At 56.3% G+C, this 59,242-nt stretch overlaps 3 protein-coding genes across 3 annotated transcripts; 2 read left to right on the forward strand and 1 right to left on the reverse strand.

Moving 5' to 3' along the window:
- The first annotated feature begins 2,708 nt into the window (after positions 1-2,708).
- On the forward strand, positions 2,709-19,049 carry LOC142024947 (early activation antigen CD69-like). Its single transcript, XM_075017324.1, has 7 exons — positions 2,709-2,853; positions 6,147-6,239; positions 6,556-6,663; positions 7,371-7,472; positions 10,766-10,965; positions 17,907-18,013; positions 18,250-19,049. The coding sequence occupies exons 3-7, from the start codon at positions 6,567-6,569 to the stop codon at positions 18,383-18,385; spliced, it is 642 nt and encodes a 213-aa protein (XP_074873425.1). The 5' UTR covers positions 2,709-2,853; positions 6,147-6,239; positions 6,556-6,566; the 3' UTR covers positions 18,386-19,049.
- A 1,168-nt stretch (positions 19,050-20,217) lies between these two features.
- On the forward strand, positions 20,218-23,914 carry LOC142024909 (uncharacterized). Its single transcript, XM_075017250.1, has 2 exons — positions 20,218-22,198; positions 23,054-23,914. The coding sequence occupies exons 1-2, from the start codon at positions 21,667-21,669 to the stop codon at positions 23,599-23,601; spliced, it is 1,080 nt and encodes a 359-aa protein (XP_074873351.1). The 5' UTR covers positions 20,218-21,666; the 3' UTR covers positions 23,602-23,914.
- A 14,688-nt stretch (positions 23,915-38,602) lies between these two features.
- Positions 38,603-55,019, reverse strand: LOC142024954 (killer cell lectin-like receptor subfamily B member 1B allele C). The gene is made up of 6 exons (XM_075017336.1): positions 54,943-55,019; positions 46,404-46,493; positions 41,849-42,013; positions 40,496-40,650; positions 39,373-39,485; positions 38,603-38,794 (listed from the first exon to the last, which is right to left on the reverse strand). The coding sequence occupies exons 2-6, from the start codon at positions 46,486-46,488 to the stop codon at positions 38,671-38,673; spliced, it is 642 nt and encodes a 213-aa protein (XP_074873437.1). The 5' UTR covers positions 46,489-46,493; positions 54,943-55,019; the 3' UTR covers positions 38,603-38,670.
- Between the last annotated feature and the right edge of the window lie 4,223 nt (positions 55,020-59,242).

Here is a 59,242-nt window from a genome sequence, read left to right on the forward strand (position 1 = left end):
TAGTTGCAAGGGAGACAGACTAAATTAGAACAAAGGAAAACATCTGGGACTGGCTTAACGTGATTCCAGGTCCATACAAAGTGTGCTCCAAAGCTGGTGTGCTGGAAACCAGCTGTAACGGGTGAACCAAATAAAAGGGGCTGCCTAATTCTCCCACCACGCCCCTGTGGGGGCCTTAAGGAAAGAGACTTGGAGAAGAAAATAGGGCCACTGGAGAGACCATGACCGTGGCGACTGCCCTGACAGCCCCATCCTCGCCTGGGACCCCAGACCTTCTGTGTCCAACTCAGAGAGATCTCCAGCCCTGCACAGACCAGGCCAGGGCAAGGGGCCTGACAGCTGGCAGCCCCTCCAGCGAATCCCAGCCAGCACCTGGGATGAGCCAGGGTTGGATTTTAACAGCAACAACAGCCGCTCCAGCCCATCTGGACTGACTTCTCTCTTCCCTAAAAGGACGTGTGCCATCCGTGGTACCATCTAAGGGGCTATCAGAGCAGGAAGGGAGGGCTTCCTCTGAACAACCCCCTTCTGCGAAGGGTTACACGTGCTTATGACCATAACAGAGATATCTGAGCTGATGCTTTACGTTCCAAAGCCGTGGCAGTTTGGTCCTTCTTTAGCTTTCCTCTTAAAAGACAACTGGGAGGGTGTGTATGGGATTTGCCATGGGGCCGGGCAGGCTGAGGTCTCCGTGTACTAAATCCCAGGCCTGATTTGATACAGTTCAGTGCTGAGCAGTAATTTGGGTGTGTTAGGTCCTTGGGCCAATTGGTTATATCTATCTCACTATAGCCTCCCTCACTTCCCTCTGAGCTCCCGGCTCACTACAACACAGGCCGGGATGGGAGTGAAATTCTGGCTTCACACAAGACAAGGGAAAACTATGATAGACTTCCAGTAATTTCTCTCAGTGAGTGTAAAAATGCCTTAAAATCACATGTCCCCGCCAATACTAGGCTCCCAGCCCCGCTCCAAGTTGCTGGGAACGAAGAGCACATGGCTTTTTGGCATATCCACAAACGATTTGGAGAAAGGGGTAAACAGTGAGTTGGTAAAATTAGCAGATGACGCTAAACTGTTCAGGGTATTTAAGATCAAAGCAGCCTGTGAAGAGCTTCAGAAGAATCACACAAAACTAGGGTACTGAGCAACAAAATGGCAAATGAATGATGATGTTGATAAATGCGAAGTCATAAACGTTTGAAATATAATCCCAACTATACATGAAAGATTATGGGGACTAATTTAGCTATTAGCACGCACCAGAGAGATCTTGGAGTCATTGTAGGCAAGTTCTCTGAAAACATCTGATCCATGTACAGCAGCAATTCAAAAGCAAGCAGAATGTTAAGGGACATTGACAAAGTGAATGAGACAGAGGATATTTTACGGCCTCTGCATAGATCCCTGGTACCCCACTTCATGAATACCGTGTACAATGGTGGTCCCCTTATCTCAAAAAAGATATGTTGGCATTGGAAAGGGTTCAGAAAAGGACAATAAAAGCAATTACGGTTTTGGAATGGGTGCCGTTCCAAAGAGAAATTAAAAAGATTGGGACTCTTCAGCCCAGGATGTCTATAAAATCATGACAGGTATAGAGAAAATGAAAGAGGAAAAGCTATTTACTTATTCGCATGACATAAGAAGCAGTGAAGTCACAAGATGAAATGACTAGGTAGCAGGTTAAAACAAATGAAAGAAAGTATTTTTTTCATGCAGTACACAGTCAACCTGTGGAACTCCTTGCCAGAGGATGTGGTGTGATGATCAGGGTTTTAAATGAGTTCAGAACAGAGCTAGATAAATTCATAGAGGATAAGCCAATCAATGGCTATTAGCCAGAATGGGTAGGGATGGTGCCTCTACTCTTGATTTGCCAGAAGCTGGGAATGGGTGACAGCAGGTGGATCGCTCGATGGTGATCGATCTGTTCTCTTCACTCCCTGTGAGGCATGTGGCATCAGCCACTATCAGAAGACAGGATACTGGGCTAGATTGACCTTTGGTCTGATCCATTGTGGCCGTTCTTATGTTCTTAAGAGTTGTCCAACTCTGTGCTGACTAGGGGCTGTGCCCTGCACCCCACAGTCTGTTTCCTTCTGCTTGGGGAGCTCAGTACCAGTCAGAGCCCCTTTACCCTGGTATAGCCCCTTGCACAGTGGGGAGCCAACCAGTTCTGTTAGGGCTGGAGAAGCCTGCAGTGCAGACAGCCCAAGTGCAGCGTGACCGGCAGCTTTCAGGCCTGGGGAAATGTGCCTCCACCTGTGTCACATATGGGAACCAGATTCAACCACTCGTGTCCATTAGCCCTGTCCAGACTTCCTGCCCCAGCCCCGCTTGGACTGGGTATTGGCCCCACTGAGTCTGTTGGGCTCAGCTCCTGGGGGGAGTCTGGCCTCCTGCTCCCAGCTGCTGAAGCCTGGGCTTGGAAGCTCTTTGATTTGACATGAGTCCACAACTTGTCTTCTACCAGAGAGGCGGCTGTGTTAGTCTGTAGCTTCAAGAACAAGAAGGAGCCCTGTGGCACCTTATAGCCTAACAGATATTTTGGAGCATAAGCTTTCGTGGGCAAAGACCCGCTGCATCAGATGGTCTCAGAGGGGTATTTAAAGAGTGGGGTCCCAGTAAAAGAGAAGCTGCTTTTGTTTTCTGCTTCATTACACGATGCTGCTCAGTTTCTGGCAGCTCACAAGAGGGAGGAGCCCTGCAGCCAGCTATTTACCCGCCTGCTCTGCCCTGGAGAGGCAGACGTTCAGGCTGTGGAGTCCCAGCCATGAAAAGCTATTGCAATTGGAATTAACCCTTTTCCTGCTGCAGGCCTACTGCTGGGAGTTGGGGGCAGCTGCCCAGGTGAGCAGAGAGCTGTGAGGAGTGGTGGGGTGGGTCTGCCTGGGGAGCTGTCTCAGGAGAGGGCAGTGGTCAGACTAGCTGTGTTCTCTCTCTCCCCATCTTTGTCCTATGAATCCAGTTTGTCATGCATGGAATTTGCCCCCGCAGGTGTGTCAGGGGCTGGCTGCAGGATGCCCCCGGTGGGGCAGGGTGAACAGGGGGCAGGAGTGGGGCCCCCGGGCTGGCCGTAGTGAATTGCCTGGGATGTCAGACTCATGCATCTGATGAAGTGGGTCTTTGCCCATGAAAGCTTATGCTCCAGAAAATCTGTTAGTCTGTCAGATGTTTCAGGACTTTGTGTTGTTTTTGAAGATACAGACTAACTCAGCTACCTACCTCTCTGATACTAGACCCTGGCTGGTTCCCTTTCATGTATTTGTTGTGGCAGCCTGCTGCCCCGAGCTGCCTGATTTACCCTTTCAGGGACCCTGTTGTGCCCCTGTGGAGCTGGGCACCCCTGGAGGGAAGGACGCTGCTGCAGAAAACCTGGGCAGCAGCTTCTGCTTCCCCTGTCCCTGCAAGAGGAGATTAAGAGACACTGGAGAGGAGTGGTCGGTTGCTGGACTCTTGTTACCGATGGCTAAATTGCTGCCCCAGCCTGCGTATGCCTTTGCTTGTAAGGATCTCGTCTGTGGTTTCCAAATGAAATCCTCCCCCCACCCATTTGCAGAGCCTGGCCTCCATGAGCAGTGGGGGACAAATGCCCCCTGAGGCAGATGGGGCTGGGAGGAGGGGGCTGCGAGGCAGGACACGGTTGGGGGTAGCTCTAAGCAGCTCTGCAGTGGCAGAGACGGAAATCTCAGGTAAATGCTCCTCTCCTTATTCCTCTGGCTGCTTGCTGACTGGTGGAAGAAAGTGATTCTTCATTCAACAGAAAGCCCAAGTCTGACTCAGGTTGGAGCCCTCGGTACCCAGGTCCTAGGATCTGGCTGGGGGCATGGGTGAGCCTGTGCCCTGGTGGGACTCCAGTCCGAGCACTGTCATTTTGCAGTGTGGACATAGCTCAAGCTGCAGACCTGTGGGAAGGTCTGTGAAGTGTTGTGTGGCTAACTGGTGCAGCTGGGAGACCTAGGTGTAGTGACTGCAAGCCCAGGTGTGCAGAGCAGGTCAGACGCTCATGCATGTTTGCTTGGACGCAAGTCCCCGAGCCCAGATCCCACAGAACTGGGTTTGCAGTGCAGTGTGGATGGACCATTTATGATTCACTGGCACTGTCTCAGGCCAGGTGTGTCCCAGTGAGGGGAGAATTCTAACCCAGTGGCATTTCACACCCTGCTGGGTTGGGGGCAGCCACCATTCCAAGTGCTGGGCAGGGGAGAGTCAGGCTCCCTGGGTGTGCAGAGCAGACTCTTACTGGAAAACTGCTGCATTTTCTGTCTGCTGCATCCCTGCCCTTGCAGCCCTTTGGGACCCAGAGTGGGATTATGGGGCAATTGCCAGCTCACTCCAGTAAACCCATCCACTGCTTTGCTAATGCCCTGGAGGAGTTGTGAGAGGAGGGGCTGTGTGCTGGGCTGCCTTTTACCGATTGGTTGATGGAGCTATTTGTTTGTCGCGGATTGAAATGACATTTTGTTGTCACTGGGGGGCAGGTGCCATCGTGCAGCAGCTGCTGCAAAAGCCAGATCTGAACCATGCCCCTGACTCAAAAAGGCACAAATTCCCATGTGAAGCAAAGAAAGGTGTTTCCAGCCACGGCCCGGCTAGCCTGTGGGACTTGCTGCCACAAGGACTCCTTCATCTGCTTCTCCGACTCCTGCCCTTGCCCTTCATAGGGGGAGATGAGGGAACTGTGCAGAGTCATAACAGTCTTTGGCTACGTCTACACGTGAAGCCTACATCGAAATAGCTTATTTCGATGAATAACGTCTACACGTCCTCCAGGGCTGGCAATGTCGATGTTCAACTTCAACGTTGCGCGGCACCACATCGAAATAGGCGCTGCGAGGGTACGTCTACACGCCAAAGTAGCACACATCGAAATAAGGGTGCCAGGAACAGCTGCAGACAGGGTCACAGGGCGGACTCAACAGCAAGCCGCTCCCTTAAAAGGCCCCTCCCAGACACAGTTGCACTAAACAACACAAGATACACAGAGCCTACAACTGGTTGCAGACCCTGTGCCTGCAGCATGGATCCCCAGCTGCAGCAGCAGCAGCCAGAAGCCCTGGGCTAAGGGCTGCTGCCCACGGTGACCACAGAGCCCCGCAGGGGCTGGAAAGAGAGCGTCTCTCAACCCCCCAGCTGATGGCCGCCATGGAGGACCCAGCAATTTCGACGTTGCGGGACGCGGATCGTCTACACGGTCCCTACTTCGACGTTGAACGTCAAAGTAGGGTGCTATTCCGATCCCCTCATGAGGTTAGCGACTTTGACGTCTCGCCGCCTAATGTCGAAGTTAACTTCGAAATAGCGCCTGACGCGTGTAGCCGCAACGGGCGCTATTTCGAAGTTAGTGCCGCTACTTCAAAGTAGCGTGCACGTGTAGACACAGCTATTGTTACCCAGTTGCCCGGGGTGGGAGGGGCTCAAACCCAGCTTCTAACCAATGGGGCGGAGGGAATCTGGCCCTGGGGAAGGGTTGTTCCATTGCTGTCCAGTGCAGGGAAGTCCTGCTCCTCCTGCAGCAGCAGCCTGTGTTGGCTGTGGTTGGAGAGTGGCTGCTGCATTCAGGGCTGTTCAGCTGGCAGCTGCTGTCAGAGGGCCCTGTTGGGAATGTCTGTGTCAGCTGCTGCTGCTCCCCCCATTCCTGCCCTGCTGGGGGTGCAGGGACGTCATGGGGTGTCTCTCTGGGGCAGAGAGCGAGAACCACCCACCCACTTAAACCACAACACCTTCTTGTAACTATTGGCACAGGAGGAAGTGAATTAATTCAGGTGTGGCTGGTGCCACTGTATTACCATAAACAGACATAACCAATCAGAGCTCGGGGGACCTGACCCCATTGACCCCAATAGACTGATGGCTAATTTCACCAGTTGGGGGTCTGGGCTCAGTGATGTCAGTGGCGCTGCCCAGGTCACAGCAGCCAGGGGGCTGGCGCCACTCTCTGTACATGGAAATGACCCCAGCCCAGCACGTCCCTCCCTGTGCCTGTCAGGTGCTCTGGGACCCTGAAGATGACAATCACTGCAGAGAAACCAAGGGCAGCCCCAGCTCTGTCTGCTCCAACTGCCCCGGCTGTGTAGGTCTGGGGCATGGCTGATAAAACACAACACCAGCCAGCTGGAGTAACCTGACAATTTTCTCTGCAGGAAATCCTTGAACCTGGATCTCATTGGATGCCGAAGAAGAGAATGACCATTCAGCAGCCTAGAATTGGTTTGGTCAGCACCTGCTGAGACCTGGTCAGTCCTTGGGTTAAAGCAGTGCCCAGAGAGCTTTGAAACAGTTCATTCGAACACAGCTCAGACCCAGCCTGGCTGGTTGGGGTTTTTGGGCAAAACTCACCATCAAATTATATTTGAAAGGAGTTTTCCCTGATCACCCCACATAGCCAAACTGTGCCTGGGCTGTAATCCAGTGAGCTGCTTTGAAACTGTCCTTAGAAAGGGCTCTGCTGGCCCAGCCAGACCCCCGGTGACCAGGGCTGCAGCTGATTGCTGGCTGCAGAAGTGTTTCCAGAGAACCTGTCAGCACTTTTGGAATCTGTGAATCGTGCAGGGACAGAAAAGATGGGGACCGAGTCATCAGAGACCAAAGCACTCCAGGGTGAAACCGCTGTGACCATCCCTCAGAAGGCTGGAACGAGCACCAAATTTTGTCTTTCAGGTATAGTTGTCTGCCTCTTCGGGGTCCTTCACGCTTTCTCCTTCCAAGTGGAACCCACATTAAAGTGGGCCTGTGTCTCCCTCTAGTGGCCGGTCCATATAAAAGGCACAACCCTGCCTTACGTATTTCCAGCACTTCCTCCTTCTGCACTGGAAGGGCTGGTCAGATTCCTATCACCTTCTGAGGGGAAAATGCTTTCTTTAAAAAAACAAACAAACCAGATATTCCCTCCACAAATCTGTTTGGTCAGAAGTGTGCAGAGTCTCAAGGAACTCAGGCCAGTCTTCATTTGTAATGGACAACTTATTGCTGGGGGAAGTGGGGAGAGGGGGTTTTGGGTTTGAAAATAGGAGACAAATCAATTTTTGGCAGAAAATGTTGGGATCTCCTCCTCCTCCTCCTCCAGTCTTTACTCTGATTGGACAAACCCATTTGCTGGAAGCAGTGTGAAAATCTCAAACTGAAACCCGTGGAGTTTGGGAATTTTTTTTTTAAGTTGAAAGGACTTTTTCCCCTTCTCCATTTCAGTTAAAAAAAAAAGGTCACTTCCTGCTCTCTACATTTCTGTTTGCAAAATACACCCCTTCCCCACACACACAGTTTAAAACAATCAGCCAACCACCCGCTGCTGCTAATAGTGTAGGGCCTGGGCCCGGCCCTTCCTGCCGTAGAAGCAGTGTGAATGTTAGTGGCTTTGTCTGTTGCAGAATTGCTGTCTAAATCAAAACCACTGATGCTGAGTGTGCTCATCAATGTTATCCTCGTCCTCGGCATCATCATCCTCATCACCCTCAGCGCCACCCAGCCAGGTGAGTGCAGCGCCAGCACTGACTTCGTCTCTGTGCCTCACACTCAGTGCTGGAAACATCACAATCCCGCCCCCTCCCCGACTTCTTCTCCCCTCACCCTGCCCTGCCCCATGCTGGCTTCACATCACACTCCACTGAGCCTGTGGCTGTTCTGTGGTAGCCAGGGTAGCCAGTAGCAGCCACACAGAAGAGATTCAGGTGCTGCCGATCTAACCAGCCGAGCACTTGGAAGCATGTGTTCCTACTGGTAGTGTGCACCCACACACGCACAGAGCAATGTTTATTTCACAGATGGATGGAAAAAAATTGGAGGACACTTTTCTCTGATGCAAACACACGAGTGCCAGCCTCTTCCACAGGAGAGCTCTCCCTGGAAGGGTGAGCCCTAGCACACGGCCACAGTTCTTTTATGCCAGGCGTGTCACCCAAACAGACCTGGCTGCCTGTGTCGCCAGCCTGCCCGACTGTCCATTGTCAGGGGTGCTTTGTAGGTGGCAGGTTGTAGGAGATGGTCAGTTCCCTGTGCTGGAGGGAGCTTTGTCCAGTCACGTCTCCATCTTCCCCTCCTGAAAGTCAGAGCAAAGCACTGGGATCTGCTCCTTTCTCAGTGCTCATTCCTTTCGGGCACTGAGACTCTGGCTTGGGGTGAGGGGATCCAGCCCATCTGGAGACATGCAGAGGCGAGGTTGGTCCCCTGATGGCACCGACCCTGCTGGTTCCACTGGGCCAGACGTGGGGCTGTGCACAGGTCTCTGCACTGAGTGGGGAGCATCTTACCTTCATTCGCAGAGAGTATAACAAGAAGTCCTGAGGCACCTGGTAGACTAACAGATATTTTGGAGCATGAGCTTTCGTGGGCAAAGACCCACTTCATCAGATGCATGAGTGGGGGCAGGGAGGGGGATTCAGAGGAGTATTTAAAGAGTGGGGTCCCTGTAAAAGGGAGGGTCGGAGCTGGCAAGGTCTTTTCAGTCACAGTGGAAATGGCCCATTCTCAGTAGTATGTATCAAGAGAGGAGAAAACAGGTCACATCAGTCGGGGGGATGTGGCCCATTGTCAGATTCTAATGTGGAGGTGTGAACATCTGGAGCAGAGAAGCTGCTTTTGTAAGGGGCCAGCCACTCCCAGCCTCTGTTCAACCCTTGGTTGGTGGAGTCAAATTAGCAAATGAATTGCAGCTCAGAGATTTCTCTCTCCATTTGATTTTTGAAAAGTTTTGCTTGTAGGGCTGCTACTGTTAAATCTGTTGCTGAGTGTCCAGGGAGATTGAGCTCTTCTCCTACGGGTTTTTGTATGTTATCGTTCCCGATGTCTGATTTATGTCCATTTGTTCTTTTACGCAGAGACTGTCCAGCTTGGCCAGTGTAAATTGCAGGGGGGCATTGCTGGCACATGATGGCATCTATTATATTAGTAGAAGTGCAGGTGAAAGAGCCCTTGATGGTGTGGTTGATGTTAGGTCCTGTGATGATATCGCTGGTGTAGATATGTGAGCAGAGTTGGCAGAGAGGTTTGTTGCAGGGATTGGTTCCAGGTTTAGAGTGACTGTGCGTGGTCTGTAGTTGCTGGTGACGACTTGTTTAAGGTTGGCCGGCTGTCTGCAAGCGAGGCCAGGCCTGCCCCCCACGGTCTGTGGGAGTGAAGGATGAACACGGCTACTCACTCTGATACTTGATCATTTGCAGAGTTAACTAGACATTAGGTGGCGCTAATCTAAATGGGACCTCTCACCTCAATACGCTGAGTTGTACCAGCGCCGTCTGCTGTCTGGTTGCACCAACGCCAGGTGTGCCTGTTGTAAATGTAGCACGAGCTCAGCTTGCCATGGGGTAGATCAGGGGTGTGCAAAGTGGGGGAACCAGCCCCCTCAGCAGTGGGTGTGAAATTTCAGAAGACGAGGGCAGCACAGTCAGCTGCTGGGTCTCAGGCTCATCCATCTCATTAAACATGTTAAAATATGTTCCTGTTTTTCTGTCTGGGTATTAACATTTCCATAACGATTGATAGAGTTTTCACATGCTACAGACTTATTTTCTTCCATGTGCCAAAGGGGGGGGTTTTCATATGTGTAACCAAAATTTCCATTGGTCTGTGTAAGCGTCCGGAGCGAGGGCAGTGCCTGTAGCGCCGGAGGGGACCGCAGCCACACCAGCAGTCCTGGGAAGCCCAGCCCTCGGCTCAGGGCAGCGCAGCAACACAAGGGATACAGCACTGGCCCAGCCCGTAGTTCAGGTCGGGGCAGCAGCACAAGGGTTTTGAGCGCAGGCCCAGCAAGGGTTTGCCCGTGAGGGAGGCGGGTAGGGGGTCGCAGGCCCTCCCACACCCCTGCGACCCGGCCCGGGGCCCTGGGGGTCGCTCACACCCCAGCACGGCGGTGGGGATCCAGGCCGCAACACACCACCATGGGTTCGGGAGCGTCGTTCCCCGGGCCACTTCCTACCTCTACCTCCACCTCCACCGGGGGAAGGTCCCAGTCCATCTGATCAGGGGGTCCCGTGGGGTCAGCCCCCCCCTCCAGATCACTACCTTCGGGGGCTCCGGCCAGTCGCTCATGTCCACATCATTGGGGTAGTCCAGCGGCAGCGGCACGGTGGGCCCGAGGCGATCCTGGGCCTGGGGGCTGCAGGGGTCTGCCGGAGATCCAGGGCAGGCCGCCCCTGGGGCCTCGTGGTCGCTCGACCTCGTCGGTCTGGCGGGGTCCGGGGTTTCCTCCAAGGCGGGGGGTCTCCAGCGGCGTGAGGGTCCTGGCAGGTCTGGGAAGTCCGGGTAGGTCCCCTGGGGCATCCGGATCCGTGGCTGGCCTGGCTGGTCTGGGCCGCCGGGGGCTCGCTCCTCCAGACCGGCCAGCCAGTAGCGGGCTGTCTGCCCCTGGCGCCGGGGAGCTCGCGGAGACGCTCCCTCCCTGCCTGGAGGCCCAGGCTCTAATGGGTCCCGAGCTCCACCCTTGGCCCTTCTGGCTCTAGGCCCCGCCCTCTGAGGGGCGGGCCACTGGTGTTCTGGCTCCGGGCCGCCCACGAGGGCCTCTGCCTCTGAGTCAGCGGGAGGCCACACCGGGTCACTACAGTCTGGATTACCAAACCATTGAGAGGATCCCTGCTAATTGCAGGGACGAAAAGTGGGGCCTGACATCAAAAGTTTGCTCACCCCTCGTGCAGATTGTGTGTGCGTGTGTGTGCACGTGTGCGTGTGTGTGCACACCATATTCCATGTTGTGGTATTCTGGGGCCCCTGTTCCTTTGGCTTCAGAGGGAAAAAGGCAAATTTCTTACTCTGTTACTTTTTTTATCTCCAGGAAAGAACACGAAGATGCCTCAATCTGGTGTTGCCAGCTCAGCGGCTGACTGCCTACTGGTTGCCTGCCCTGAAGACTGGGTCGGGTACCTGGGGAAGTGTTACTATTTCTCAGAGACTAAGACAAACTGGGCCGACAGCCAGAACAACTGCTTTGCCCACGGTGCCTCCCTGGCTGTGATTGATACCCCCCAGGAAATGGTGAGACAGATTCTGCGCTGCACAGGGTTTAGGTGGCAAAGGTGGCTCCAGACTGGGCTTGTCCTGGGGCTGCCATGACCCCAGATGCTGCTTGAATTAGGGCAGCTTCTCCCAGTTACTTACACAACTAGATCTCTGAGTGCTCCACCCACACTCCATCCTCCCCACACGTTGCACAATGAGTCAGAGATGTGTGGGGCTCATGTGCCGACCCTCTCTGCTTCAGGGGCTTCCCTTCAGGGGACCAGAAACTTCCCAACTCCTTTTTTGTTACAGGAGCAGCAGTGCCAGCCCAGACATTTAAAAATCCTCATTCAGGACCCTACAGAACCACGAGACTGACTTTAAAAGTATAAGCTCTGAGGGCTTTTAATTTGTTCTCTGGTATTGTGGCTTTTAGAGAGTCGCATTTTCAAGTGTTTTTGTCCAGCTGTGAGGGCTAGAAACTTATGAAAGACAAGAGGCATTGTAATCCCTGACTCCAGGAGCTGGGGAGTCATGAAAGCACCAAATAGTATGGGACTGTCAGTGAAACCACAGGTGGGTCAGAATGCAGGAGTGGTAAAAGCCTGGGATGCAGCTGAGAGCAGCGCCGGGGGCTGCTAAACACCAGAGCGAGTTGCAAGTCAAGATTTCCACTCTATGGGAAATTTAGGTTAAGAACAAATGTAAAACTATTGGACCCAGTAAACGAGACTGAAATAACTCAACTTTTAACTTTCCGTTCAGGTCCAGAAAAACATGTCTGTATCAGTATTTACCAACTCATATTGTATTAATGTGTTATTCCACCTGTGGTACATTAATGCAACATGGGTTGATAGGTACTGATACAGATGCACTCCCTCTCAGGGATGCCTTTGTATTTCAAAGGTCAAATATGGTAATGTGATGGAGTGGAAGGAGTGCATGTGTGAGTCAGGCTGGATGTCTGAGGCAAGCAGCAGCTCCCAGTGGCTAAGGATGACCCTGGGGCTACAACTGGCAGGTGACACCTCTGCCTGAACAAAGAGCAGGGAGGAGCTGAGCTGGGTTTTTGAATTGGGGGCGGCAGTTAGAGGCTAGGAAAAGGGAGAGCTGGAAGGCAGCCAGCCTGAGGAGGGGGAAGCTACACCCCAGAGGGGCACCCTCGGGGTCTTCTCCCCAGGACAGGTTGGAAGGACTGTCTCTGGCTGCTATGCTGTTGCTTCTGTGAGAAACTGGACATCTGTTGCCTAATAAACCTGCTGTTGTACCTGCTGAGTGAGAGTCTCTCGTGCCAGCGGACGGGGTGCAGTGCAGGGGGACCCCTGAACCCCATCACACTGGTGTCAGCAGTGGGATGCACTGCACCCACGGATGAGCTCCCAGCAGTGGCTGACTGAGCACCAGAGAAGGAAGGAGTCTCACAAGAGCCAGAGGGGGAACAGAGCCATTCCTGCAGCTGCTGCTGGTGAGTGGATACCCCGGGAGATAGGGGGGAGATGGATTATACCCGACTCCTGAAGGCAGAGCTAGCGGGGCTGTGCAGAGAGAAGGGCCTGACCGTGGGGAAGGCGACCAAGGCCCAGCTGATTGCACAGCTGGAAGAGAATGACCGATCCGGGGGGGCAGAGCCTGTCCCGGCAGAAAGTGGCCGGTCAGCCTCGGGAAGCATTTCGGATTCTCCGACAGGAGCAGGGGCTCGACGCCGTCAGACAGACGCGGTGCCCGCCAGGTCGCACTCAGCTAGCGGTGGTCCATCGCGGGCAGAGTCCCCCGCCGCAGAGCTGCGATGGCTGGAACTCGAGGTGAAATTAAAGGAACTGGAGCACCAGGAACGGGAAAGAGAGCGTGAGCGCCAGGAACGGGAAAGAGAGCGTGAGCACGAGCGCCAGGAACGAGAAAGAGAGCGTGAGCACGAGTGCCAGCTACAAGAGAGACAGCGTGAGGAGAGAGAGCGAGAGCGGGAGCATGAGCGAACCATGGCAGAGGCGAGACGCCAAGAGGCCCCAGCTGCGGTAAGCAGGGAGAGGGCCAGACGGCTCGGGGTGGCCAGTCACTTGGAGACGCGTGTGCTGGCCCAGTGTCAGGACCCAGGGGACATGGACGAGTTCCTTACCGCCTTTGAGCGAGCCTGTGAGTTGCATGAGGTTCCCCCAGATGAGTGGCTGCGGCACCTCACCCCCTTGCTGGGCCAGAAGGCCGCAGCGGTGCTCAGCCAGCTGGTGGGGCTGCAGCCTGGGGACTATGAACAGTTCAAACAGGCCCTGCTGCATAAGTTCGGGCTGACTCCGGAGATGTACAAGAAGAAGTTCCAGGAGGCGCAGAAGAGGCCAGAGGAAACCCATGTAGATACAACCGCCCGCCTGAAGCAATACTACCAGAAGTGGGCGTTCGGAATGGGAGTCCAGTCCGTAGAGGACCTGATCGAGCTGGCGGTCGTGGAGCGATTTTACGAGATGTGCGCACCTGACCTGAGGGTGTGGCTCGTGGACCGGAAGCCAGGAGGCTCACACGATGCAGGGAAACTGGCAGATGACTTCACAAACAGCCGGGCCAGGTTTGAAAGTGAGCCCCACAAAGAGAGGGAGTCTCGGAGAGAGAGGGAGTCCCGGAGGGAGAGGGAGTCCTGGAGAAACCGAGAATCTCAGAGAGACCGGTCCCTGACTGTACGACAGAGGGGACCACCTCTTGGGCAAGCCCAGGAAAGAGGGGCCAGCCACCCACCCCCCAGAGAGCCAAACAGAGCCCAGACAGAGCAGCCGGCCCGAGGGACACAACAAGACCCAGGCTGTTATCGCTGTGGGCGAAAGGGGCATAGAGCAGCCCAGTGCCCCAGGCTCCCAGACAGGTTGAGCAGGCCGGGGGGTCATGGAGTCAACTGGGTGGGGTCCCAGAAGCCAGAGGGGCTGGCGGCCAAGGCGGGTGGTGCTGACAATGGGCACTCGGATTGGGGCGAGTCCGCCCCACAGACCAGCTCCTCAGGGGGACCAAATGCTCAGAGGCCAGTTTACAGAGTGGGGGCGGCAATGCCTCTGTGGAGCAAGTGTCTCAAACACCTCGAGGTAGACGGGAAAAAGGTCACGGGGTTCGGGGACACAGGCGCTGACGTGACGCTGGCCCGACCCGGGGTGGTGGCACCGGGCTGCATGATACCCGATTCCCACCTGACGATAACAGGAATTGATGGGACCCCTTTCAAGGTGCCCATGGCTAGGGTGCACCTGAAATGGGGGAAGAAGGAAGGCCCCAAGGAAGTGGGCGTGCACAGCCATTTGCCGGCGGATGTACTGATGGGGGCTGACCTGGAGAACTGGCAAGGTGAACGCCCTCGTGCCCTGGTCCTGACCCGTAGCCAAAGAAAACGAGGGGTGCGCTCCCCAGATTCAGGGGTACAGGCCCAGCCAAAGTCACAGGAGCCACAGGGGCCAACCCTGAGAGAAAGGGGGCCCCCAAAAACCAGATCTCACAGGCCAGGGGTGCTGGAGTCAGGCAGGGATGAGGAAGTCGCATCCGCTCCTGCCCGAGCGGAAGAATTCCAGACAGAGCAGCAGAGAGAACCCTCCTTGCAGAAGCTGAGGGAACTGGCCAGTCTCAGCCCAGCTCTATAGCTGGGGGAGGGCTGCAGGGAGAGATTCCTGTGGGAAAAGGGATTCCTGTACCGGGAATGGGCTCCCAGACGCAAAGCGGAGCCATGGAAGGTCCAGAGGCAACTGGTGGTCCCCCAAAAGTACCGGCGCAGGCTGCTGTACCTAGCCCATGATGTCCCGCTCGCAGGACACCAGGGGATCCACCGCACCAGGAGAAGGTTGTTACAGAACTTTTTCTGGCCAGGGATCTTTGCAGCTGTCCGTCTGTATTGCCTGTCCTGCGATCCCTGCCAGAGGGTGGGGAAGAGCCGGGACAAGGGGAAAGCTGCCTTGAGGCCACTGCCCATCATAGAGGAGCCTTTCCAGAAAGTGGCTATAGATATAGTGGGCCCCTTCAGCAAGGCAACGCGTTCGGGGAAGAAATATATTTTGGTAGTGGTAGATTTTGCCATGCGATACCCAGAAGCAGTGGCCTTGACCTCTATCGACGCTGACACTGTGGCAGATGCACTGCTGTCCATTTTCAGCAGAGTGGGGTTCCCCAAGGAGGTCCTCACAGATCAGGGGTCCAACTTCATGTCGGCCCTACTGGAAAGCTTGTGGGACAAGTGTGGGGTCCGGCACACCTGGGCCACAGCCTACCACCCGCAGACCAATGGGCTGGTGGAGAGGTTCAATGGGACTCTGAAGCAGATGCTGAGAACCTTCATGAATCAATACCCCCATGACTGGGACAAGTACTTACCCCACCTGCTGTTTGCATACAGGGAGGTGCCCCAGGAATCCACGGGGTTCTCCCCGTTTGAGCTGCTGTACGGAAGGAGGGTACGGGGACCCTTGGACTTGCTCAGAGAAGAGTGGGAGGGGACGGCCTCTCCTGAAGGGGAGTCAGTGGTACAGTATGTACTGACCTTCCGGGAAAAACTCACCGAGCTCATGGGCCTGGCCAGGGAGAACCTCTCCATGGCCCAAAGGAAGCAAAAGGTCTGGTATGACCGTAACGCCAGGGCCCAAGCCTATGCCACCGGGGATCAAGTGATGGTCCTTATACCTGTGCGGCGGAACAAGCTGCAAGCGGCCTGGGATGGGCCCTTCAAGGTTGTCAAACAGCTAAATGACATGAATTATGTGGTGGAACTGTCGAACCAGGCCCACAGCCACCGGGTCTATCGTGAACATGATGAAACCTTACTGGGACAGACAGAACTTGGTGCTGGCCGTGTGCAGACACTGGGAGGGGCAGGGGGATGATCCCTTGGTGGATTTGCTCACAAGGACTGGAGCTGGCTCCTTGCTGGAGTCTATTCCCCTCTCAGACCAGCTGACCCCTGCCCAGCAGACGGAGATCAAGGAGGTGCTGCATTCGCATCAACAGCTGTTCTCGGACAGACCCGGACGCACTGACCTGGCTGTCCACCGAATAGAGACAGGCACCCATGCCCCTATCAAGTGTGTGCCATTCAGAGCCAAAGGGAGGACGGCTCAGGACATAGAGCGGGAGGTTGAAGACATGCTGGCTCTGGGGTGATCCAACCCTCGTCCAGCCCCTGGGCCTCTCCCATGGTGTTAGTCCCTAAAAAAGATGGGTCTGTTCGGTTTTGTGTGGACTATCACAAGCTTAACGCCATCACCGTCTCGGACGCCTACCCCATGCCCAGGCCTGATGACCTTTTAGACAAGCTGGGGGGAGCCCGTTACCTCACCACCATAGACCTCACCAAGGGGTACTGGCAAGTGCCATTAGACCAAGATGCCCGGCTAAAGTCGGCTTTCATCACTCCTGTGGGGCTCTGCGAGTTCCTGGTCCTGCCCTTCGGCCTCAAGGGGGCACCCGCTACCTTCCAGCGTCTGGTGGACCAGCTACTGAAAGGGATGGAGAGCTTTGCCCTGGCTTACGTGGACGACATTTGCATCTTCAGCCAGACGTGGGAGGACCATGTGTCCCAACTCAAGCAGGTGCTGGACCGACTCCAGAAGGCCGGTCTGACTATCAAGGCAGGGAAGTGCAAGGTGGGGATGGCTGAGGTGACCTACCTGGGCCACAAGGTGGGCAGCGGCTGCTTAAAGCCAGAGCCAGCTAAAGTGGAGGCTGTCAGAGATTGGCCAACACCCCAGACTAAGAAACAGGTCCAGGCCTTCATTGGGATGGCGGGGTACTACCGGAGGTTTGTGCCCCACTTTAGCTCCATCGCAGCCCCCCTCACGGAGCTGTGTAAAAAGGGAAAGCCTGACAAGGTGGCCTGGACAGAGCAGTGCCAAGAGGCCCTCTGCGCGCTGAAGGAGGCTCTGGTCAGGGCCCCAGTGCTGGCAAATCCAGACTTCAACAAGCCCTTCCTGGTGTTCACCGATGCCTCAGACGTGGGGCTGGGGGCGGTGCTAATGCAGGTGAATGACAAAGGGGAGAAACACCCCATCGTGTACCTGAGTAAGAAGCTGCTGCCCCGAGAGCAGAACTACGCAGCCATAGAGGAGGAATGTCTGGCCATGGTGTGGGCGCTGGGGAAGCTGCAGCCGTACCTGTTTGGACGGCGTTTCACCGTGTACACTGATCACTCACCCCTGACCTGGCTGCATCACATGAAAGGGGCCAACGCCAAGCTCCTGTGGTGGAGTCTGCTCCTGCAGGACTACGACATGGAGGTGGTCCACGTCAAGGGGAACAACAACACCATAGCCGATGCCCTGTCACGCAGGGAGGGCCCCGAACTTCCCCAGGTCACTGGCTAAGTGACCCCGCTCAGTGCGGTCTGGAAGGGGGGAGAGATGTGATGGAGTGGGGGGAGTGCATGTGTGAGTCAGGCTGGATGTCTGAGGCAAGCAGCAGCTCCCAGTGGCTAAGGATGACCCTGGGGCTACAACTGGCAGGTGACACCTCTGCCTGAACAAAGAGCAGGGAGGAGCTGAGCTGGGTTTTTGAATCAGGGGTGGCAGTTAGAGGCTAGGAAAAGGGAGAGCTGGAAGGCAGCCAGCCTGAGGAGGGGGAAGCTACACCCCAGAGGGGCCCCCTTGGGGTCTTCTCCCCAGGACAGGTTGGAAGGACTGTCTCTGGCTGCTGGACTGTCGCTTCTGTGAGAAACTGGGCATCTGTTGCCTAATAAACCTGCTGTTGTACCTGCTGAGTGAGAGTCTCTCGTGCCAGCGGACGGGGTGCAGTGCAGGGGGACCCCTGAACCCCATCACAGGTAACCCTATTCCTTTCTGGACTGACCTCCCTATGGTTCATGGAGCAGGTGGGGGCAGCCTTTGAATCTGCATTGTCCTTTTCTGGAGTAGCATTTCCAGCCTGAACCCCCTGCCCAGTGCCCTGTGTAGTAAGCCAGAGAATCGGGTGTGGGTTGTAGACGGCTCACACCTCGGGTTTGATGCGTGTTTCCTCTTTTTGTGACAAAGGATTTCATGAAGCGCTATAAAGATCCCAAGTTCAACTATTGGCTCGGGCTCCGGAGGAAATTAGATCAGCCCCGGAAATGGATCAATGGCACTGAATACGAGGGCTGGTGAGTCCCTCTTCGTTCTGTTAACTCAGTGACTAATGCAGCTCCCTCGGGCCACAAGAGACTGGCTTTGTGGTTATAACCTGGAGCTGGGGCCTGGGAGGTCTGGCTCAGTTCCTGGCACGACCCTAGGCTGCCCCTGTAACTTTTGGGCAAATGGTTCAGGGCCAGATTTTTGCTGCCGGCTGAAGCTGCTTTAATAGTTTTGTAGAATTTATTATTGCTTGTTGCTGTTACAGGTTTACAATAAGTGGAGAAGGAGAATGTGCTTTTCTGAATGGCGGTGGTGTTGGCAGCTCTGGCTGCTTGGGGAAACAACCTGGGATCTGCAGCAAACCAGCACAGAAACCAACAGACAGAGCCAAGGGACTGTGACCTGGATGCGGTGTATTGTCTTGTCAGTGGCTCTGGTGAGAGGGGGCAGCCCCAGCACCAAGGTCTCTGGCACCGATTGGCCCGTTCAGAGATGTGGGGTGTTCCAGGGATTTAACCTGCAGGCTACATGCTGTGATGACCCTTTTGGCTCCATGCCAGCAGCCCCCAACCCTCAGTTAAGAGGGGGACCCTGGTCTGGCAGCAACTGCTGGTTTGGCCCATTGTACATTTGGGGGTCTGGCAGTTCTGTCTCCCATAAGGCCAGCCAGTGGAGGCCTGGGCAGTTGTTTCATCCTCCTGGCAGCTCCTTCAAGCCGCAATATGGGGCTGAGTTTGTACCTCAAGTGCACCATTGAGGGGGAACCTGTGGTGAGAGCCCAGTGTGGTTAAAAAGATTTGAACAGTTCCCAAAGGTGAGAGACCTGGGACTTCGCTGATGGCCCTGGAGCTCACGGGATGGGATGGGACCCTGTGTCCCTGCCAGGCTGAGGGAAGCCCCTGGCTTTAGGTCTAATAGCAGCTGGAACCTGCCACTCCAAACCCATCAATGGGCCTGTCCTCACTTTACTGCTGTGTTCTCATCCGTGTTCCTTTCCCAGCACCCTTCTGTTAGCCCCAGACAGATATACAGATATACCTGGCTGAATAAAGCTAGTCAGCTCTGGCCCACCCTTTTACTGGGACCGCCCTCTCTAAATACCCCTCTGAAACCCGCCCCCCCACTCATGCACCTGATGAAGTGGGTCTTTGCCCACGAAAGCTCATGCTCCAAAATATCTGTTAGCCTATAAGGTGCCACAAGACATGTTGTTCTCGAAGCTACAGACTAACACGGCCGCTTCTCTGATACCAGACAGATATGTAAGAAATGTGCCAGCAGGAGCTCAGTTCTGCTCAAGGGGCTGGGGAATGTGTCCTGCAGAGATCATTTGCATGAAAATGCAAAGCTGGGCATATGTAATGCCTGGTAAACAAAGCCTCATGGGAGCAGGCAAAGCAGTGAGGTTTTGTCTATTGTAAACATGTTGTTGTATTGGAGAGATACACGTCATTCTCATAGAAAGCCGCAATTTGTGCTATCACCCAGTGTAAAAATTGTAGAAATGCTTGAAGTATGTGGGGGTACAGGGCAGTCATCACTACTGCGTAAAGTATGGATTGCAGAGGTCCCCCCACCCCCAAAGCATTGTGTGACTGAAAGGTCGCTCTCCCACTTTTTTGCATCCCTCCTTTAGCTAGAGCACCCCAAGCAGGGTCCTTTCTCCCTGTTGAATCAGAACGCATGATTGGGTGCTTACTGTTAAGGCATTTCTCCATCACGGGCATCCCAGGAACAAGTACAGGCCATACATAAACATAAACGGTACAAATACAATAAAACCAAGCAGCTGCCAGCTCACACTGATACACAGGCTAAAAGCTCAGAGAAATACAAAGGCTTTAAAGCTTCAATTCTGTGATCCTCCTAAAGAACAATACTGAGAGGCTACATCTCCACTAGCCCAAAACTTCAAAATAGCCACGCAAATGGCCATTGTGAAGTTTACTAATGAAGCGCTGAAATACATATTCAGCGCCTCATTAGCATGCGGGCGGCAGTGGCGCTTCGAAATTGACGTGACTCACCGCCGCGCGGCTCGTCCAGATGGGGCTCCTTTTTGAAAGGACCCCGCCTACTTCGAAGTCCCCTTATTCCTTTGAGCAGATGGGAATAAGGGGACTTCAAAGAAGCCGGGGTCCTTTCGAAAAGGAGCCCCGTTTGGATGAGGCACGCGGCGGTGAGCCGTGTCAATTTCGAAGTGCCGTGGCTGCCCGCATGCTAATGAGGCGCTGAATATGTATTTCAGCACTTCATTAGTAAACTTCAAAATGGACATTTTGGGCTAGTGTAGACGTAGCCAGAATGTTATAAACCCTTGGCTGCAGATGCAAACACACAAGCCAGACCTTTCCATACAAGTCACCGATTCTGACTTGCTCCCAAAACCATCTGCCACAGGAAGGTGAGATGGAACATAAGGGCTACATCTACACTAGCACACTACGTTGAAGTAGCCTATTTTGAAGTAAGGACATTGAAATAGGCTACTTCAACACGTGTCGTCTACACGTCCTCCAGGGCTGGTGCCATTGACATTCAACATCGAAGTAGCGACTGAGAACATCGAAAGGAGCTGCCCCGGAAGGAAGTACGGAGTGTCCACACACACAAGCGCTCCCCATTGAAATAAGGGGCCAGCAAAGCCCCAAGCCGCTCCCTTAAAGGGCCCCTACCAGACACACTCAGCCTGCACAGCACGTGATCCACAGAGCCAATAATCGGTTGCAGAGCCTGTGCACACAGCATGGACCCCCAGCTGCAGCAGCAGCCAGAAGCCCTGGGCTAAGGGCTGATGCACGCAGTGACCATAGAGCCCTGCACGCGCTGGTCAGAGCGTCTCTAAACCCCTCAGCTGATGGCCACCATGGAGGACCCCACTATTTTGAAGTAGCAGGATACGGATCATCTACACACATCCTACTTCGACGTTGATGGGATGGGAATAGCGATTTTGACATGTCACCGCCTAACATCGATTTCAACATTGAAATGGCACATGACGTTGTGCCGGCTACTTCGAAGTAGCCGGCTAGTGTAGACACACCCTCGGTGCCAGAAACATTGCTTCAGGTTCAGTTCGGGAATACATCAGGGTGATGTGCCCGGACTGAGCTGTAAGTGGGGCATTTGGGCTGCGTCTACACGTGCACGCTACTTCGAAGTAGCGGCACCAACTTCAAAATAGCGCCCGTCACGTCTACACGCGTCGGGCGCTATTTCGAAGTTAACTTCGACGTTAGGCGGCGAGACGTCGAAGTCGCTAACCTCATGAGGAGATAGGAATAGCGCCCTACTTCGATGTTCAACGTCGAAGTAGGGACAGTGTAGACGATCCGCGTCCCGCAACGTCGAAATTGCCGGGTCCTCCATGGCGGCCATCAGCTGGGGGGTTGAGAGACGCTCTCTCCAGCCCCTCAGCTCACTGGTGGCCGCGTGGAGCGGCCCCTTAAAGGTCCCCTCCCCCGCCCTGACTGCAGGAGGCTGAGGCAACGTGCAGGCTCCTGCCTGCACACGCGGCGACCCTGCACAGCCCTCAGCCCCTGACACCGGCCATGGCTGCCCAGCAGCCCCCCCAGCGCCCCCAGGGGACCCCCCCAAGGGCAGCCAGAGCAGCCAGGGCAGCCAGAGGGCCACGCAGTCTGGGAAGCGGCAGCGGGGCACCTCTTGGACGGAGGCCGAGATGCGGGACCTGCTGGGGCTCTGGAGCGAGGAGGAGGTGCTCCAGGTAATGGGGAGCAAGAGGCGGAACGCAGATGCGTTCGCTCGGCTGGCCGACGGCCTGGCTGCCCGGGGTCACCCTGCCCGCACTCCTGACCACGTCCGCAGTAAGGTGAAGGAGCTGCGGCAGGGTTATGCCCGGGCCCGGGATGCGGCCAGCCGATCTGGGGCCGCCCCCGTCACTTACCCCTTTTACAGGGAGCTCAGGGACATCCTGGGCCCCCGGCACACCTCCTCCCCTCCGGCCACCCTTGACACCTCGGCTGACGAGCCCGAGCAGGCCCTGCAGCCGGGCTCCGCCCCGGAGGTAAGCCCCGCACCCCGGGGGCCCCCCCCGGAGGCCATCCCCGGGACATCGCGGCAGGAGGAGGAGGAGGAGGAGGGGGGCTCCTCCTCCGCAGAATCCAGCCTGCAGATCCTCCTCCTGCCATCCCGGAGCAGCAGCAGGACCTCCGACCCCCGGGGATCTCCGGACCGAGGGAGCGGACCCACAGGTAGGTACCCTTCTCTGGTGGACACCCCGGGGCTTGAGAGGCGGGGGTAACAGAGATGTGTCCAGGGCCCCCCACACGCTCACATGGCCATGGCCCCAAGGACACCAGGGCCATGGCCCTCACAGCACTGCATCCATCAGCCCCTGCCCCCCCCCCCCCGCATGACAGTGCCATGCCCCATCCCCGGGCCAGGGGGGAGCGGAACCTCGAGGGGCCCCCGGGCGGAGGGGGTGGGACACCCCGCAGCAGCAGCATGTGATGGAGTGGGGGGAGTGCCAAAGGGAGACTCAGGCTACATATGAGCCACCAGAGCCGAGGAGCTCCCAGGGCCAAAGGAGGATCCTGGCGCTACAGCTGGCAGGTGACACCTCTGCCCTGAGCAAACAGGAGGGAGGAGCCGAGCTGGCTTGGACTTGGGGTGCGAGGGTGGGGGCCACAGGTAGAGGCTAGGGGAAGGGAGAGCTGGTAGGCAGCCAGCCAGAGGAGGGGGAAAGCTGCATCCCAGAGGGGCCCCCCCTTGGGGGCTTCTCCCCACGACGGGTTGGAAGGACTGTCTCTTCTGACAGCTGGTGCTGTCACTCCTGCCAGAAACTGGCCATCTGTGGCCTAAGAAACCTCTCCTGCTCTCAGACCCTGCGGGGTGAAGTGAGAGTCGCTCCCACCAGGGGACGGGCTGCAGGGCAGGGGGACCCCTGAACCCCATCCATCACAGCAGCATCTCCCGGGGACGGGGATGGGGAACCTGCAGCACAGGGCTGGGGGGACAAAGGCCACGGCTCGGGGCCCACACTAACGCCTGTCTCCATTCTTCTTTCCCCCCTCCTCTCCTGTGTCCTGCACCTGCACCATCCGAAGGACCGGAAGAGAGCGCCGGCAAGGCCTCGGTTGTCCCGGAGAGCCCTCCGGGACCCTCGCTCCAGGGCAGCCCCTCGGCCGAGGAACGACCGGCCCCGTGGAGGGCCAGACGGCGGACCCCGCGCCTGCTACCGGCGGCGGCCACGGACCCCCAGCTGCTGGCCATCCTCCGCCGGCAGCTGGAGGTATCGGAGCAGCACCTCCGGCTGCAGGAGCAGGCGCTGGCCTGGCGCAGGGAGGCATGGGGGGCCTATAAGGAGACCATCAACCGGCTGGTTGACTACCTGGCCCCCCATGCCGCGCCGGCCGAGCCACCGCCCGCCATGCCCGCTGCTGCAGGCCCACCACCAGCTGCTCCAGCTGTCGCCGGGCCGTCCGCCGTCGCCCTACCACCTCCCCGTGAGGGCCACCGTGCCGAGGGACCCCTGGAGCCACCCGAGACTCGCCGGCGCCACTACCTTCCGGTGGAGCCCGCTCCCACCCAGCCGCGGACCAGACTGCAGGCCCGGCGGAGCTCCCGGCCGGGCACGCCCACTGCTGGGCTGTAGGGGCGAGGGGCCCGGGACGTGGCCCCCGCCCCTTGTTGGACATACTCTTGTTGGACTGCTTTATTTTGGTGCCCCTGTTTGCCCCGTCCCCCCTCTGTAAATAGTTCGCCCCGTTCTCCTCCCTGCTTTGCTTTTTTGTTGATGGTGCACACTTTTTTATTTGCTTTGTGGTTGTATTGTTTTATTTGTGCCCATCTTGATTTGCTTGAACGTTTGTCCCTCCTTCTTTTTGGTTTCTGTGTCAGATATTTATTTTTTTAAAAAAAAAAAAAAATTCGTTAAGACAAAAAAAACGTTTACGTTCACCCACAAGTTCGTGCTGTCATTTCTCCTGGACAAGTGGGGGGGGGCGCGGTGGGGTGCTCCATGGTGTTGGCGTTGGGGCAGGAGTGTGGGGGAGGAAGGGGCGGGCAGTAGGGGGCCTGGCCAGAGTTCACCCCGCGGCCTGTTGCTGGAAGTGGGCCCGCAGGGCCTCCCAGACCCGGGTCCCCTCTGGGTCCACCTGCCGACTGGGGGCAGCAGGTGGCTGCACATGTGCCCTGGTGGCCTCGGCGGCCCAGCCCTGAAGAAAGCTTTCCCCCTTGCTCTCCACGAGGTTGTGCAGGGCGCAGCAGGCACCCACAATCTGGGGGATGTTGGTGGGGCTGGCATCCAGGCGGGTGAGGAGACATCGCCATCGTCCCTTGAGGCGGCCAAATGAGCGCTCCACCACCTGGCGTGCACGGTTCAGGCGCTCGTTGAAGCGCTTCTGGCTGGCGGAGAGGTGGCCCGTGTAGGGGCGCATGAGCCACGGCCGGAGGGGGTAGGCCGCATCCGCGAGGATGCAGAAGGGCATGGTGGTGTCCCCCAGAGGGATCTCCCGCTGGGGGATGTAGGTCCCCGCCTCCAGCCGGCGGCACAGGCCCGAGTTGCAGAAAACCCGGGCGTCGTGGGTGCTGCCAGGCCAGCCCACGTAAATGTCCTGGAACCGTCCCCGGCTGTCCACCAAGGCCTGCAGGACGACTGAATGGTAGCCCTTCCGATTGAGGTATCGGCCGCCACTGTGGTCCGGGGCGCGGATGGGGATGTGAGTCCCATCCAGAGCCCCGAAGCAGTTGGGGAAGCCCAGGGTGGCAAAGGCGGCGACAGTGGCCTGTGGGTCCCCCAGCCTCACGAGCCTGTGCAGGAGCATGGAGTTGATGGCACACACGACCTGCAGAGAAAGCACATGGGACAGCCCCAGTGAGTGGTGAGCAGGGCGTGCGTGGCCCTGCCCTGCCCTGGCCCCCCTGCCCTGCCCTGCCCTGCTCTGCCCTGCCCTGCCCTGCCCTGCTCTGGCCCCCCTGCCCTGGCCTGCCCTGGCCCCCCTGCCCTGCCCTGCCCTGGCCCCCCTGCCCTGCCCTGCCCTGCCCTGCCCTGCTCTGGCCCCCCTGCCCTACCCTGCCCTGCCCTGCCCTGCTCTGCCCTGCCCTGCCCTGCTCTAGCCCCCCTGCCCTGCCCTGCCCTACCCTGCCCTGCCCTGGCCCCCCTGCCCTGCCCTGCCCTACCCTGCCCTGCTCTGGCCCCCCTGCCCTGGCCTGGCCTCCCCCTGTGGGTTCTCTTACCTCCATGAAGACAGCCCCGACGGTGGCCTTTCCGACACCAAACTGCTGCCCCACGGATCGGTAGCTGTCCGGAGTGGCCAGCTTCCAGACAGCGATGCCGACCCGTTTCTCCACAGGGAGGGCACGCCGCATGGCAGTGTCCCGGTGCCTGAGTGCGGGGGTGAGCCACTGGCAGAGCTCCAGGAATGTCTGGCGGGTCATCCTGAAGTTCTGGAGCCAGTGGTCGTCGTCCCACTCCCCAAGCACCAGCCGCTCCCACCAGTCGGTGCTGGTGGGGTAGCTCCACAGCCGCCGGCGTGTGAGGCGGGGGGTGGAGCGGGGTGCTGCAGGGATAGGGGCTGAGCCCTGCTGCCCTGGGGGCATGTCCTCCCCTGGGGCAAGAAGGTGCTCAGCTGCCCCCAACATGGCATGAGCCAGGGCAAGCCCTGCTCCTGCCGGGAGGGCTGGGTGGACCTCTAGCTGCTGCTGCTGCTGCTGCTGCTGCTGGGGGTCCATGACTGCGGCGCCCGGGGTCTGTGTGCCTATATGGCTCCTCAGACCGCGTGCTGTGCAGGCTGAGTGTATGTGGGAGGGGCCCTTTAAGGGAGCGGCTAGCTGTTGCCCCGGAAGCACTAGTCCGCCCGTTGACCCTGTCTGCAGCTGTGCCTGGCATCCCTATTTCGATGTGTGCTACTTTGACGTGTAGACGTTCCCTCGCTGCGCCTATTTCGATGTTGGGCTGAGCAACGTCGAAGTTGAACATCGACGTTGCCAGCCCTGGAGGACGTGTAGATGTTATTCATCGAAATAGACTATTTCGATGTCGCAACATCGAAATAGTCTATTTCGATGAATAACATCTACACGTCCTCCAGGGCTGGCAACGTCGATGTTCAACTTCGACGTTGCTCAGCCCAACATCGAAATAGGCGCAGCGAGGGAACGTCTACACGTCAAAGTAGCACACATCGAAATAGGGATGCTAGGCACAGCTGCAGACAGGGTCACAGGGCGGACTCAACAGCAAGCCGCTCCCTTAAAGGGCCCCTCCCAGACACAGTTGCACAAAACAACACAAGATACACAGAGCTGACAACTGGTTGCAGACCCTGTGCCTGCAGCATAGATCCCCAGCTGCCGCAGAAGCAGCCAGAAGCCCTGGGCTAAGGGCTGCTGCCCACGGTGACCACAGAGCTCCACAGGGGCTGGAGAGAGAGCATCTCTCAACCCCCCAGCTGATGGCCGCCATGGAGGACCCAGCAATTTCGACGTTGCGGGACGCGGATCGTCTACACGGTCCCTACTTCGATGTTGAACGTCGAAGTAGGGCGCTATTCCTATCTCCTCATGAGGTTAGCGACTTCGATGTCTCGCCGCCTAACGTCGAAGTTAACTTCGAAATAGCGCCCGACGCGTGTAGCCGCGACGGGCACTATTTCGAAGTTGGTGCCGCTACTTCGAAGTAGCGTGCACGTGTAGACGCAGCTTTGGTGTGTGGATGGTCTGTTTATGGTATTGGGCTGTTGAGCCTGAGAGGCCAAGCACACTGCTCCATCCATTTGAGCTGGGACAGTTACTTGAGGGTTGGTTATGAACTCGGGGGGTGGGATTTTTCCAAGCTTATGACATGTGACTTCTCTGCCTCTTTCATTAAAAGTGTCTTTTCTACATTCAGACTCTGTGTGTGAGTGGGGATCGTTGCCTCTTCCAGGCGCCTGGGGGGGTGTCAATTTCCCAGGCTACTGGGTGGGGGCTCGAGCTGGTTGTGTGTGAGATGGATGAACAGGAACCCCAGATATTGAACCCGGCCCTGGTTGCTGCCGACTCCTTCCAGCAGAAGGGTTATATGAACACTGGCACTGCTGCGAGTGCAAACTGCTCGGGGAACAGACACTGGACGTGCCACAAACCAGCCCAGAAACCAGCAGGCAGAGCCAGGGGGCAGTGACGGGGATGAGGCCCCTGTCCTGTCAGTGGGGCCAGCCCAGCCGCCTCAACCCGTGGGGAACCTGCAGTGCTGGCGAGGGGCAGGAAGACACACGCTGGCGGAAGGACGGCTCCGAGCTCCTCCCCGGGAGTCTGTGGCAGCCATTGGCCTGGCTGGGTGTGGGGCGTTCCAGGGATTTAACACGGGGCGGTCACATCCTGTGATGTCTCTTTTGGCTCCATCCCAGCAGGCCCCATACTGAATTAAGGGAGGGACATGGCCTGGCAGCGGCTGCCAGTCCAGCCCATTGCCCGTTGGGGTCCCGGCAGTTCTGTCGCCCCTAGAGCCAGTTGGTGGAGTCCGGAGTGTTTGTGCATCTTCCTCGCAGCCCCTTCGAGCCACAGGATGGGGTTGAGTCACTCCCTTGAGTTCTCACTGGGGGAACCAGCAGCCAGAGCCCAGCGGGTGAAGGGTTTGAAAGGTTCCCAAAGGTGGAAGACCTGGGACGTTGCTGACGGCCCTGGAGCTCAGGGGATGGGGCGAGACCCTGTGGCCCTCCCAGGCCGGGGCAGCCCCTGGGGTTAGGTCTGATAACAGCTGGCGCCTGCCCCTCCAAACCCATCCATGGGCCTGGCCTCACTTTGCTGCTGTGTTTTCCGTGTTCCTTTTCCTGCCCACATGCAGCTCCCCTGGGCCTGAGTGAACTCCTGTAAACCGACCGCCCACACCCCAGCCCCCATTGCACAGATGGAACATGTTGTACCTGGAGAAGGGGTGACCCCTGCCATGGCTGCCTCATTAACTAACCTCACAGCCATGAACAAACCCAAAGGGCGCGGTGATCAAACTGGGATGTTGTACAGCTCTGCAGGCAAACAGCCACTGCCGCAACTCTAGGGCCCTATCTCTGGAGGGTTCGTTTATGAATTTCCGTATCCTGGGTCCCAAAGTGCCAGGAAATTTCTCCCCCGTAGTTGCGTCTACACGTGCACGCTACTTCGAAGTAGCGGCACTAACTTCGAAATAGCGCCCGTCACGGCTACACGCGTCGGGCGCTATTTCGAAGTTAACTTCGACGTTAGGCGGCGAGACGTCGAAGTCGCTAACCCCATGAGCGGATAGGAATAGCGCCCTACTTCGACGTTCAACGTCGTTCAACGTCGAAGTAGGGACAGTGTAGACGATCTGCGTCCCGCAACGTCGAAATTGACGGGTCCTCCATGGCGGCCATCAGCTGGGGGGTTGAGAGACGCTCTCTCCAGCCCCGCAGCTCACTGGTGGCCGCGTGGAGCAGCCCCTTAAAGGGCCCCTCCCCCGCCCTGACTGCAGGAGGCTGAGGGAACGTGCAGGCTCGTGCCTGCACACGCGGCAACGAGCCTGCCTAGCCCTCAGCCCCTTCTGCATCCATGGCTGCCCAGCAGCCCCCCCAGCACCCCCAGGGGACCCCCCTGAAGAGGAGCCACAGCAGCCAGGGCAGTCAGAGGGCTTCGCAGTCTGGGAAGCGGCAGCGGGGCCCCTCTTGGACGGAGGCCGAGATGCGGGACCTGCTGGGGCTCTGGAGCGAGGAGGAGGTGCTCCAGGTAATGGGGAGCAAGAGACGGAACGCGGATGCGTTCGCTCGGCTGGCCGACGGACTGGCTGCCCGAGGTCACCCTGCCCGCACTCCTGACCACGTTAGGAGTAAGGTCAAGGAGCTGCGGCAGGGTTACGCCCGGGCCCGGGATGCGGCCGGCCGATCTGGGGCCGCCCCCGTCACTTGCCCCTTTTACAGGGAGCTCAGGGACATCCTGGGCCCCCGGCACACCTCCCCCCCTCCGGCCACCCTTGACACCTCGGCTGATGAGCCCGAGCAGGCCCCGCAGCCGGGCTCCGCCCCGGAGGTAAGCCCCGCACCCCGGGGGTCCCCCCCGGAGGCCATCCCCGGGACATCACGGCAGGAGGAGGAGGAGGAGGAGGAGGAGGAGGAGGGGGGCTCCTCCTCCACCGATTCCAGCCTGCAGATCCTCCTCCTGCCATCCCGGAGCAGCAGCAGGGCCTCCGACCCCCGGGGATCTCCGGACCGTGGGAGCGGACCCACAGGTAGGTACCCCTCTCTGGTGGACACCCCGGGGCTTGAGGGGCGGGGGGACCAGAGATGTGTCCAGGGCCCCCCACACGCTCATATGGCCATGGCCCCAAGGACACCATGGCCATGGCCCTCACAGCACTGCAGCCATCAGCCCCTGCCCCCCGCCACCCTGCATGACAGTGCCATGCCCCATCCCCGGGCCAGGGGGGAGCGGAACCTCGAGGGGCGCCCGGGCGGAGGGGTGGGACACCCCGCAGCAGCAGCATGCGATGGAGTTGGGGGAGTGCCAAAGGGAGACTCAGGCTACAGATGAGCCACCCGAGCCGAGGAGCTCCCAGGGCCAAAGGAGGATCCTGGCGCTACAGCTGGCAGGTGACACCTCTGCCCTGAACAAACAGGAGGGAGGAGCCAAGCTGGCTTGGAATTGGGGGGCGAGGGCGGGGGCCACAGGTAGAGGCTAGGGGAAGGGAGAGCTGAAAGGCAGCCAGCCAGAGGAGGGGGAAAGCTGCATCCCAGAGGGGCCCCCCCTTCTTGGGGTCTTCTCCCCACGACGGGTTGGAAGGACTGTCTCTTCCGACAGCTGGTGCTGTCACTCCTGCCAGAAACTGGCCATCTGTGGCCTAAGAAACCTCTCCTGCTCTCAGACCCTGCGGGGTGAAGTGAGAGTCGCTCCCACCGGGGGACGGGCTGCAGGGCAGGGGGACCCCTGAACCCCATCCATCACAGCAGCATCTCCCGGGGACGGGGATGGGGAACCTGCAGCACAGGGCGGGGGGGACAAAGGCCACGGCTCGGGGCCCACACTAACGCCTGTCTCCATTCTTCTTTCCCCCCTCCTCTCCTGTGTCCTGCACCTGCACCTGCACCATCCGAAGGACCGGAAGAGAGCGCCGGCGAGGCCTCGGTTGTCCCGGAGAGCCCTCCGGGACCCTCGCTCCAGGGCAGCCCCTCGGCCGAGGAACCACCGGCCCTGCGGAGGGCCAGACGGCAGACCCCGCGCCTGCTACCGGCGGCGGCCACGGACCCCCAGCTGCTGGCCATCCTCCACCGGCAGCTGGAGGTGTCGGAGCAGCACCTCCGGCTGCAGGAGCAGGCGCTGGCCTGGCGCAGGGAGGCATGGGGGGCCTATATGGAGACCATCAACCGGCTGGTTGACTACCTGGCCCCCCATGCCGTGCCGGCCGAGCCACCGCCCGCCATGCCCGCTCCTGCAGCCCCACCACCAGCTGCTCCAGCCGTCGCCGGGCCGTCTGCCGTCGCCCCACCACCTCCCCGCGAGGGCCACCGCGCCGAGGGACCCCTGGAGCCACCCGAGACTCGCCGGCGCCGCTACCTTCCGGTGGAGCCCGCTCCCACCCAGCCGCGGACCAGACTGCAGGCCCGGCGGAGCTCCCGGCCGGGCACGCCCACTGCTGGGCTGTAGGGGCGAGGGGCCTGGGACGTGGGCCCCCCCCCCCTTGTTGGACATACTTTTGTTGGACTGCTTTATTTTGGTGCCCCTGTTTGCCCCGTCCCCCCTCTGTAACTAGTTCGCCCCGTTCTCCTCCCTGCTTTGCTTTTTTGTTCATGGTGCACACTTTTTTATTTGCTTTGTGGTTGTATTGTTTTATTTGTGCCCATCTTGATTTGCTTGAACGTTTGTCCCTCCTTCTTTTTGGTTTCTGTGTCAGATATTTATTTTTAAAAAAAAAAAAAAAAAATTCGTTAAGACAAAAAAAACGTTTACGTTCACCCACAAGTTCGTGCTGTCATTTCTCCTGGACAAGTGGGGGGGGGCGCGGTGGGGTGCTCCATGGTGTTGGCGTTGGGGCAGGAGTGTGGGGGAGGAAGGGGCGGGCAGTAGGGGGCCTGGCCAGAGTTCACCCCGCGGCCTGTTGCTGGAAGTGGGCCCGCAGGGCCTCCCGGACCCGGGTCCCCTCTGGGTCCACCTGCCGACTGGGGGCAGCAGGTGGCTGCACATGTGCCCTGGTGGCCTCGGCGGCCCAGCCCTGAAGAAAGCTCTCCCCCTTGCTCTCCACGAGGTTGTGCAGGGCGCAGCAGGCACCCACAATCTGGGGGATGTTGGTGGGGCTGGCATCCAGGCGGGTCATGAGACATCGCCAGCGTCCCTTGAGGCGGCCAAATGAGCGCTCCACCACCTGGCGCGCACGGTTCAGGCGCTCGTTGAAGCGCTTCTGGCTGGCGGAGAGGTGGCCCGTGTAGGGGCGCATGAGCCATGGCCGGAGGGGGTAGGCCGCATCCGCGAGGATGCAGAAGGGCATGGTGGTGTCCCCCAGAGGGATCTCCCGCTGGGGGATGTAGGTCCCCGCCTCCAGCCGGCGGCACAGGCCCGAGTTGCAGAAAACCCGGGCGTCGTGGGTGCTGCCAGGCCAGCCCACGTAAATGTCCTGGAACCGTCCACAGCTGTCCACCAAGGCCTGCAGGACGACTGAATGGTAGCCCTTCCGATTGAGGTATCGGCCGCCACTGTGGTCCGGGGCGCGGATGGGGATGTGAGTCCCATCCAGAGCCCCGAAGCAGTTGGGGAAGCCCAGGGTGGCAAAGGCGGCGACAGTGGCCTGTGGGTCCCCCAGCCTCACGAGCCTGTGCAGGAGCATGGAGTTGATGGCACGCACGACCTGCAGAGAAAGCACATGGGACAGCCCCAGTGAGTGGTGAGCAGGGCGTGCGTGGCCCTGCCCTGCCCTGCCCTGCTCTGCCCTGCCCTGCCCTGCTCTGGCCCCCCTGCCCTGCCCTGGCCCCCCTGCCCTGCCCTGGCCCCCCTGCCCTGGCCTGCCCTGGCCCCCCTGCCCTGCCCTGCCCTGGCCCCCCTGCCCTGCCCTGCCCTGCCCTGCTCTGGCCCCCCTGCCCTGCCCTGCCCTGCCCTGCCCTGCCCTGCTCTGGCCCCCCTGCCCTACCCTGCCCTGCCCTGCCCTGCTCTGCCCTGCCCTGCCCTGCTCTAGCCCCCCTGCCCTGCCCTGCCCTACTCTGCCCTGCCCTGGCCCCCCTGCCCTGCCCTGCCCTACCCTGCCCTGCTCTGGCCCCCCTGCCCTGGCCTGGCCTCCCCCTGTGGGTTCTCTTACCTCCATGAAGACAGCCCCGACGGTGGCCTTTCCGACACCAAACTGCTGCCCCACGGATCGGTAGCTGTCCGGAGTGGCCAGCTTCCAGACAGCGATGCCGACCCGTTTCTCCACAGGGAGGGCACGCCGCATGGCAGTGTCCCGGTGCCTGAGTGCGGGGGTGAGCCACTGGCAGAGCTCCAGGAATGTCTGGCGGGTCATCCTGAAGTTCTGGAGCCAGTGGTCGTCGTCCCACTCCCCAAGCACCAGCCGCTCCCACCAGTCGGTGCTGGTGGGGTAGCTCCACAGCCGCCGGCGTGTGAGGCGGGGGGTGGAGCGGGGTGCTGCAGGGGTAGGGGCTGAGCCCTGCTGCCCTGGGGGCATGTCCTCCCCTGGGGCAAGAAGGTGCTCAGCTGCCCCCAACATGGCATGAGCCAGGGCAAGCCCTGCTCCTGCCGGGAGGGCTGGGTGGACCTCTAGCTGCTGCTGCTGCTGCTGCTGCTGGGGGTCCATGACTGCGGCGCCCGGGGTCTGTGTGCCTATATGGCTCCTCAGACCGCGTGCTGTGCAGGCTGAGTGTATGTGGGAGGGGCCCTTTAAGGGAGCGGCTAGCTGTTGCCCCGGAAGCACTAGTCCGCCCGTTGACCCTGTCTGCAGCTGTGCCTGGCATCCCTATTTCGATGTGTGCTACTTTGACGTGTAGACGTTCCCTCGCTGCGCCTATTTCGATGTTGGGCTGAGCAACGTCGAAGTTGAACATCGACGTTGCCAGCCCTGGAGGACGTGTAGATGTTATTCATCGAAATAGACTATTTCGATGTTCGAAATAGTCTATTTCGATGAATAACATCTACACGTCCTCCAGGGCTGGCAACGTCGATGTTCAACTTCGACGTTGCTCAGCCCAACATCGAAATAGGCGCAGCGAGGGAACGTCTACACGTCAAAGTAGCACACATCGAAATAGGGATGCTAGGCACAGCTGCAGACAGGGTCACAGGGCGGACTCAACAGCAAGCCGCTCCCTTAAAGGGCCCCTCCCAGACACAGTTGCACAAAACAACACAAGATACACAGAGCTGACAACTGGTTGCAGACCCTGTGCCTGCAGCATAGATCCCCAGCTGCCGCAGAAGCAGCCAGAAGCCCTGGGCTAAGGGCTGCTGCCCACGGTGACCACAGAGCTCCACAGGGGCTGGAGAGAGAGCATCTCTCAACCCCCCAGCTGATGGCCGCCATGGAGGACCCAGCAATTTCGACGTTGCGGGACGCGGATCGTCTACACGGTCCCTACTTCGATGTTGAACGTCGAAGTAGGGCGCTATTCCTATCTCCTCATGAGGTTAGCGACTTCGATGTCTCGCCGCCTAACGTCGAAGTTAACTTCGAAATAGCGCCCGACGCGTGTAGCCGCGACGGGCAGTATTTCGAAGTTGGTGCCGCTACTTCGAAGTAGCGTGCACGTGTAGACGCAGCTTTGGTGTGTGGATGGTCTGTTTATGGTATTGGGCTGTTGAGCCTGAGAGGCCAAGCACACTGCTCCATCCATTTGAGCTGGGACAGTTACTTGAGGGTTGGTTATGAACTCGGGGGGTGGGATTTTTCCAAGCTTATGACATGTGACTTCTCTGCCTCTTTCATTAAAAGTGTCTTTTCTACATTCAGACTCTGTGTGTGAGTGGGGATCGTTGCCTCTTCCAGGCGCCTGGGGGGGTGTCAATTTCCCAGGCTACTGGGTGGGGGCTCGAGCTGGTTGTGTGTGAGATGGATGAACAGGAACCCCAGATATTGAACCCGGCCCTGGTTGCTGCCGACTCCTTCCAGCAGAAGGGTTATATGAACACTGGCACTGCTGCGAGTGCAAACTGCTCGGGGAACAGACACTGGACGTGCCACAAACCAGCCCAGAAACCAGCAGGCAGAGCCAGGGGGCAGTGACGGGGATGAGGCCCCTGTCCTGTCAGTGGGGCCAGCCCAGCCGCCTCAACCCGTGGGGAACCTGCAGTGCTGGCGAGGGGCAGGAAGACACACGCTGGCGGAAGGACGGCTCCGAGCTCCTCCCCGGGAGTCTGTGGCAGCCATTGGCCTGGCTGGGTGTGGGGCGTTCCAGGGATTTAACACGGGGCGGTCACATCCTGTGATGTCTCTTTTGGCTCCATCCCAGCAGGCCCCATACTGAATTAAGGGAGGGACATGGCCTGGCAGCGGCTGCCAGTCCAGCCCATTGCCCGTTGGGGTCCCGGTAGTTCTGTCGCCCCTAGAGCCAGTTGGTGGAGTCCGGAGTGTTTGTGCATCTTCCTCGCAGCCCCTTCGAGCCACAGGATGGGGTTGAGTCACTCCCTTGAGTTCTCACTGGGGGAACCAGCGGCCAGAGCCCAGCGGGTGAAGGGTTTGAAAGGTTCCCAAAGGTGGAAGACCTGGGACGTTGCTGACGGCCCTGGAGCTCAGGGGATGGGGCGAGACCCTGTGGCCCTCCCAGGCCGGGGCAGCCCCTGGGGTTAGGTCTGATAACAGCCGGCGCCTGCCCCTCCAAACCCATCCATGGGCCTGGCCTCACTTTGCTGTTGTGTTTTCCGTGTTCCTTTTCCTGCCCACATGCAGCTCCCCCGGGCCTGAGTGAACTCCTGTAAACCGACCGCCCACACCCCAGCCCCCATTGCACAGATGGAACATGTTGTACCTGGAGAAGGGGTGACCCCTGCCATGGCTGCCTCATTAATTAACCTCACAGCCATGAACAAACCCAAAGGGCGCGGTGATCAAACTGGGGTGTTGTACAGCTCTGCAGGCAAACAGCCACTGCCGCAACTCTAGGGCCCTATCTCTGGCGGGTTCGTTTATGAATTTCCGTATCCTGGGTCCCAAAGTGCCAGGAAATTTCTCCCCCGTGTGTGTGATGGGGGAGGGAACGGCAGCAAAGCGTTTCCCACTGTGAGCTTCCCAGAGCAGTGTCATGGTCCCTGCTCAGAGGTTAGTCCCTGAATCCCTGAGGCCGTCTGAGGCCCAACCCACCCTGGGAAAAATACCTGTTAGTGCCTGGCTCCAACTCACAACCGTGTCACTGCCTGTAGCTGCTGTTTGAGGCTGTCAGGTTTTTAGCCCAGGCGCCGTGTGAACAGAGCTTAGACAGACTGGGACCTTTCAGCCCAGGACGTCTATAAAATCTCTCAGAATCTGTTTTCCTCTGAGTGTCCTTTCAGGGAAAGGGCCCAGAGTGTCCACTGCTACACACTGGGCTGGAACCTCTGTGATGGGCAGTGGCTGGAGAGGGGCCTTGTCCTGGTCTTGGGGCTTCCCCACCTGCTGGTGCATCTCACACCACTGGGCATAACCAGACCCATCCTTGCCCGGCCCCCGTTCCCAGCTGGTCTCTGGTTCTGCGTCTCCTTGTGCCCACCACAAAGAGTCTCTTTGTGTAACTGCCTCTTCCTGCCCCAATCCTGGACCTATGGGTAGAGCTGAAAGTTGGTGGGTCGCTCTGGGCCGCATCCAACCTCCCCTGAGCTCTCGTCTCCTTCCTGCTCTGCCAGGAGCCGCTCCCTCGAGGCGGGCGGGCGGGCGGGCGATGTCCGTTCCCCGCTGGGCTGTGGCCTTGGGCGTGGTCCCTGTGGAAGGGATGCAGGGGAGGTGGGTGTCATTGCGGGCTGGGAGCTGCTCTCTGCTCTGCCCTGGGCTGTTACAGGCTCTAGCAGAGCCTCTCGCGTCGGTTCAGTCACTGCTGAAGGCTCGGTGGAGCCCTTTGCTACTGGCTCCAGTGCCGGCTCTGACTGCTCCGGAGGCTCCAGCACTTGGGCGAGTTCTCTTTGGATTCCAGGGGCTGGATCCTGGGGTGCTTCCAGAGGTGCTTGTCTGGGGTCTGGTTCCGCTGCCTCTGGGTCACTGGCGCTGGGTGTCTGGGGTGCAGATGGGCCCTGTGGAAGGCTCAGGAATGGGGTCAGGGCGGAGCATGGCTTAGCCCTGCTGCAGTGACCACGCTCACCCCTGGCTGGCCTCACACACTGGGCTGAGCCCTCTCCCGCCAGCACAGCAAGGGGGTAATCATTACAGCCTGCAAACCCCCAAGCCCTGACCAGCCCTGGTGTTCAGCGAGCCCCAGTCCCTGACTGCAGCGCAAATACACCCAGCCCAGGCTGTGCCCCAGCCAAAGCCCCCAGCAGCGCAGAGCTCCCTGCCCGGCCACCCGGGCCTGGAGGTCGAGAGGCCCAGCAAACACCAGGGTGACCCTTCTGCAGCAAAGGCCGGAACAGAACCCGCTCCGCTGCCCTATCCACTAGGCTGCACTGCCTCCCTCCTGGGACAGCGTCTTCAGCCTAGTGCCTTCAGCCAGGCCCAGGCACCAATCCCTGACCAGGCCGGCACTCGCCAGACCCGCGTTGTCTGTGTGTTGGACGAGGTCCGGCCAGTCGCACGCACCAGCCTGGCTGTTTTGGGGGGCGGCTCCTCCAGACACCTGGGTCTGTTTGGAAGGTCACCTTTCACCCCAGACACCCTGTCCCTCCCCAGTCCAGTCCCTCCTGGGCTGCTGGTCACTGAGTCACAGGGGTATGTCAGCCCCCAGCCCTCTCCGAGTGCCCCCCTCGCTGCATGCAGGGAAAAGGTCTGTTTGAGAGCGGGGCTGGCCGCGTGACACTGTGTAACCCACACACCTAAGTGCGGTTCACTGGCCCATCCTCTGCACCCAGAGCACTTACAGGGAGAACGCCTGAGTCTCTACAGCTTTAGCCGAGCACTTGGCTTCAGCTCAAACCACAGCGACTTCTGCACTAAGCTCCCAAGGGCCCAGGTCTGAGTGTTGCCTGTTGGCAGTTACAGCTGTATCCCCCGTGTGCTGCAGAAAAAGGTGTTTGGATGTGACTGTGCATAACTCAACGAGACTTCACCCGAAAGGGGGCCTGTGACCTATCATTGAAGACCTTGTGTAACCCTTCTGCTGGAAGGAGTCAGCAGCAACCAGGGCCTGTTCCGTATCTAGGGGGTCCTTCTCATCCATCTCACAGAGAACCGGCTCGAGCCACCACCCACCTCTGGACCTAGCCACAGCATCTCAGAATCCACCAAGGTGGACTCTCACTGAATAACTAAAGCCATAAGGCTTCCAACCAGCTAATTCAACCACTGTGCCCTGTACTCCCACAAACGTCAAGCATGTCTACAATGGCTCTCCACCCCTAGGGGACAAATGAAAACAGAACAACTCTAAGGAAAGGGTGGGAAGAAGCTGTGGGACCCTGGTCAGAAAAAAGATCAGCTCTGGCCTGAGAAGACTTTTACCTGATATAAACACTAAGGTGAGAAATTTATGACTGGGAACAACTTGGCTTCGTGGATTAGGCTTAGTGGGTTTTGTCTTAGTTTGCTCAGTACCTGGCTTTGATCTGTCTGTGATCCCCTGCAGCCACTTCCCTTCTGCTTTCTGTACTGAATACAGTCACTTGTGTTTATTATTAACACTGGTGTAAACAATTGTTACGGGGAGGGGGACAGGAGCTGGGCATCTCTCTGCCCTTGGTACAGGGGGAACATCTCTCGGAGGTTTTTCTGTGGAACACGTTCATGCAGAGAAAGACAGATTTATTGGGGGCTTGGTCCCTGTCGAGTGCTGTGCTCCTGGAGGCTGTCAGACCCTGTAGCTGAGCCCTATCACAGCGTTCATTAAATGCCCGTGTTACTCTGCTTGTGGCAGGGGGGGAGTTTACGGGCTGTTACCTCAACTCTGCCTTGGCTGAGAGGGACCAGAGCGTCTGGCCCTGCAGGACAGGGAGTGGGGCGCCCCAGAGGGCAGGCGGGTGGGTTCCGTGTGTGATCAGCCCATCGGGTGACAGTCCCAAGGGGATCTCTGTGATTCAGCCCGTCCCGGGGGACACACTTTACAGTCGCTGTGAGGAGGTCTCAGAAGCCCAGCACAGCCCCCCTGACACCCCTGGAGCGCAGAGCCCGTCGCTAGTGACCGGTAAATGATCCAGAGAGCCAGCTGGGCGGAGCTGTGTCAGGTCGCTGGCAGGGTGCAGACAATGGGTGGGGGGCCTGGAAGAGAGCTGAGAGCAGGACCTGTCACAGACGTTAAAGGAAATGAATGTGGGGTGGGAGCCCAGATCCCCAGCTGGTGTCTCAGTCCTGGATCTCGGCCGACTGCCGTGACCTGGGGATCTGGGACAGACTCCTCCCGCCCAGGCCTGGGGGTGGGGTGGGGTAGAGAGAAATTTCCCGAGGACTGAGCAGCGTGTTCCCCCCACGGCCTGGCCCAGCCCGGCCCTGCAGCGCTCTCCCACCCCTGCTGGGATGAGCAAAGCCAGAGCTGGGCTTGTTCTCCTCCAGGCTGAGGTGGGGCCGGGAGCCAGGACTCCTGGGTTCCATTGCTTCTTTGCCACCAGTTGTCCATGTGCTCCTGGGCCGGTCGGTGTCCGTGTGGGTTTCCCCAGGTGTGGCGAGGGGATAAAACACCTGTGCTGGGAGGTCTCCTCCGTACCCGGCTCACAGCAGGACGGCCTCTCGCTGGCAAACCCAATTAAACGCGGCGCCGCAGGTCTCAGAAAGAAGCTGATTCCCCTGCATCGTCCCACAGCTGCTCCCCTCGGCCTGGTCTGGCACCGGGAGCCTGCGGGACAAAGGCGAGGGCCTGTCAGCGCCTGTGTCTCCATCACACTCACTGCGTGACGGCTCTTCCCTGTGCTAAGGGGACCCCTGCCCATCCTGTCCCCTCCCCACCACTGCCAGACCCGGCCGGGGTCTGTAACAGCCTCTCCCCGCCCAGAGGCCAGGGCCGTGCTCCAGCCCCATCCTCCTGCTCCGTGGCTCCTCCCCACAGGCCTGTGCCCACACTGCCCCTCCTGGTCCCCTCCTGCCACTGGCTGCGCCATGTCTGCTCCCCACCCCAATCTCTGGGGGACCCCCAGGGCTCTGGCCTGGCCCCTTTGCTCCTCGCCCTCCACACCCCATCTCTGGGCCACCTCCCCAGGGCTCCAGCCGCCATCTCCGTGCTGGGGGATGCACGATCTCTCCCTGCCCCATGGCCCTGTCTGCCCCCACCCAGCCTCCCTCCCAGCCCCTCTCCTGGGGGTCCCAACATGGCCTGACACTGACCACGGCTCCCCTGCAGCTCTCGACCTTCCCCCAGACCTCCCCCAGCCCCTTGGCCCACAGCGGGGACGGAAAGCGACTGAGGGAACCACTCACAGGCTCTGATCCAGCCGGGAGCCATCCAGCCAGGTCCAGTTCTCCCCCGGGGAGGGGCGGGACAGTCCCACCCAGATCTGATCTCCGCGTTGGGTCAGGCTGAATAGGGACTCCTGCAGGGAGGGTGGGACAGGCAGCTGGGGGCCAGAACCTGCTCTCGGGCTCTGGTCTGGCACAGCCGAGTTGTCCACGACGTCAGCCCCAGCACCAGTGTCTGTCTGTCCCCCACCCCCAGACACACCCGTTATCCAGCCTCCTCCGGCTGGCTCCGGCCGCCCTCGGGTGTTTATCCACCGACCCTCGGCTGGGCCCCTCTCGCCACCCCCGCTCTGTGCCCTTCCCTCGGGCGCCCCCCACGTACATCTCTCACGTGGGCTCCCCACCCCCACAGCAATTTGGGCCCCAGGGCAGCACAGCCAGTGGCCCCGGCACACACACCCAACGCCTGCGTGGACACACACTGCCTGGCGCTGGGCGGTGCTGAGCCTGCGCTGGCTGGGCCCAGGGAGCACATCCCCCGGCAGAGGTGCTACACTGGCGGGGGGAGGGTTTTCCTGCACGGCCACCCTCAGGCACCGCCCCCATGGCTCCCACTGGCCAATGGGAGCTGCAGAGTCGGTGCTGGGTGTAGGCAGTGTGCAGAGACCCCCTGTCCCTGGCACCTTCCCAGGGCCACGGGGAGGTGCTGAGTGCTTCTGGGAGGGGCACAGAGCCAGGGTGGGCAGGCGCCTGGCTGAGCCCTGCTGCACTTCTAGGGCAACGGCTGGGACCCCGCACGAGGGACTTTCTCTATTGCCCCCTTGGCTCCCTGTCCATCCCCCGTTGCTGGGCCAGACACCCCCACTCGGCCCCTGCTCCTGCCGAGCTGTGCCAGGCACACCCAGCAGGGGCCGGCGCCGGCGTGTGCCCCTGGGCCTGCGTCCAGTGACTGGGTTTGGGAGCGTCAGAGACGGGCGGTGGGATTGGACACCACATTGTGGACAACCGATGGGAACAGGGAGTCCAAATCCCCCTGGCAGCTCTGAAACTCCCAGCCCTAAGGTGTGTCTAACGCGCCCCTGTGCTCTACCCAGGGCCCAGCCCAGCAGGGGCAGCTGCAGCAGGGTGTTACCGGCCCCTTTACCAGCTCCTCCTGGTCCTGGATCACCGGCAGCTGGGAGTCCCTCCGTGCGCAGTCGCTGCGGCTCTCGTTCCACGTTTTCAGTCCTTTGCCATCCCGGTAGCACTTGTCCCTGTGCAGCCGCCAGTCCATGGGGCAGAGTTTGCACCCAGAGCCCCCTGCAGCGAGACAGGCACCAGTGATGCTCTGAGAGCTCCAGGCCTCGTTCCCGGCTCCTCCTTTTCTGCCACTGGGGCAGAGCTGGGGAACAGAATGTGCCTGACCTGCTTTGTGCTCCCTGAAATCTGGGGCTGGGCCAGGCCCTGCCTGTCTCCTGGAGTCAGTTAGAGCAGAGTTGTGGCTGCTCTGCCTTATGCTTTGTTCCCATATTGAGCCCGGGAAGCAGAGAATAACCATAGTGCACTGCGCTCTAGCCACACCTCCATCTGCCCCCTCAAAATGAGGGCTGGAAGCAGGACAGGTGCAGAGCCTTAATCCCGGTCCCACACTGCCTGGAGGTTCCCCTCCAAAGCCGCACCTACCAAGGGGCTCTCTGCATCCATTGTTGAGGCCGTGTCACAGCATTAGTCTGGTCTAGAATTGGGGCTTTAGCAGCAATCTGGCTGGGAGTGAGAGAGAAGGCGGGGGTGGGGAGAACAGAGGAGGAGGAGGGATCCCAGGGATGGCTGGGAGTGGGAGGGGTGAATCCATGAGGCAGTCTCTCTGTTGGCTTCTGTCCTAGCTCTGCAGACATGAGGCAGTCCTGGTATTAGAGTGTTTAAAAACCCACCTAGAAACCAAGCAGTCCTGTAGCACCTTATTTATTAGGTGATGAGTTTTTGCAGGACAGACCCACTTCTTGAGATTATGGAGCAGAAGTGAGCAAAACAGGTGAATATGAAGCAAATACAAAGCAGGGAAGGGGGAAAAGGAGAAAAAAGGTGAGAGAGAAAAGAAAAAAATGGGCGGGAGCATCTATCACTGATAGGACCTCTGGGAAGAGTAATTTAAATTCAGTGGGATGGCTGCTTAATAACAATAACATGGTTAGTCTTTAAGGTGCTACAGGGCTGCTCTTTCGGTGTGTGTGTGGGTTTGTGTGTGAAGCTACAGACTAACCCAGCTACCCCTGAGATGTAAAACCCACCTGTGTGGTTCTCCCCTTGAGCAGTACCTGGCATAGCCACTAGATGTCTCTACCCCACACGCAGGCCCAGCCCAGCAGGAATGGATGAGGGGCCGGGGGCAAATTGGTGCAGCCAGCAGGGGTCAGCGTGTCCCGGCCCTACAGGACTCCCACGGCCTGGGACAGCAGCTGGGTTCCCACGGGCAGTTCCCAGGACGAGATTGGCTCAGAGACACATGAACTGGGGTTACCTGCTGGGCCGGGCTGGGCTGGGAGACACAGCTGGGATCGGACGCGCTCCAGGTGGGCGCTGCTGTCTGTTGTGCTCCCAGGGGCTGCCGCTGTATCTCTGCTGCTGGTTCCGTCACTCCCAGGGGCTGCTGAGTTCGGTCCCTTCTTAGACACCAAGGGGAACACTGCAAAGCAGCGTGGGCAGGGTGAGGGGACCGGTCAGTGTGACAGGGCCATGGGATGAAAGCACTGGCAGAGCCTCAAAGAGACATAGGGCCTGGCTAAAAGCCCGTTCAGCTTCATCTCCCCTGGCTCCCATGGGCTTTGGAGCAGCTGCAAAGGGCCATGATCTAAATGAGGGCCTGCCTTGAAAGTCAGTGGGGACTGGGTGCCTAAATCCCTTGGGCACAGTTGCAACCTGTATTGCATCTAAGTTACCCAGCCCCATCATTGCAGTACCAGAACACCACAGAGTCTGTGCTGGATTTAGCACGCCCTCCAGCCCTCCAAGAGGCAGGACAGGTCTGCAATCCCCATTGTACCGGCGGAGAAACCAAGGCAGATGAGGTGGTGAGGACCCAAGCTGGTTTCAGAGCTGGGGACTGACCACCTGAGCTGGCCCTCTGGAGCTTCAGCTGCAGTGTGGCCTATTCCTCTTCCCACTGCGTCACACCCCATTGAGGGGAGAGGCCAGGAGCCACGGGCCTGGGGTGTGAGATTGCCCAGGGAGCTGAGAGGCTGGTGTCAGGGTCACAGCATCTAGAATCAGAGGCTCTCTGCTGCTATGGAAGTTGGCTTAGTTAAAACAGGGCTCCCACCTCCACTCCAGCCCTCCCCGATACCAAGGTGAGGGGCACAGCCTGGCTGTCGCAGGGTTTTTCTGGTCCTGTCATTCCTGTCTGTGTCCTTGACCCACAGGCCTTGTAATGCAGGTCATGGGGATGGTATAATAAAGGGATTTAGGCACTTAAATTTTCCAAGCCCCAAGTGGGGTTTTCAGAAGCTCTCATCTCAGATACCCAACCACACTTGGGTGCCTAATTCTCTTTGGTGGAGTGAAACCCACTGGAGAACCTAGGCCTTAGGCTCCCCATTCCCATTTAATTCAACAGGAGTTAGGTCCCCACTGGGTTATTTTTAGGCACCAAGCTGCATTCTTAAGTGCCTAAGCCCCTGTGGTATTCCAGCCTTGAGGGATCAGCACAAGATCACAAAGGGAATTGGTGACAGAACTGATACCATTGACTGTCTCTTGCTGTGTGTCTGTGCATTGCCCCACACAACGGGGGCCCTGATCTCAGCTGAGGCAGGGACTCTTCTCTCGCTGTGTGTGTCTGTGCAGCACCTGGCCCGACGGGGCCCTGATCTCAGCCGGGGCAGGGACTGTCTCTCGCTGTGTGTCTGTGCAGCGCCCGGCCCAACGGGGCCCTGATCTCAGCTGGGGCAGGGACTGTCTCTCGCCGTGTGTCTGTGCAGCGCCCGGCCCAACGGGGCCCTGATCTCAGCCAGGGCAGGGACTGTCTCTCGCTGTGTCTGTGCAGCGCCCGGCCCAACGGGGCCCTGATCTCAGCCGGGGCAGGGACTGTCTCTCGCTGTGTGTCTGTGCAGTGCCCGGCCCAACGGGGCCCTGATCTCAGCTGGGGCAGGGACTGTCTCTCGCCGTGTGTCTGTGCAGAGCCCGGCCCGACGGGGCCCTGATCTCAGCCGGGGCAGGGACTGTCTCTCGCTGTGTGTCTGTGCAGCGCCCAGCCCAACGGGGCCCTGATCTCAGCTGGGGCAGGGACTGTCTCTCGCCGTGTGTCTGTGCAGCGCCCGGCCCAACGGGGCCCTGATCTCAGCTGGGGCAGGGACTGTCTCTCGCTGTGTCTGTGCAGCGCCCGGCCCGACAGGGCCCTGATCTCAGCCGGGGCAGGGACTGTCTCTCGCTGTGTGTCTGTGCAGCGCCCGGCCCAACGGGGCCCTGATCTCAGCCGGGGCAGGGACTGTCTCTTGCTGTGTCTGTGCAGCGCCCGGCCCAACGGGGCCCTGATCTCAGCTGGGGCAGGGACTGTCTCTCGCCGTGTGTCTGTGCAGCGCCCGGCCCAACGGGGCCCTGATCTCAGCCGGGGCAGGGACTGTCTCTCGCTGTGTGTCTGTGCAGCGCCCGGCCCAACGGGGCCCTGATCTCAGCCGGGGCAGGGACTGTCTCTCGCCGTGTGTCTGTGCAGCACCCGGCCCAACGGGGCCCTGATCTCAGCCGGGGCAGGGACTGTCTCTCGCCGTGTGTCTGTGCAGCGCCCGGCCCAACGGGGCCCTGATCTCAGCCGGGGCAGGGACTGTCTCTCGCTGTGTGTCTGTGCAGCGCCCGGCCCAACGGGGCCCTGATCTCAGGTGAGTTTACTAGTACAGTGTTAATAAAACTTTCCATTGACATAGATGACCTTTGTAGTTGATTCAGCTGCTCACTGCCCAGTCTATTGTCAGAACAGCTCCTGTTCTCATTTCACTTCTTCTCCTGTACCACAAAGGGAAACCAGCAGCTTTTCCCCTACTGCCCAAGTAAACAAGATTATAAACAGGGATAGAGCAGTAACTGTCATCTTTTACCCAGAGCCCAACTGGTTCTGTACAGCCCAGCACAGACGTATCCTAGGCTGCAGAGAGGCAGCAGGCCATAGCCCTTGGAATAGCCTTTCAGTATTGTAATTGCTACTACCCTAGCTGAGCTGAGGTTCCCCTTGTGTCAGGCGCGGCACACACACAGTGAGAGACAGCCCCTCTCATTCTCCTACCAACTCCACAGCTTTTCAAATTTTGAGAGTTTGAAAGTTAGGGGTGTTCTGAATGTTGAAAAGAGGGAGCTGGTTTTTTAAAATATGTCCATTAATGTTCTCCCTTATTTTTAACCAGTTCTAACGTAGGCCTGGTTCCAACGGTTGTGGTTCTAATGGTTCCAAGGTTGTCATGCCAAGGGCAGTTGTGGGGATAAACTCCCATAGCCTATAAAATTCCCTCAATGGCGCGCGTCTCAAAAAGCCTCTGACAACCACGTCCAGCTCCTGGCCTTCTCATGCGGCTAAGTTTTTAAGCCTGGCAGAACTGTTTCTACTGACAGGAGAAGGGGCAAAAGGTGGCTCACCAATGCCTTAAAACCGGTTGCTTCGGGCAGGTGAGGCTCGTTAGCCCTGGTCGGTCGCTCACCTAGAAGAAGGTAAACTCTGATTTCAAAGCCCCGCTGCCTTGCGGTCACACCCAGCCTAGGGAAAGGCTTCGGGAGTTAACCCTGAGGAAAAATCTGGAGTTGGAGACCCGAAGGCAGCCTGATGCTACTTTTGACATCTTCCTGGCAACTCCTGCGGTGCTGCTGATTCCAAACCGTACCGGCTCGCCGTTCCTTTGGATTCATCAGCAACATGGAGGGGGGGATCCGCTACATGGGCAACAGCTCATCCTCCATACAAAATTTGCCTGGGCATGTGCCCTGGAGAGGACACTCCAGCTTCGCCTCACAGCATCGGCCTAGACGCTGCTATAGATCCAACCCTGGGTGCAACAACACACCATAGTCCTCCAGGACTGATGGATGCCTGTATGCCTGGATCTATCTAGTTACACAGATTGAAACTCTCTAATCCAGATCTCTCTCATCCAGCAAACTCCGTAATCTGGCATGATTGTAATTAGCCGGACGACTGCTTACCAAGTTTTCCACATTCCATAAAGTTGTTTCCAGCCACCAGCCCTGGCTCTCAGTGTTCTGGGCTGTTATTTAGCTGTAATTTACTCCTAAATGTCTTCTGGGAGCTGTGATGGGGTTCAGGGGTCCCCATGCACTGCACCATGGCCGCAGGCAGGAGTGACTCTCACTCAGCAGGTAGAATAGAAAGTTTATTAGGCAACAGAGGCCCAGTTTCTCACAGAAGAGTCAGTGCAGCAATCAGAGACAGTCATTCCAACCCGTCCCGGGGAGAGGAGCCCGAGGGGTGCCCCTCTGGGGTGAAGCTTCCCCCCTCGCCCAGCTGGCTGCCTTCCAGCTCCCTCTCCTCTCCAGCTTCTAACTGCCCCCTCCGATTCAAACCCAGCTTGGCTCCTCCCTCCTCTTTGTTCAGGGCAGGGGTGTTACCTGCCAGCCCAGGTTATAGCCCCAGGGTCATCCTTAGCCACTGGGAGCTGCTCTGCTTGTCTCACACACATCCAGCCTGAGTCTCACACATGCACTCCCCCCACTCCATCACAGGAGCGCAGTGAGCAGTGGAAGTGTTGGTAATGTTCTAGAGAATATTGATCTCCCATGGTCCAGCAAATTCTCTCATGCACCTTCCGTCAGGTCCCGAGGATGCCAGATGAGAGAGGTCCAACCTGTACATCCACCCCCATGCGTGTACATCCACCCCCATGCGTGTACATCCACCCCCATGCGTGCCTTTCTACCTACCTACTTATTTTTACTCTCTGTCACAGTCAAGCTCGTTGGGGAATCAAAGAAGTGCACCAGCTAGCGGGAGGGCTCCACAATGGGATTCTGGAGGGACAGGACAATCTGTGCTAATCGCTGACTGACGCACACAAATAAACATGCTGACATCAGCTACTCACCCCCCAGCGCTATCACAGCAATCATCAGGAGAATATTGCCAATCCATCCGGCCCACAGTGCTGTCCGGTGCCACTGAGGACACATGGGACCTGTAGGAACCACCATCTGGTGAGAAACTTTTTGGATTTGTTGTATGAAAGATTGTTGCAAAGAAAAATAGAGCCCTGAGTTTACAGTGTGGTCAGAATCTTAATTCTTTACGGAGTTTATTACAGTTGTGTGTCCTATATGCTCACCTGCTCTTCTTGTTTTCCTTTGTAGACCAGTCTGGGATGGCTGGAGAGCAACCTGAGTTTTTGTAAACCCAACAGGGGTGAAATTTTGTCCATTTTCTTGAAACTGTTTTTTTTTTTTAATTAAAATAACTTTTTCTCAATATTGCAGATTTCCCACATTTTAAAATTAAACATTTTTTATTCTATTATATTTCTTCGTTCTTCAGGTTCTCTTTCAATATGACTCCATTATTCTGATTTATTGTTGATTGCGTTCATTAAGTCAGAGAGGTGGCCGTGTTAGTCTGTGTCTTCAAGAACAACAAGAAGTCCTGTGGCACCTTATAGACTAACATATTTTGGAGCATAAGCTTTCATGGGCAAAGACCCACTTTAGCTTATGCTCCAAAATATCTGTTAGTCTACAAGTTGCCCCAGGACTTCTTGTGTTCATTAAGTATCTCATAAATCTGCATACTGTGGCAGTCACACGCAAGCCAATGGCAAAGTCCAGGAGGAAAGAGACACTAGTTGGCAAGTTAGCAGCTGCATGTACAGCTCAGACAAGATCTGATCCCGGCAGTTCTACAGTCTCAAGACCAAACTATGAACGTTCAACTCAAATGTTATTTCCACTTTAATGCCTAGATGTAACCACTGGTATCCACCAAAGGCATGGACGGATGTCTAAAGCCTCAGAAAATGACTAGACATTAAATGGAATGGATGAATGAATAACAACTGCCATGATCTTGTCAGCAAGTCCAACAACATCTGATCTCTGAAGTTATCCAGAAGGAAAACTGGAAAGATCTGGGATGCATTTTCTTTGTCCGTTGTTGGAAGGCGGGACAGTGGGCCAAATGGACCATTGGTCTGACCCTGCATGGCTGCTCCATTCTTCCATCAGCCATGGGCAACTAAAGGAATATGGAAAAGGGGCTTAGCAAAGACACCCTCCATCAAATACCTGTGTGTGAGGGAGAGAGAGAGAACCTAAGGAACATGACACAGAAGACAGGTAGAGAGAGGCTCAGGTTACCCAGAGATGGGCACAGAAAGGATTCAGCATTGCTATTTGTTTTCCCGGATTTGTTTTTCCTCAAATGTTTCCCACATTTTTGGAGGGGCTGGAAACTTTTTTTTGTAAACACCTTCAGTTAGGCGATTTCTGTTTACGTTGTCCAGGTTCATTTACTATGGTGCATGGCTGAAAACTTGATTGGTCAGCTTAGCCACATGGCATTGAAAGAGGCTCATTTTAAACAATCTTGAAGTCATAGAATCATGGAAAAGTAGGGCTTGGAGGGACCACAAGAAACCATCCAGGCCACCTTCCTCCTCCCTCACTCCATGCTGAGCCAGGACCACGTTCACCTGGACTGTCCTTGACTGGTCTTTGTTTAAGCTAGTCTTCAAAACTTCCAAACTTCTAATGACTGTGATTCCACAGCCTCCCTTGCTAACCCCTTTCAGTGCCTATCTTCAGAGTCAGGCCAGGTCTACACTAGGAGGTAAAATCAATTTCAGTCCAATTGTGAGAATTGTGTGGCTGGATTCAACGTGTCTAAAGTTGATTTTTCACACTGCAGAAAGTTGATGGGAAAAACTCTCCTGTCAACTTTCCTTATTCCTAGCGGGGAGGCAGGAGTACAGGCGCCAGCATAGGAAGCCCATAAGTTAAATTTAGGGGGTCCCTACGAGGCATGCTAAATTGATCTCTGGAAGATGTACCACCGTCAATTTTTTCCGGTAGAGAAGATGTACCCTTGGAAAGTTTCCCCTGTAGTCTAACTTAATGCTCCCCTGCTGCAAATTAAGCTGATTATTGTTTATCTTATTTTCAGAGGCCCTGGAGAACAATTGATCAACAACCTCAGGGTACGTCTACACTACGGAGAAGATCGACCCAGTCAGGGTCGATCTTCCAGAGTTCGCTTTTAAGCACCTAGTAGAAACACACAAAATTTAACTATCTGGGATTAACAGTTGACCCATGTATTCCTCGATAGTGCAAGGAGGAAGTGAGGTCAATGGGAAAGTTTCTCCCGTCGACCTCTCTCTGTGTAGAAGGCCAGGTAAGTTGATTGCAGATAAGTCAATATAAGCTCTCTAATTGCTGTACCTAGAATTGTGTATCTTCAATCAATTTATCTGTCTAGTGCAGACCAAGCCTCACAGTGAAAAACTAGTATCATGTTCCCCCTCGGATGTTTCTTTTCTAGCTTAAACATACCCAGTACTTTGAAGCTCCCCTCATATGTCATGTTTTCTAAACCTCTTCTAAATATCTTTCTGTCCTGACATCAAGACCTCTCCCCATTTCAAAATGACGATGTTTGACAGCAAAAAATGGTGATTAAAGAGCTTGCAAGGAACAGGTGCAAGAATAAAAATACCAGCCTCTTTTCACAAGCCAGTTGAGGTAACCACAATCCACCCCACAGAAGGCAAGGCCGGAAAGGACTGTTCTGATTATTTTGTCTGACTTCCTGTAACATGCAGACCAGAGTGCCGTCTCAAAAATGTTCCTAGAGCAAAGCTTGTTGACAAAACGCCCACAGTTGATTTAAAACTTATCAGTGATGGTGAATCCACCAGGAGCCTGCGTAAATTGTTCCAGTGCTTAATTATTCTCACCGCTAAAACTTTATACTTCGGCCAGGTCCACACTAGACCTTAAAGTTGGTTGTAGGTATGCAGTTCTAGCTATGGCTATTGAGTAGCTGGAATCAACTAAGCTACAATTGATTTACCTGGCCATCCTCACTCAGGGAAGTCAATAGGAGAAACTCTCTCGTCAACATCCCTTATTCCTCACGAGATTAGGGAGTACAGAGATCGACTGCCAACCCCAGATAGTTTGATTTACGCATCCCCACTAGGCATGTGAAATCCAACCCTGGAACATAGAGTAGTGAAGACATATCCTTTTGTCTCCAGTTTGAAGCTGTCTAGCTTCAACGTCCAGCTATTGGATCATGTCAGCTCGGTTTCTGCTAGCCGTTAGTAAATATTTGTTCCTCACCTACGTGTTTATGGACAGTGATCAAGTCACCCCATGATCTTCTCTTGCTAAGCTGCATGGACGGAGCTCTTTGAGCCTGTCATTATAAGGATTTCTGACTTTTAATCATTTTCAGAGCTCTTCTCTGACCCCTCTCCCATTTATCAGGCACCAGAACAGGACTTAGGATTCCAGCCAAGTTTGCCCCAGTGCCAAAAGCGAGGCAATATAACCTCTTTGTTCCTACGCACACTTCCCCTTTGATGCCTCATGTTTAGCTGATGGCCTGTCATGACTCCTAAATCTCTGGGTGGCTGCTTCCCAAGAGAGAGTCCCCCACCTGCACAAGTGGTCTGCATGCATTGTTCCCATATGTGACGCAGATGGGGGCACACAGGGGGGGTCTCATGCAACACTGTCATGCCCCCACCCCCACACTCAGCATCAGTGCCACACCACATCGGATGAGCACAGGGGCACTCCTGCCCCTGCCCCGCATCGGCACTGCTTGAAAGCACGATGCCTAGGCTGCACCATGCCAGGGGAGAGGGACGTTGCCTCCGCACACACCAGAAGTGGTGCAGCACTTCTATGGGGAGCGGCAGGCAAGGGTGCAGCAGGGGTGGGAAGAAGGCAGGGCCTGGGTGGAGCATGGCCATGAGGGGAGGAGTATGGCCAGGGCAGGAGCAGGAGGGGCGGGGCATGGTGGATAAAGGAGGGGGCAGGGGAGAAGCTGGGGCAGGAGTGGAGGGGAATGGTGGGCAAGGGGTGGGGCTTGGGCAGGGAGGGGGCAGAGCAGAGGCACTTGGCTGATTGCCCCCCCCCACCATCCCCACCTGGTCACCTGTTGGTTCCCTTTGGATTCAGTCATGTCCATTAGGGCCCAGTTCAGCAAAACAGCCTCTGTCAGCAAAGAACTTGGATGTGGGTTTAACTTTAACAATGTGCCCTGGTCCCCTGGACTGTAATGGGCTTAGGGAAGTGGTTAAAGAGAGACACATGCATGACAGGGAGAAGATTGTGCAGCGATGGACGAGATATTGCACCGAGCTATACAAGGCACAGGTGGACCTGAGTGTGTCAGAGAGACTGACTGAAGAATTGAAAGAGATAATTCCCCCGAGCATCAAGAGTGAGACCGATATTTTGAAGGAGGAAGTAGAAAAAGCAGTGAAATGACTAAAGAACAACAAGAGCCCTGGAAATGATAAGATCATGGGAGTGATGATCAAATATGGCATAGAAAGCATAATTCAGGAAATACACCGACTATGTAACATAGCATGGAAAGAAGGGAAGGTGTCTAAGGAATGGACAAGATCTGTGCTAGTGACAATACCCAAGAAAGGAAGTACATTGGAGTGCAAGAACTACAGAACAATAGCCCTAAAAAGTCATCTAGGTAAGGTGCTGATGATGAAACTGACTGAGAGATTAAGATCGCAGATAGAAGAACATATAGCAGACAAGCAAGCGGGGTTCAGAAAAGATAGAAGTACCATACAGCAGATATTGGCACTAAGACTGATAGCAGAGAAAGCTCAACGAAAGAACAAGAACATATACACTTGCTTTGTCGATTTTCAAAAGGCATTTGACAATATAGATCAGAAAGTGGCTTGGGCGGTGTTGGAGTCATAGGGAGTGGATAGCAGACTGATACCGTTGTTGAAAGATATCTGTGATAATGCAGAGGCAGTGGTGAGACCATGCGGGGAGTTGGGAAGTTGGTTTAAAACAAGTAGAGGTACCAGACAAGGAGATCCAATATCGCCATGTATCTTCATCGCACATCTGGAGAGAGCGATGGACAAGATCAAGGAAGAGGTAAAAAAAGAAAAAGAATTAACAACTTGAGGTTCGTGGATGATATAGTTATCATTGAGGAAGATCATAGAATCACAGAATACCAGGACTGGAGGGGACCTCGAGAAGCCATCGAGTCCAGCCCCCTGCCCTAATGGCAGGACCAAGTATTGGCTAAACCATCCCTGATAGACATCTATCTAACCTGTTCTTAAATATCTCCAGTGATGGAGATTCCACAACCTCCCTTGGCAATTTATTCCACTGTTTGACCACCCTGACAGTTAGGAACTTTTTCCTAATGCCCAACCTAAATCTCCCTTGCTGCAGTTTAAGTCCATTGCCCTTGTTCTATCCTCAGAGGCCGAAAAGAACAAGTTTCCTCCCTCCTCCTTATGACACTCTTTTAGATACCTGAAAACCGCTATCATGTCCCCCCTCAATCTTCTCTTTTCCAAGCTGAACAAGCCCAATTCTTTCATCCTTTCTTCATAGGTCACATTCTCTAGCCCTTTAATAACTCTTGTCGCTCTTTTCTAGACCCTCTCTAATTTCTCCACATCTTTCGTGAACTGTGGTGCCTAGAACTGGACACAATACTCCAGCTGAGGCCTAACCAGCGCAGAGTAGAGCGGAAGAATGACTTCTCGTGTCTTGTTCACAACACACCTGTTGATGCATCCCAGAATCATGTTTGCTTTTTTTGCAACAGCACTGTTGACTCATATTTAGCTTGTGGTCCACTATAACCTCTAGATCCCTTTCTGCTGTAGTCATTCCTAGACAGTCTCTCCCCATTCTGTATGTGTGAAACTGATTGTTCCTTCCCAAATAGAGCACTTTGCATTTGTCCTTATTAAACTTCATCCTGTTTACCTCAGACCATTTCTTCAATTTATCCAGATCATTTTGAATTATGACCCTATCCTCCAAAGCAGTTGCAACGCCCCCCCCCAGCTTGGTATCATCTGCAAACATAACAAGCGCACTTTCTATGCCAATATCTAAATCGTTGATGAAGATATTGAACAGAACTGGTCCTAAAACAGACCCCTGAAGAACCCCACTTGTTATACTTTTCCAGCAGGAATGAGAACCATTAAGAACTACTCTCTGAGCATGGTTATCAAGCCAGTTATGCATCCACCTTATAGTAGCCTCATAGTAGCTTCATATAGTAGCCTCACGTTATAGAAGCAAGCGAAAACGGTGCGGGTGTTAAATGAAGAAGGGAAGCGGTACGGACTGATTATGAACATTGATAAAACAAAAGCAATGGTATTTGGAGATAAGGAAATAAGAAGAAAGATCAGTGTCGATGGTATTGAACTAGAAAATGCAGAGAAGTTCACATATCTGGGGAGGGGAGCAACATAACGTATGATCTAGACTGTAAGAAGGAAATAGAGACTAGAATAGCAAATGCAAGAGCAAGTTTGAAGGTGATGGATAAGATCTGGAAAAGCAAAGCAATTAGCTTAAGAATGAAGCTGAGTGTCTTGAAAATGTGTGTATTCAGCAGCATATTGTACAGATGTGAGACATGGGTGATAACGAAAGATTTGAAAAGAAGAATATTGGCGTTTGAAAGGAGTTCTTATGAAAGATTTTGAGAATAGGATGGAAGCAGAAGGTCACCAATGAGGAATTACATAGGAAGATGCAGTAGAAAGAAAACCTGCTGCAGAAGGTTATAAAACGGAAGCTGCAACTATTTGGACATATTTGCAGAATGAACAATGAACAAATAATCAAGACCTTGGTACTGGGCATAATGGACGGTTTGAATAGGAGAGGCAGACCCCACAGAGAATGGATAGATGATGTCGTAGATTGGTGCGGAGCTGGTCTACAGAAACTAAACCACTCTGCAGTGGATAGGGAAAGATGGAAGGAAACAGTGAGAGAGGCGTCAGACACCAACATGCGCTGAGCCCACGGTTCTTGATGATGATGATGATGGTGGTGATGATGATGACACGCATGACCTGTTTTGTCAAACTGGGGCCTTACAGCGTGAGGAAGCACAATTCTAACCAAAGGTGGAAGGTCTGTAGGTGAAACTCTCTGGCCTGGGGTATGCAGGTGGCCAGTTGTGACAATCAGAACAACACTTACAGATGTGCAACGTCTGTGTCACAGTTACCTAGAGAGAGACATGCCCTGCCCTGAAGGTGCTGGGTGCATGGGCTGAAATGCCCTCCCCTCCCTGCAGAGAACCACTCTAAAGCCTAGAGGCCACTTAAGTCCTATTGTGCATACCATAAATTGGACATTGGCCTTTTGTGCTGAGCCCTCCACAGAGGTAGGATGGTGGGGAGAGGAAACAGTAGCTTCAAGATAGCCACTGTGAAGTCCCAGCTGTCCAGAGTGAGCTGAGAACTGTCACTTTCTTGAAGGGTTTCTCAGGAAATGTGTTGATGCTGCACTTTGCAGCAAGCATGTGTAGCACAAGTGCTAGCCTGGGGCTTGTGAGCCCAGGCGTCTCCAAAACAGCTTCATGTGCCACTTCATGTGCCCAGCAGCCCTGGGATTGCTCTCATTTATGGACATTCCAGAGCAACTTGGATTATGGTGGGTGACCATCCGTCCCGTATTGGTTGGGACAGTCCCGTATTTGAGACGCCAAAAAGGCGTCCCGACTTTTATTTTAAAAGGGATGAATTGCGCCATATTGGACTGTCCCCACCCCTGAGGAAGCATGGGCAGCTGCAGCTTCCCCAGAGCTCCCAGGGAGCACCAGCAGCTGCTGCCCCGGGCTTGGAGGAGCAACCCCTTCCCCCCATCCCATATTTGCACAAGCCCTTAGGCAAAGACAGCCACTGACTCAAAGAGCTGGCAGGAGGGTGAACAGAGATGTATGGCAACTACTCCATGGTGGAGCCAGGCCTAGACCACCTGGAGTCAGCTGCTAACCCCTGCTGCCCCAATAGCACTGAGGGTTCATATAGCGCCTGCAGCTGGTCCCCCTCCAGGCAGGTGTCTGAGCTGTTTTTAATCCTTTCCAATTCCCCAGTAGCCTGGATCCATCCCTGGGAGGCAGGTGGACTTGAACCTGGGATGTCTGGAGCTCAGTGCAGAAGCCTCTACAGCTTGAGCTGAAAACCAGCTGGCTCTCAGCTTTCTTTCTGCGAGTTGTGCCACTGTGTAGTGCCACTACATGGGACAGCAAACCACACCCCCTAAGTGTGTGAGTTACACATCTACCATTCCACCAGCCAGAGTTCAGTGGCCCACCGCTGGGGAAGTGCTTCCTCATGCACCCTCCTGAAGGGGCGAGTGAGTGTCTGGGCTTCCCCTTTCCACCCCAGGCTTCTGCACTGACAGACCTGCACTCACCAGTGAGCTGTGACCGAGAGCTGATCAGAAGTATCCCTGCCACTCCCCAGAGGCCAGAGCGTCACCCCCGGCATGGCCCTGCTCTGGAGCAGGCATTGAAAGCAACGGGCTGCCCAGCAAAACCCACCCTAGGGTTTAAAATGCACCGTCTGGGAAATAAGAGCCACTTACCAGGGGGCTCAGCAGAAAGGGGCTTCCTAGAGCCAGGAGAGCCAGAGGGGATGTTCAGCTCCACATAGGTTACGTTGTCTGCCATGGTGCGAGCAGCTGAGGTGAGCCCACAGTGTGCGTGCTGGCTGTGATCGCAGGGCAGCCGGCAGCGTGAATGTGCACGAAAATGACCTCAATCCAACATCAGGAAGTGTCGCCTCTCAGAGAGCTGAATTCCACTCCTCTCACATGTGACTGCAAAGGGTCCCTTCAGAGCGAGCTTGTGCAACCCTGAACCCGTGTCTCTGGCCTGGAAATGCAGAGACGAGAGCAGTCTTGGGGACAAGGCTTTGAAATAGCTTTAAGGGGACGGCTCTAGGGACTAGTCCCAAGGGCTAAGCTAGGCTACATAAACCTGGCCTTTATCTCAGTTCTGTCCTGCTGTGTGAATTGGCTTCCCCCACCACACATCTGGTCCCCCTCTGTTTAGATTGTGAACTTTTTGTGGCATGGCCTCCCTGTGTGTCTGTGCAGCACCTGGCACAATGGGGCCCTGATCTCTGCTGGGGCTCAACAGCCATTGTAAATGCCTCTGAAGGTCTGGCCCTAGTGACTTTGCAAGGTCACAAAATAAATTCCTGGCATAACTTTGTAACCCAGATCTCCTGGGTCCCCATCCAGTGCATTCACCAGAAAACCATCTGCTGTTCTCCTCCTCTCACCAGTTGAGAGCATTCGTTCTGCCTGGCAATGATCTGCTCAATGCCTCTGTTGGGCCTGGCGTGTGTTTGATGTAAGGGGTACTGTGATGCAGCATCAGAATGGATCCATACCACTGCCGTGGTTCAAAGAGTTCAGCAATGGGGCTAATGGAGGAACTAACTGGCCAGCCTAGTTATTGCCTGAAGTCATGCATGCTCTGTTTTGCAAGAGAGGCCTCAGCACACATCGGAAAATATTAGTGTGAGACCACAACCGGCCAGTGGTGTTGTTTGACAGTTATTAACAAGTCACTAGGTGCTAGGGGCAGATCTCAAACTGCTCTGAATCTGTTCTAGCTCTGGTGACTGTACATCCTGTTCTGGCAGGAATCATCCTCTGTATAGTCCTGTCGTGGCTGTCCAAACTTTTCTGGCAGAAGTGGGCGTTTGTCCCCTTTTGTGAGAGAGAAGAAAATGGGTGGGAAGGAACGTGCAGTAACGCCAGCCCCACATGGGGGAGGAGGGGGATGAAAGCGGGCAAAGGTTGGCCTTATGCAGGAGGATGGGAGCAGGAGGCTCGTCTCATGTGGTGCCCCATTTTCATTTTCGTAAAATCATAGAATCCTAGGGCTGGAAGGGACCTCAGGAGATCAGCTAGTCCAGGCCCCTGCCCGAAGCAGGATCAACCCCAACTAAATCATCCCAGGCAGGGCTTTGACAAGCCGGGATTTAAAAACCTCTAGGGATGAGGATTCTACCACCTCTCTAGGTAACGCGTTCCAGTGCTCCACCACCATCCTGGGAAAATAATTTTTTCCTAATATTCAACCTACACCTCCCCTTCTGTAACTTGGGACCACTGCTCCTTGTTCTGCTGTTTGTCACTACTGAGAACAGCCTCTCTTCATCCTCTTTAGACCCCTCGCCTTCAGGAAGCTGAAGGCCGCTGTCCAACTTCCCCTCACTCATCTGCTCTGCAAACTAAATAAGCCTCATCTCTCAACGGAGGTCATGTGCTCCTGACCCCTAATCATTTTGGTTGCCCTCGGCTGGTCCCACTACAATGCATCCATAGCGATTCTACACTGGGGGGCTGAGGACTGCATGTAATATTCCAGATGTGACCTCCCCAGTGCTGAATAGAGGGGAATAATAACGTCTCTAGATCTGCTGGAAATGCTCCTCCTAATGCACCCAATATGCCATTAGCCTTCTTGGCTACAAGGGTCCACTGTTGACTAATATCCAGTTTATCATCCACTTTAATCCCCAGATCCTTTTCAGCTGCACTTCTCCTTAACTAGTTGGTCCCCAACCCGGGATATAGGATCCCCCTAGCTCTGCTGGCACCAGAGAGCCAGAGGCCCAGCCAGTACAATGTCATTCTTCCTCATTGCACAAAGTGATGCAGTTGGGTAAAAATACTCCCAGTGACACAGACGTAGTGATGGGGCTCTAAACTGGCTGCTCTCTCCAAGATAGAGTTTGGAATGACCATGGATTGTTCTCTGGAAGCACCCACTTGGTATGAAACAGCCTTTAAAAACACTAGCAGTATGTTAGGGAAGAGACAGAAAACATCACAATGCCTCTACATAAATCTATGGTACACCTCCACCTCGAAAACTGCCTGCAGATCTGTTTTCTCTATCTCAAGCAGAGTTGGAAAAGTTTCAGAGAAGGGCATCAAAATGCTCAAGGGCATGGAACAGCTTCTGTATGAGAAGAGGCTAAGAAAAATGAAGTCTGTTCTGTTACCCAAAATTGGGCCAGCTGCGAAGTTTAGGGAGGACTAACAACCCACCGGAGTTTGGCAGAAAGCAGCACGTTTATTACAATGATAACTAAGCTCAAGAAAGGGGTGGGGGAAGGGGGCCACATTCACACTTGCACATTCATACCCACGCTTCCGGGCACTGGAGACGTCAGGCTTCTCCCAGGACAGGCACAGCTTCTCCCGAGACATGATGGAACGCAACACGGCAGACCACTGGCCAGGCAGTCCGGCCGGAGGGCCTTCCTGGATGGTGCAATCTGGTGAGCGTACTCCTGAGCATTTGGCTCCTTCCCTTTTCGAGGACCTGCTCCTTCTGGTCTGTGGCTAGAGGTGACTTGGGCATGTCTGGTTGGTCCAACCCCACCTCAGGTAGTGTCCATGCATGGGGCATGTGATTGCTGCCTGATGGGGGTCTCTGCTGCTGAGTGTCCATGCCTTGAGCATGTGATAGCTGCCTGATCAAGGTCCTAGATGCTTTGTCTACCTGGGAGCTCTGCTGATCTCCCAGCTGCTCAGACAGCCCATTCATCCCACCTAAAGGCCATTTCTTCCAACCGGCCACAATTAAGTTGTTTAAACAAATGCATGACAATGGTACAAAAAAATTGTGCTGAAAACTGTAGGTACTGGGGTACCTGTAATTTTTTAAAAGGGTACGTTATTGAAAACCGGTTGAGAAATTCTCTTTTATACCAGAAACCCCATTCACGCCAGAGTCTGTTAGCAAAGCCTGCTTCCTGCTCACAGCTCAGCATTACCAAGGTCTTCATCATTGTGCTTGACTTCTTAGGCCTCAGACCAGGCCTGTGATCAGCGTTCCCTGTAAGCTGAGCACTTGGGTGGCCAGCCAAGAGAGATTTAGGGGCTGTCCAGATGTCACAGTGTGGGGGTCCCCAGGCCCTGCCCGCTCTCTGCAGTCAGATGGGGCTATCATTCAGCTGGGAGAACAGAAGGTTTATTAGGTGCCAGGGACACCACACAGAAACCAGAAGCCATCAGTATGATCCATTTTGGGGACAGGGGCCCAGAGGGGGTCCCTGAGGCAGGGCTCTGGCCCTCCTTCCTCTCTCCCCAGCTAGATGAGACTGCCCCACAAAACAGCCCACTTCCAGTTCCAACCCCTCCTCCCTCCTTTGTCCTGCTTCCTGCGAAAGGAAAGGTGTCCCCTGGTTGCCTAGGTTACAAAGACCAGGAGCCACCATTGTCTACCTGTGGGACGTCATCACACTAAAACTCCCATTACCACTACACGCTGACGCTGAGGCACCCACCTGTTGTCACTATAGGGCATCAGGAAACACATGTAACCCAACCAGGAGAATAAAATCTTCATACACCGTACCAGCTGATTAGCAGAGCACCCACAGCTAGTAGCATGTATTTCTTTTGGTGGTGCACAGCTGCACATGCCTTGGAAAAAATATTCTGCACACGGGTGGAAAAAAATAGAGGGAGCACTGTCTGTGATAGATGCACTTAGATTTCATTCAGGCTCTAATCTTGCTATACTCTGGAACTATCTGGTGTTGGAGACAGGATACTGGGTTAGACGGATCCTTGCATGGAATTTCTAACTGGCCATAGCTCCATGGGGCCAATGGGGTCAGATGCCCACTGTGTCTCTGAGCTGAGTCACTCTCCCCACCAGAGCTCCTCTGGCTTATGCAAGCTGAGGCTTTGGCCAATCACCCTTCAGAGGGGACTTGGTGGCTGCTAACCACATCCCCATTCCTTTCAGCAAGGTGCGACCTCAGAGAACTGGCACCACACTTTCTCATAGTTTCACACCACCTTTTGGGGTGTTCAGCAGGGGGACAGGAAAAGAGGTGTGAGGCTCACAGCT

Source organism: Carettochelys insculpta, chromosome 22, assembly GCF_033958435.1.
Source record: "Carettochelys insculpta isolate YL-2023 chromosome 22, ASM3395843v1, whole genome shotgun sequence".
In the NCBI taxonomy this organism is placed as follows: domain Eukaryota; kingdom Metazoa; phylum Chordata; order Testudines; family Carettochelyidae; genus Carettochelys; species Carettochelys insculpta.

What these genes read in the sequence shown, in the direction of transcription:
- LOC142024954 (XM_075017336.1), bottom strand. Translation starts at nt 46,488, where the DNA reads ATGTGTCCTCAGTGGCACCGGACAGCACTGTGGGCCGGATGGATTGGC. An exon ending in TGCTGTGATAGCGCTGGGGG is followed by an intron (nt 42,014 to 46,403) that starts GTGAGTAGCTGA and finishes GCTGCTTTGCAG; the next exon opens with TGTTCCCCTTGGTGTCTAAG. An exon ending in TCCAGGACCAGGAGGAGCTG is followed by an intron (nt 39,486 to 40,495) that starts GTAAAGGGGCCG and finishes CCCTCCCTGCAG; the next exon opens with GAGTCCCTATTCAGCCTGAC.
- LOC142024909 (XM_075017250.1), top strand. Translation starts at nt 21,667, where the DNA reads ATGCGGGACCTGCTGGGGCTCTGGAGCGAGGAGGAGGTGCTCCAGGTA. An exon ending in CCGAGGGAGCGGACCCACAG is followed by an intron (nt 22,199 to 23,053) that starts GTAGGTACCCTT and finishes CACCATCCGAAG; the next exon opens with GACCGGAAGAGAGCGCCGGC.
- LOC142024947 (XM_075017324.1), top strand. Translation starts at nt 6,567, where the DNA reads ATGGGGACCGAGTCATCAGAGACCAAAGCACTCCAGGGTGAAACCGCT. An exon ending in CACCAAATTTTGTCTTTCAG is followed by an intron (nt 6,664 to 7,370) that starts GTATAGTTGTCT and finishes TGTCTGTTGCAG; the next exon opens with AATTGCTGTCTAAATCAAAA. An exon ending in TTGATACCCCCCAGGAAATG is followed by an intron (nt 10,966 to 17,906) that starts GTGAGACAGATT and finishes TTTGTGACAAAG; the next exon opens with GATTTCATGAAGCGCTATAA.